General features: G+C 49.0%; 4 protein-coding genes across 5 annotated transcripts in view; 2 read left to right on the top strand and 2 right to left on the bottom strand.

The window, feature by feature from the left end:
• MECP2 (methyl-CpG binding protein 2) overlaps positions 1-352 on the bottom strand; it is a 63,268-nt gene extending 62,916 nt beyond the window's left edge. For both annotated transcript variants that reach the window (XR_009401409.1, XM_059385830.1), the window contains exon 1: positions 207-352. Coding sequence is in view for 1 of the 2 variants with exons in the window: in XM_059385830.1 (XP_059241813.1) it covers positions 207-268 (62 nt within the window). In the remaining variant the exon portion in view is untranslated. The remainder of the gene's footprint in view (positions 1-206) is intronic.
• Positions 353-35,839: 35,487 nt separating this feature from the next.
• Positions 35,840-47,875, top strand: LOC132007328 (long-wave-sensitive opsin 1). The gene is made up of 6 exons (XM_059385456.1): positions 35,840-35,951; positions 39,934-40,230; positions 42,624-42,792; positions 43,998-44,163; positions 45,110-45,349; positions 47,748-47,875. Exons 1-6 carry the CDS (start codon positions 35,840-35,842, stop codon positions 47,856-47,858), a joined length of 1,095 nt encoding a protein of 364 aa, XP_059241439.1. The 3' UTR covers positions 47,859-47,875.
• Positions 47,876-48,313: 438 nt separating this feature from the next.
• TEX28 (testis expressed 28) lies at positions 48,314-59,697 on the bottom strand. The gene is made up of 4 exons (XM_059385455.1): positions 59,686-59,697; positions 55,425-56,179; positions 49,266-49,401; positions 48,314-48,670 (listed from the first exon to the last, which is right to left on the bottom strand). Exons 1-4 carry the CDS (start codon positions 59,695-59,697, stop codon positions 48,314-48,316), a joined length of 1,260 nt encoding a protein of 419 aa, XP_059241438.1.
• Positions 59,698-65,137: 5,440 nt separating this feature from the next.
• TKTL1 (transketolase like 1) overlaps positions 65,138-66,462 on the top strand; it is a 24,851-nt gene continuing 23,526 nt past the window's right edge. Inside the window, exon 1 of the mRNA XM_059385797.1 lies at positions 65,138-65,360. Within this exon, the coding sequence (XP_059241780.1) occupies positions 65,224-65,360 (137 nt within the window). The 5' untranslated portion in view covers positions 65,138-65,223. The remainder of the gene's footprint in view (positions 65,361-66,462) is intronic.

The following is a 66,462-nucleotide window of genomic DNA, read 5'->3' as shown; positions in this document are numbered from 1 at the left end:
GGCGGGGGGGGGGGGGGGGAGAGTGTAGACGGGGGGGGGGGGGGGAGCCGTCCACGGGGGGGGGGGGGGGGGGGAGGGTAGAGAGGAGGGACGCCATCCGCCAGCCGTGTCGCCCGACCCCGCGGGCCCCTCCCGCGCCTCGTCCCGCCCCTACCCTCCGCCCCCCGGCAAGGGTCCCCGCCCGCGGCCGCGGCGGTCCCACTCACAGTCTCTCCTCCTCGCCTCCTCCTCCTCCTCCGCTCGGCGCGGCAGCGGCGGCGGCGGCCATTTTCCGGACGGCTTTTACCACAGCCCTCTCTCTGAGAGGAGGGAGCGCGCGCGCCGCCGACGCCGGGACCCCGCACGGCCGACGTCGCGCCCCGCCCTCCCGGCCTGCTAGCGCGCTGCTGCACCTGCGCGCCCGCGCCCCGCCCCCGGCATCGCCGCGAGCCCTCCCGCCATTGGGTGCGGCGGCCAGGGTGGGGCGGGGTCTCGGTGACAATGCTACCAATTGGCTGGGGTTGGTGTCCGTTCCCGCTAGGGAAAAGGGGGTGGAAACCCCGTCCAGCTCCCGATTGGTTGCCATCCACCGTCATTGGGGGAAAGAGGCGGCTAGGGCGCGGAGGGGCTGGTTTAGTGGGAGGAATTTGAATATTAAGGATTAATGGGCCCTTGCGGATGCTGGGGCAAGTGAAGGCCTAGGCTCCGCACGCCTTTTTTGCGTGGCCCTCCTGGGCCGTTGACCCGCTGTACACAAACGCACAAACTACGCTGCTGTAAGAGTTTCACCGCACCTGTATTTTCTCAGTATCCCCACCTGCACTAGGAGCAGCAAACTTGCCTATCCTGGAGCCTGACGTTGTTCCAGACAACCGACCTTCGTTTCAGGGGCCTACCCATTGCATTCTTTCATCTGGGCCTGCTGTGTGCCCGATGCCGTATGCCACACTCTAACAGGGTCAGGGAATAAATAACAAACTACAGCCGTGGTCTTCCTGAAACTCTGGTGGGAGAAGAATGTGCATGGCCAGGCTGCACCGAGATCTGTTAATTGTATCAGATGCTTTGAGAAGGGGGAGTGAGAGCACAAAGGAAGCAGCACTTAGCTCTGCCAGGAGGGGAGAGGGAACACTTGCTAGAAAAGGTGATTTGTAAACTAAGATCCAGCAATTCTGGGTCAGAAAAATATTTAGGAGTATGGAAAAAGTTTTATCCAATAGGGTGTGCAGGACAGGACTATTTCTCAAAGCTACCTTAATTGTATTCCACCTATCTAGTACATCCAATGCTCCTTGTACTGGTTCTGTGCTTAACAAGGAAACTTCTAGGGGTGCCTGGGAGGCTCAGTTGGTTAAGCAACTGCCTTAGGCTCAAGTCATGATCCTGGAGTCCTGGGATAGAGTTCTGCATCGGGCTCCCTGCTGAGCAGGGAGTCTGCTTCTCCTCCCACTGACCCTCTCCCTCTCAAGTTCATGCTCTCTCTCTCTCTCTCTCTCTCTCAAATAAATATATAAAATCATAAAAAAAAAAAAACAAGGAAGCTTCTAATTCTGATTTGGTTGATCCCCTTCATTTATTAAATACCTGCAAATGCCAGGCATCGTTCCAGGTTCTGGATTCACAGTACTGAACAAGACAGTAAACATTCTTGTGGCAAAGATTCACACTAAGCATACAAATTAGTAATATAATGTCGCATAGTGATAAGGGTTTTGAGACACATAAAGCAAGAGTAAAGGGGGTGCTATTTAGAGATCTATAGACTTTTGCCTTTGTTTTATTCCCCCATATGGATATCTGTGGAGAGAAAATTCCAGGCAAGTTCAAAAGCCCTGAGGAGCTACTGTGCCTGGCATGTTGGGAAGAAAGTTTATGTGGCCAGAGAATAGCAGGGTATGCAGTTGGACAGGCAGCTAGAGCCACCATGGGAACTAGGAGCCTCTCCTGAGGTGAAGCCTTTGGAGGACTGTGAACTGAGAGTTAACATCATCAGATCCATGTTGTATGTGCAGTGTGGAGAGCTGTCCGTGAAGGACAGAACCAGAAACAAAAGTCCAGTCAGGAGACCCTGACAACCGTCTAGGAGAAGTGATAGTGGCATGAACTAGGTTCTGAGGTAACACTCATTCTGGATTTTCAAAGTCGAGTAGAAAAGATTAGATGTTTAGAGAAAGAGAAGGAACAAGGATGATTCCTGAGTTTTCCACTGAGCAACTGAATGAATCGGTACCTTTCACTATGATGGTGAAAACTGTACAAAACCACATTTTCAGAGGTACATATCAAGAGTTCCGTTTTTTTTTTTTTAAGATTTTATTTATTTGACAGAGAGAGATCACAAGCAGGCAGAGAGGCAGGCAGAGAGAGAGAGAAGGAAGCAGGCTCGAGGCTGAGCAGAGAGCCCGATGCGGGGCTCGATCCCAGGACCCTGGGATCATGACCTGAGCCGAAGGCAGCGGCTTAATCCACTGAGCCACCCAGGCGCCCCAAGAGTTCCGTTTTGACCATGTTAAGCTTGGGTGCCTATTAGATGTGCAAGTGGAGGTGTTGAGTAGGCGTTTGGGTTAACAAGTCAACAAGTTGAGCATTCAGCTCCAGAAGCTATAAAAGAGGGGCACCTGGGGGGCTCAGTCAGTGAAGTGTATGACTTCAGCTCAGGTCATGATTTCGGGGTCCTGGGATCCAGCCCCGCACGTCAGGATTCATGCTCAGCCAGGAGTCTCCTTTTCCCTCTGCTCCTCCCCCTGCTTGTGCTTGCTCCCGAATGTGTATGATCTTTCTCTCTTTCTCTCTCAAATAAATAAATAAAATCTTAAAAAAAAGAAAAGAAACTATAAAAAGAAGCAGCAGAGTAAACCTGGAGAAAATAGAAGACAATTAAGGATGAGTAGAAAAGGATGAAACAGAAACGAATGATAGGATTGGAACATCAAAAGCTGATTCTTCGAAAAGCTGAAAAGAAAAGCCAGCCCTTTAAGAACCTAAATATAAAGAGAGGAAAGACAAATTATATTATAAATGAAAAAGAGATGCAACCACAGATATATAGATTATACAATAGGTAGTAGACAAGACATAAAATTTTAAAAGGATATTATGAACAACTGTATGGCAGAAAATTGGAAAACATAAACAAAATGAACAAATTCCTAGAAAAGCACAGCTTACCAAAACTGCCCCTAGAAACATAAAACCTGGATAGACCCTCTATAACCACAAAGAAATTGACTATGTATCTTAAAAATCTACCCCCACCAAACAAACAAAAAAGGCTTGGAGAGCTTTGCAGTGAAGTCTACCAAATTATTAATGAATGGGTAATTCCAACCATACACAGAAAAAAAAAAAACTTCTCCAAACGTATTTTATGAGACTAATATAACTACTATAATAAGCCAATAAAAGTATGCTATAGGATATGTTAGATAGATGTAAAAATGCTAGACAAATAAACTGAATCCAGCAGATTATAATTATATTTCATAACCAAGTTGAAATTTATGCTAAGAATGCAAGGATGGTTTAAAATTAGAAATCAATCTTAAAAGATTTAAGGGGAACAAATTATACAATTATTTCAATAAATGCAGGAAAAGTGTTTAATAAAATACAACACCTACTTACGAGGAAAACAACTCAGAGAGCTATGAGTACAAGGGAGCTTCCTCAATCTAATCAAAGGTATCTATTGAGAAGCTCAGAGCCAACATCATATTTAATGGTGTTAGGTGGGAACAAAACAAGAAATAGAACAAGATCTATGGTGCAACATTATTCATGTAAAATAAAACACAGGTATCCTCCTCCAATTCTCTTTGAAACCTCACCCTTGGAGTTTCATCATGAGGAGAAAAACCCATTAGCCTCAGTAAGGGAAGATCAATCCCTGGTGTTTAGGGTTAGGGTTAGACATACAGACACATATATAGACACATACAGACACAGCCAGTAATAAAAAGCTGGGAAATGTAATTTAAAAAAAACACTCAACTTACTCTGGCTACAAAAATTATAAAACGGCAGGGAATAGCCTTAAGAAATGCCAAAAACCTATATTTAAAAACTATAAAACTTGACTGGAAGACATAAAAGAAGACGAAAGAAAGAAAGAAGAAAGGAAGGGAGGGAGAGATCTTGGAAGACGACATCAAAAACTAATGATGTATTATTGTATGGTGACTGACATAACACAATAAAGAAAATAAAGTACTAATAAGAGATTTAAAAAAGAAAGAAAGATGGGGCCCCTGGGTGGCTCAGTTATTAAGCGTCTGCCTTCGGCTCAGGTCATGATCCCAGGGTCCTGGGATCAAGCCCCACATTGGGCTCCCTGCCTGTGGGAAACCTGCTTCTCCTTATGTTCCCTCTCTCTCTGTCTCTGTCTCTGTGAAGTAAGAAAAAACAAACAAACAAACAAACAAACAAACTACTGCATTCCTGGAAAGAAAGAGTTACATAATAAAGATGCCAATTCTTCATAAATTAATCTAGAGATTCTTTTCCCCAAGTCAAAATCAAGGACTTTCTGCGGACGGTAACAAGTTAATTCTAGATTGGGAAGAGTAAGTGCACAAGACTAGAAGTCAAGACATTTTTGAAAAAGAAAACCAATGAAGAGGATCTTGCTGAATTCCTTAGTTTGACTAAACAAGGCTTAAATAATACAATTTCACTTTTGCCATTGAAAAGTAGAAAAACAGTAGAGTTTAAAGTATTCACCAGTAGAATTAAAAATGTGTCATTTAAAAAAATGGGCTATAATGTTTATTCAATGGGTCCCCTTAAAATTTAGACTGTAAAAGATAAAAACCAGGAAAATTGGAGCACCTGGGTGGCTCAGTTGGTTAAGTGTCTGCTTTTGGCTCAGGTCATGATCTTGGGGTCCTGGGATCGAGCCCCACATCGAGCTCTCTGCTCAGCGGGGAGTCTGTTTCCCCCTCCCTCTGCCGCCACCCCTTGTGCTGTCTCACTCTCAAATAAATAAATAAATAAATAAATAAAATCTTTTAGAAAAACCAGGAAAATATAGTATGACTAGCAATTGACAGAAAACCAACTACCAGAAGGATTTTATCAATATGACATACAGAGCACCAACTCCTAATTGATCTGTCTAAAAATTCCTTGGACTGATAGGAATATTTACTTTTAAGAAAGCACATCCACAAAGACAATGGAAAATGAGAAGGACAAAACGGATGGTCTGGAGTTGTAGAACTAGCATCCCAGATGATAACAAAAAATTAAGAACATAAATTTGTTTCAAGCACTATGGAAAATTTCCTAAAGTTACTTATGAATTAGACACCTCAAAAAAAGTCTCAGTAAATTCCAAAATGTTGAAATCATGCAGTCCAGTCTCTGGCAACTTTATGATAAGATTCAAACTTAGGAACAAAAGAATGGGCAAAAGCAAAACAAAATAAAATGAAAAACCACTTTCCACTTGTAAGTTTTAAAACAGACTTCAAAATAACTCTGGCTGAAGAGGAAACAACAGTTAAAATGATAAACTTCAGAAATGACAAACAATGGCCTAAGTTATGTAGCTAAAGTAGTCATCTAGAAAAATTAATAACCTTGGGGGCCCTGGGTGGCTCAGTCACTGAAGCATCTGCCTTCGGCCCAAGTCATGATCTCAGGGTCCTGGGACCAAGCCCCACATCAGGCCCTAGGCTCAGCAGTGAGTCTGCTTCTCCCTCTCCCTCTGCCTCTGTGATCTCTCTCTCTCTCTCCCAAATAAGTAAATAAAATCTTTAAAAAACTTAATAGCCTAACTACATGTACTAAGAAATGGGAAAATAGATGAGAAATGAATTAATTCTGATACATTATATTCACAGTTGTATGTGCACACACACAGAGGTTTTTTTTTCCTTTTTTAAGATTTATCTATTTATTTATTTACTTTAGAGAGAGAGAGCAAGAGCGAGCATGTTTGTGGGGAGGGGCAGAGGGAGAGAGAGAATCTCCAGCAGAGTCCTCCCTGAGCTTGGACCCTGACCAGTGGGCTCAGGCTCACAGTGCCAAAGATCATGACCTGAGTCAAAGCCAAGAGCCAATGGTCAACCAACTGAGCCACCCAGGTGCCCCAGAGTAGGCTCAGAACCAGCAGGCATGTGGTGGAAGGCAACAGAACAAAATGGGACCGAACACATGAGAATTAACTGAAGATCCCAATACAGAATGACTGCAACAGTTGGAAGTTCCTCTTCTCTACCAGGTAGCTGAGCTGGCAGCTGGTGCAGGCCTGCAAGAAAAACCCGTGACCGTCCTCTATAGAAATGGAATGAAATGTCTACAGAGAGGTAGAGCCTCCAGCATGGGAGTTGGCAACTCCTGAACAATTTTCTCCTCATTCTAACGTTTGGAGAATGTGAACTCTGTTCTTTGGTTCCCTGGCCTATACAGAAGACTCATAGCAGGAAAACAGACCTATTTTCCCTAAAGCAGATTAAATCCACAATAGCTATCCAGCATTTCTTTACTAAATATTAAAAAACCACTAAGAGGGGCACCTGGGTGGCTCAGGGGGGTTAAGCCTCTGCCTTCGGCTCGGGTCATGATCTCAGGGTCCTGGGATCGAGCCCCACATCGAGCTCTCTGCTCAGCGGGGAGCCTGCTTCCTCTTCTCTCTCTGCCTGCCTCTCTGCCTATTTGTGATCTCGCTCTGCCAAATGAATAAATAAAACCTCTAAAAAAACCCATTAAGAATCCTCAGAAATTTGAAGAAGGTCTTTGATATTAAAAATAATCAAGTATGACCTATAGAAAAAAATGAACTTAAAGGAATTCCAGAAAATGCAGGGATCATATGGAAAGAAATTTTTAATTTAATTAGCATATTCAGAAAACTAAAAAAGATATTGTATCCACAAAACAAGAATAGAATATTATGTAAAAGGAATGGAGAAGAAAAAATAATTACTGGAAATTAAATGTGATTATTGAAGTTCAAATTCCAATAGCAATATTGAAAGGCAAAACTGAAGGAGTCTGCTAGGAAATCGAACAAAACAATACAGACAAAAAATATGAGCAAAAATATAAGGACTAGGAAGAACAATTTGAGAAGTCCAGCAAGCAATTAACAAGAGTTCTTGAAAGATAAAAGTGAGAAAAAAGAACAGGAATCAGAATAAGTAACATCATCTAAATAACACTGATAAAAGATAATAGGGCAACAATTTTAAAAAGATAATAGGGCATGGTGCCTCGGTGGCTCAGTCGGTTAAGCATCTGCCTTTTGTCTTGGGTCGTGATCCCAGGATGCTGGGATCCCAGGGTGACCTGCTCCCTGCTTAGTGGGGGTTGGGGGGCGTGTCTGCTTCTCCTCCCTGCTTGTGGTCTCTCTCTCAAATAAATAAATAAAATCTTTTTTAAAAAAGGTAATAGGGCAATGTTTTCAGAATTCTAAGAAAAAATGGTTTTCAACAGATTCTACACCAGCCAAAATATCCATCAAATATGACAACGGAATTAAAATATTTTTAGATATGCAAGAGCTAAAAAAATTTCTCTCAAATACACTTTCTTAGGAAACTACTTGAGGATGTTCTCCAGCAAAACAAGGGTATAAGCCAAGAAAAAGGAAAATGTGGGATCCACAAAACAGTGGATCTAATCCAGGACCACAGTGATAGGAAATATCAGGGATGCCAACTGGGCAGAAGGCCTGATTGGCAATCTGAGCAGATTGAAGTAGGAGAATGGCAGGCTCTGGGAGAGAGAACTCCAAGAATTCAGAGAAGAAAGGGCGTGTGTGCGTCAACTCAAATATGAGATGGTGTGATTGGGAGTTTGAAGAAAATTGAATGCGATGATGGTTAATTAGTACAAGAAAATAAAGGAAAGCACCTAGAAACAGGAAAACAAGAACTGATGAGAAATTTATGATCAAAATAAGAAAGAAAGTAAAATATGTCATAATTTTACCAACTAATGGTGCACAAGAAGAGAGAATTCACTGGACCTTGATTCTGAAACAACTCTCTTTCCCAATGGCCCAGGGTTCATCAGTTCAATTTATACAAAGGAAATGTAATCCTAAAATGTGTCTTCTTGATCTGGCATCAAAAATATTTACACAAATAGCATAACCCACATTCAGGTTATGATATCTTTGGTTTTCAACTTGTCTTTGGTTTTCAACTTGCAGAAAACTTGTTTATATACACAGAACATGGAAGGATAGGTTCTCATTGCAGGATGGCACACAGCCCTAACTCAGAAGGCCTGGGTGCTCCTGAGGGTGATCTTGGGAACTCCTGCCACACCGTATTTGATATTCATACTGTTATCTTTAGATGTTTGTAAGTATAAATATTACACTCAAACCTCTTCTCTTAACTTTCTTTAAAAAAAACACATTTTATTGGGACGCCTGGGTGGCTCAGTTGGTTAAGCAGCTGCCTCAGGTCATGATCCCAGCGTCCTGGGATCGAGTCCCACATCGGGCTCCTTGCTCGACAGGGAGTCTGCTTCTCCCTCTGCCTCTGCATGCCATTCTGTCTGCCTGTGTTCACGCTCTCTCTCTCTCTGACAAATAAATGAAAAAATCTTTTAAAAAAATTCTTAAAAAAAACATTTTATTTATTTGAGAGAGAGAGAGAGACAGAGGCAGGGAGAGGGAGGGGCAGAGGGAGATGGAGAAAGCAGACCCCCCACTGAACAAGGAGTGCTACACAGGACTTGATCCCAGGACGCCAAGATCATGACCTGAGCTGAAGGCTAATGCTTAACCCACTGAGCCACCCAGGTGTGCTAACTTTCAATAGTAATGTATCTTTGACCACTCGATAGCAGCTTCACTTGACTTTTGAACTGTCAGAATATTTACATCTCATCCTCATAAAGAGGAAAAGATAATCTCTAAAAGGGGAGAGAGTGGAGGCAAGAGGAACAGAAACATCGGGAAACTGAAGGATGCCAGTAGGCGTTATCCATTTCTTCCCCTACCTGAATGTCATGGAACTTAAGGGTATGATTCAAGTGTTCATCACAGTAAATATACAAGATGGGCCAAGAAACTGTTGACTCAAGAGAATACTGCCTTACCAGATATCCAAACACACTCTGTAATGAAGGGGGTGGTGCAGAGGGAGAGGAAGAAACAGAAAATCTCAAGCAGGCTCCACACCTAGTGTAAAGCCCAACGTAGGACTTGATCTCACGACCCTGAGATCATGACTTGAGCTGAAATCAAGTGTCGGATGCTTAGCCTACTGAACCATGCAGTCACCCATGGCTCCCCCTCTTCTTGTGTAATTCAGGAAGAACTCCTGCTGTGGCAAACTGTGGTGGGCAGTGACCGAGTTCTAACCAGGGTTAAGTTCAGGGATGTTCTCCAAGGGACTTCTGGGAAGCCACAGACGTTCTGCTCCTCCTGGAATGGATTGGGTCTGGAGGTGACATCTGAAACAGTGGCAGTAGCTCAATCAGGCATCAGGGATCTCTTCATGAGAACGTTCTCTGTGGTTAAGGCTTCCCCTACCATAATTACTTTTTCTGTTGCCTATAACACAAATTGTTTGTGACCCTGGGAGACTTATGACCAATTTTATTATTTCCCAGTTTGGGCCTTTCATTTTGTTTTCTTTGGGTTCTTTTCACCCCTTGCTTAGGTTGGCTGTTGTTTTATCTTTGGGTCTTGTTTTGGTGTTCTCAAAGAGCCAGTTTTGAGATTGATTTATTAGTTCTCTGGTTTCTCTGTGTTCCAGCTCAGTACTTTCTGTTCTCATCATTCCTGTTTTCTAGATATTCTGCAATTTTTTTTCTTAGACTTCTTTTAACCAAAGATTTTTTTTTCTATTATGATTAATTTTAATTATTTTAAACATTTTGATTTATTTTTCATTACACACTCCCATTATATATAATAAGTAATATACAGCATTTGGAATTGACATATTAACATCTCCTCCCCTCTTCCTGCATACCATCCCTAGTAGTGAAATAAAAATTAACTAAGAAATGTAAAATAACAAATCTAGGTAAATAATATAATAATTGTTCTTTGGAGTTCATAACCAAAGATTTTTTTAAAGGGAGTTTGAAATTCTAAAGGTAGGCTTTTGTTCTGTTTTCCATTTTAATTAACATTCTATTCCAAGAATGTGTTCTGGAGTGCCTGGGTGGCTCAGTGGGTTAAGCCTCTGTATTCGGCTCCGGTCATCATCTCAGGGTCCTGGGATCGAGCCCCGCATCTCTGCTCAGTGGAGAGCCGGCTTCCCCAATCCCTGCCTGCCTCTCTGCCTACTTGTGATCTCTGCCTATCAAATAAATAAATAATAAAATCTTTTTAAAAAGAATGTGTTCTGTATTCTTTTCTATTTTTTGAAATTTCTTCAGGGCTCTTTCTGGCTTAATATTTGGTCAATGGTTATCTCTCACTCCCCTCTGCCATGATGCCAGCATGGGCTCTTCCTTGTGATCTCAAACTGGCTATTTTATCCATGAAGTTCCTCTCAAGAAAACAGAAACTACGTCAACTAAGGGCATTGAATGCCAGGAAAGGGGCACCCAGCAGTACCGGGAGGTTGATGTGGAAGAAGCTTGGTGATCCATCCAGGTAGGAAACCGCTGCCGCCCCTAAGGCTGGAGCTCCCGCCAAGAGGCCCTCCTTGTTTCCAGGTCTTCTCCCTGTTCCCCTCCAGCCTTAGGAAACCCATAGAACAGTATCTACTGATAAGAGCAGTTTTTGTTGAGAGATAAGGAAATCGGCCCACTTGACTTTTCTCCCGCCTCTTCTCTCTCTCCATCCTTGGTTTCCTTCTCTGAGTTTTATTTCTGTAGCCTTCTTTCTCATGGTTCGTGGTCTTGGTGGATTTCGTGTTCTCTGTTAGAAGAGCGTGCAGAAGAGAAATTTTCGAGAAGTTGCATGTCTGACAGTGTCTGTGTTCTGCCTTTAGGTGTGCGTGATAATGTGGCTACTATGGAATTCCGTGCTGGTCATGATTTTCCTCCAGCGTCTAGAAGCAGGTACCTTGGAGAGGGTCTGTTTTCAGCCACGTGCTGGGCGCTCACTGGGTGTTTTCAACTGGGTGGCTCCCGTCCTTCAGTTCTGGAACTTCGAGCAAAGCTCAGTCTCACCCCAAGTCTTTGGAGAAGATTCTATTTATTAAAAAAATATATATATTATTTATTTATTTTTTTATTTGATACAGAGAGAGAGAGAGAGCACAGCAGGGGGAGTATCAGGCAGAGAGAGAGGGAGAAGCAGGCTCTCTGCTGAGCAGGGAGCCCAATGCGGGGCTCAATCCCAGGACCCCAGGATCATGACTTGAGCTGAACGCAGACGCTTAAGGACTGAGCCACCGAAGAGCCTCTGCAAAAGACACTTCTGACCTCGAGGCCTGGATCTGTGTGCGGAGGATGGGCTGTCCGCTCTGAGCACACAAGTGGGAGACATTCATAGGCTCTCTCCATTCCAGGTAGCACTTCATGCCCTCGCCAGGTACAACAAGGCAAATGTCCTTCAAGGGATGAATGGGAAGCAGCCTGTGGTATGTCCAGGACAGGGAATGCTACTCAAGGACAAGCTGAGGGTCATCCCACTGAGTGAAAGAAGCCAGACAGAAAAGGAGTCTACGCCGCATTTATATAAAGAGTCTACACTCCGCTTACATAAGACCCTAGAAAATCCAAATGAACACGTAGTGATAGAAAGCAGAGCAGTGTTGCCTGGGGACTGGGCCGTCGGGACTGGTGGGGGGAAGGGTTTACCGAGGGGCATGAAGACTCTTTTGGGGGTGATTGCTGTGTTCATGATCTTGATTGTGGTGCTTTCACAGGAGTATACATGTGTCAAAATGTGCCAATTTGGATACTTTATGGTCTATTATTTTTTTACATGTGGTTTGAACTCACACCCCCGAGATCAAGACCTTAGCTGAGATCAAGAGTCAGACACTTAACTGACCGAGACAGCCAGGCACACAGCCCCCAAGTGTATACTTTAAGCACTACATTTGGATGCATGTGAGTTATACCTGAGTAAAGCTGTTCGAGGGGTGCCTGATGGCTCATTCTGTTGAGCGAAAGACTCACTCAGGTGGCTCAGGTCCTTTCCGCTCAGGTCATGATCTCAGGGTTGTGGGATGGAGCCCCATGTCAGGCTTTGTGCTCGGCAGGGTGTCTGCTTGGGATTCTCTCCCTCTCCCTCTGGCCTTCTCCCACCCTCAAAATGAAGAAATAAATCTACTTTTTTAAAGCTGTTTGAGGGTGCTTGGGGGCTCAGTTGGTTAAGCCTTTGCCTTCAGCTTGAGTCATGTTCCAGGGTCTTGGAATTGAGCCCCGCATCAGGCTCTCTGCTTGGCAGGGAACTTGCTTCCCCCTCTTCTGGCTCATGCTCTCTGCTGCTGTCTGTTTTTCTCTCCCAAATAAATAAAAATTTAAAAACAATTTTATCACCTAAAGAAGCTTCCCCAAACAAGAGTTTAGTCCGGCCTACTTTGAACTTTCTCTGAATGGAATAATGCCAAGTTTGTTTCTTTATTTTCCCTAACCACCATGTTGGTGATACTTAAATATAGTGACGGCTCGTTCGTTAGCATTCCTGTGTGATATTTCCGCTTGTGTATACACCACAGCTCATTTACCCGTTCTAGTCTCATTGGGCATTTGGGGGGTTTCCTGGTTTTGCTTACTACAGAAAGCCAAACGTCCGGCCCGGAACATTCTTCTTGGAGCCTCTGTCTGAGGCACACGCTGTGTGTGTTCCATCCGAGCAGATCGAGCGACCAGTTCCTCAAAGCGACGTGGACTCATTTCCTCACATCCTCGTCCGCGCTTGGTACTGTCAGAGCTGGGACTTCTTTTATGTTTTGTTTTGTTTTAAAGATTTTATTTATTTATTTGACAGAGAGAGATCACAAGTAGGCAGAGAGGCAGGCAGAGAGAGAGAGAGAGGAGGAAGCAGGCTCCCCAAGGAGCAGAGAGCCCAATGCGGGGCTCCATCCCAGGACCCTGGGACCATGACCCAAGCTGAAGGCAGAGGCTTTAACCCACTGAGCCACCCAGGCGCCCTGTGTTTATGTTTCTAATCTATGTGAGACTGACTTTTGTCTATGGTGTGATGTAGAGGTACAGTTTTGCTCCATTTCAGTCTCCATATGAATGCAGCCTCTGTCATATATCAGGGGTCCGCAGAACAAAGGGTCCTATTTCTACACTCTCTATTCAGCCCAACTGCTCTGTTTGTCCATCCCCACACCCTGACTACACTTCAATGAGTTCTGTAACTCTAGAATATGCTCCAAATCTGGAACAGTAAGCCTTTCCCCTCACCCTTCATCTTCAAGAGTGTCTCCTCTTTGGGCGCCTGGGTGGCTCAGTTGGCTAAGCATCTGCCTTCAGCTCAGGTCATGATCTCAGGGTCCTGGGATCGAGCCCCGCATCAGGCTCCCTCCTCAGCGGGGAGCCTATTTCTCCCTCTCCCTCCACCCCTCTGCCTACTTGTGCTCTCTAGCTCTCTGTCAAATAAATAAATAAAATCTTTAAAAAGAGAGTGCCTCTTCTATTCTTGCATTTCAGTACAAAGTTTAGAATCAGCTCGTCGTATGATGGTCTTGATAGGTATTGCCATGAATCTGTGAATCAATTTGGGGAAACAGTACCGAGTCTTCCAGTCTGGACATTTATGTAGATCTTCCTTAACGTCGCTCGTTAAAGTTTTATCATTTCCTCCCCAAAAGGCCTGCGAATCTTTTAGAAACGTATTCCTAGGTATTTTGTGTTTTTTAAAATGTTATTGCAAATGGCATATTAATTTTTAAAATTTCATTTTTGAACTGTTCACAGCTGATAGAAATATAGGTAAGTTTTACATATGGATTTTATATCCGGCAACCTTGTTAAACTCTCTTAATAACTGTAATGATTTATCTCTAGATTCTTTGTATTTCATAGTCCACATCAAAACACCTGTGAATAATGACAATCTTTTCTTGCCTTTAGCTTTTACTTATTACTAGGGCCAACATTACAACGCTGACAAAAGTGATAATGATAATGAGCACCCTTTACTTATTTCTGATCTCAAGGGAAAGCCTTCAACGTTTTACCATTAACTGTGGTGACTATAATTATTTTTATAGGGCTTTTGTTAAGGAAGCCCACTTTAATTCCCGGTATCCTGAGTTTTCTTTTTTAATTATGAATGGATGTTGAATTTTATTGAATGCATTTTCTGCACCTATTGTGATGATCCCGTAATTTTTCTTCTTTAACGTATTAATGTGGTTAATTACAATAAGTTATTTTCTATTGTTAAACCAACTTTGCACTCCTGAGATAAATGCAGCATGGACAGTATGTATTACCATCCTTATATACAGCTAATATTTAAAAAAATATTTTATTTATTCATTTGACAGACAGAGATCACAAGTAAGCAGAGAGGAGGAAGCAGGCTCCCTGCTGAGCAGAGAGCCCGAACAGCTAATATTTTGCTTAGGATTTCTGTGTCTATGCTCATAAGGGAGCTTGCCAATAATTTCCTGCCCCATGATGCCTTTAATAGGTTTGGTGTCAAAGTTATGTTTGCCTTCTAACAAAAGTATATCCTCTTTTGTTATTCTCTGTGAGAATGTGTATAAAACTAGAACCATTTATTCTTGAATATTTGGTAGATCTTCCTGATTAAGTCATCTGGGCTTGGAGTTTGATTACTGATAAAAATATTTTATGATTATATGACTGTTTAGGGTTTCTGCCTCTTCCTTGTGTGTGTGTGCACGTGTGCATGTAGACATTTAGTTCTATTGTAACTAGGCAACTTGTAGGTTTTAATGTTTAAAACTGAGCATCATCTTTCCTTCCCAGTGAAACAAAAGGAAAATTTAAAAATAAACAGGAATGAAATTACAATGGAAAATGTCAGTTCCAGGTAAGATCCTACAGGTTCCTGTGATTTTCCCACTGACTGGCAGGGCTCAAGTCATCATTAGGAGACAATTTTATTTTATTGATTGATTTAATTTAAATTCTAGTCAGTTCACATATAGTGTAATATAGGCCTCAGGAGTAAGATTTAGTGATTTGTCGCTTAGATGTCACACCCAGTGTTCGTCACAGCAAGTGCCTTCCTTAACACACGTCACTCATTTAAGCCATCCTCCACTCGCCTTTCCTCCAGCAACCCTCGATTTTTTCTCTGTGCCCAAGAGTCTCTCATGGTTTGCCTCCCTCTCTTTTTATTCCCTTTCCCTGTGTTCATCTGTTTTGTTTCATTCTTTTTTTAAAAAAAAAAAAAGAAGATTTTTAAAAATTTATTTTAGAGAGAGTGCGCGCATGCGTGGGGGGGTGGACAGAGAGCAGAGGGAGAGGGACAAGCAGACGCCGCACTGAGCACAGAGCCCATCCCAGGCCCCATCACACAACCCAGATCATGACCTGAGCCGAAATCAGGAGTCAGATGCTCAACTGGCTGAGCCACCCAGGTGCCCCACATCTGTTTTGCTTCTTAAGAGAGATTTTTATTTTGAAAGTGTCATCTTCGACTGCAAGGGTGTCAGTCAGAAGAGAAGCCATGTGGTCAAAATGCCCACAAACCCACGTGAACATCTCAAACCCACCCTTTGCTGACCATCTATGACCTCATTTTTAAGGTTCTTTTTCTTTTTTTATAAGAGAAAATGGACAATACCAGTTGGTAAATGCTAACTGTCCATACCCACGTAGAGACACAGTGTAATCTCTGAGCCCAACATCCGGAGAAAGGAGGAAAACAGCGAGAACTCGAGGCACCACCATGCGGGGGCTCCTACCTTCCAGCTTCCAGCTTCCTTCCGCTAAGGAAGCAGAAGGTTTTTCTTTTTTCCCACAGAGCACAGTGGTGTTGATTCTGTAGTTTTTGTTGAGACAGGAAGGGATAAAAATACATTTGGAAAGAAAGGGGTAGATATGTTTTCCCACTGCATTCCGCTCAAGGTGCTTCCCCCCAAAATAACTTGGGAACCATGGTATGTATAGAGGGAGGGAAAAGAGACTTCAGAAAGCACGGCAAATGAGCGCAAGAGGAAAAAAAAAAAAAAAAAAAAAGAGTGCAACTTGCTCCCAGAGACTGCAGAACACTAAAAAAGGAGAGACGGAATCCAGGGGTGTCCCATTACTCAGCCCATCCTCCCGCCTCGTCGCCTCCTCCCCGGACGTCGTCATCCTCATCTGCCTCACCGTCGCCTTCATCTCGTCCTTCATCGGTATCTTCCAATCCTCCCTCTTCAACATCATCGTCTCCTCCCCCTTGCCCTCCTCCATCATGCACATCGGGCACAAGCAGTGCTGTCATGGATTTGGCCAAATACCATCTTGGGTGACCCGTGCGGAGTCGTCTGCCCCTGCATGAGGCACGTCTCTTCCTGCTGGCGGGCTGCTGCCTTGGACTTGAACGTTTCTTGTCAGATCCTTTCCAGATTTCCATTTGATTTCAGTGGACTTTGAAGATGGATCGCCACTCTCATTCAGGTGAAATTCTTTGGAGAGAACTTTATTTTCAAACTAAGGGTTTTCACCAAAATATATACTTTTTTTTTTAAAAGATTTTATTTATTTATTTGACAGACAGAGATCCCACGTAGGCAGAGAGGCAGGCAGAGAGAGAGGGGAAAGCAGAGAGCCCGATGCGGGGCTCGATCCCAGGACTCTGGGATCACGACCTGAGCTGAAGGCAGAGGCTTTAACTCACTGAGCCACCCAGGCGCCCCTATATACTTTTTTTTTAAAAGTATATTCTGCACCCTGATTAAATATCTTCAAATCCGGTCACTTCAACTCTTGTCAAATAACGCAGGGCCTCTTCGTCCCCCTCCCCAAGCAGAGCCGACACTTGTGAATGGCTGACAAGTGTGGTTACCCCCAAATTTGGAATTTTGGCCATAAAGTCCGACCTCTTCCGAAGAAAAGGTTGGTGGAGTTTGCTTTATTTCTGTTCCGCTTTCAAAATCTCCTCGCTGGCCTGTTCTTTTAAATCTACCTGTTTCCTTTTGTACTTCATCAATCTGTTCAAATTGCTTCTTGCTGTTCCTTTTCTCCCTTCAACACGTGCTGAGAGGCGGCCTTCTCCTCCGGCTCGGGGGCAAGGGGCACTCTCCGTTTCTCGGGTTGAGGCGGGAGCAAAGACTGGCGTTCGGGGGCCGTGCTGTGAGGAAGTCCATGAGGCGAGAGCGGATGCGCACCTGGGAGAAGCTCTGATCGCTCTCTGCCTTTTCCTTTTCTGGGGATTTGTTCATTCCAACAGCACTTTTCAAAGCGTTGGCGTGAGGTTGTTCATAACACCCATTATTTGAAATCATGACCGCATCTGCAGCTGCGCGTCATTTTCCATTCATGATACGGCTCCTCGGTGCCCTTCCTCGTGTCCTGACGAGGTGTGTCTGTGTCATGATCCTGCCGGGGAAGCTCCCACCTCAGCCAGGCAGTTCTGCTCCCCTCCCCCCCGGCTCCGTCGATCATGTCACCATGCTGGGGACAACGCCATCCTGTAGACAGTGATGCGGACATCATGTCTACGCCCGTGTCTGAAGTGGGAACGCCACAAAGACCCAAATACAAGTGGGTGAGCTCTATTCCGAATTTAAGGAAAAGTGGGTTTTCTCTCAACTGAAGCAGGACTTTTTCATGTATTTCTTTCTAATTGAAGTTCACAACCATATAGCTCGTTAGTTCTCGTGAGGAGTGCCATATCTAGCATTTCCTGGAGGTGTCGCTGGGACACGACCCAGGTGTCACTCACATAAGTCATAAAGAAATGGCAGATTTTTAGCCCTTGGAAAGGTAACATCCCTTATACCTATGGAAGAAATTTATCTAAACACGCCTTTCTCTGCAGCCTGTCCTCAGATTATGCTGAGTGAAATAAGTCAGGCAGAGAAGGCCAATTAGCACATGGTTTCACTTAGCATGGAGGACAAGGGGAGATGGGGAGGAGAAGTGAAGGCAGGGAACTCGGAGGGGGAGACGAACCATACGAGACTGGACTCTGAGAAACAAACTGAGGGTTTTACAGGGGAGGGGTTGGGGGCTTGGGAGAGCCTGGTGGTGGGTGTTAGGAAGGGCACATATTGCAAGGAGCACTGGGTGTTATATGTAAACAATGAGTCTTGGAACACTGCGTGATGTACTCTATGGTGACGGACACGACACAATAATAATGAAAAGACGGTTGTTTCCACAGTTTGGAGGTTTCCCCCATGGTCACTCACCTCTGGGTAGCTGCCATGAGGGCAGAGCCTTAGCCCTTGGCAAGTCCCAGTCGTGGAGGTGAAGGTCCTTGAGTCTCTAGCCGTCCTTCCCAAGAGGGTGGCTGCTGATTGGGAAGCTGACTGTGGGTTGCCGCGACTGAGCTGGCTTCTGGGTTCTTGTCTTGTCTGTCAAAGTCTGGGGGGCCACTTGAGATTTCTGGTCCCCTGGTCCATCTTGGTTAGTTTCTCTTGTCTTTCATGGTGAGAGACTGAAAGTCCTGTTTCTGGCAGTTGTGACTGTGTTCCAGGATACAAAGCTGACCGGGCTCCTGTAGCGTGTTTGTCTTCCAGTTTAGAAACAGCAAGCCTGGGTGAGCTGTCCAGTCTCCCAGAGTGAAGTGACACACCAGTCGCTCTTTCTTTGCTTCCTGTCTGGGGCCAGAGTCATTGTGCCCAAGGGTTAGCAGTTTCTGCAGGGGAGGGCGGGTGGGGGCCGGACAGGAGCCCTCCCTGGGGACTCGGGCCGCTGTCTACACTTAGCTTCTAGCTCTAGCTGCAGAACTGGTTCTGCCTGTTTTCTGTGGTCTTGGCCTTGAGCTCTGCTCCCTGGAGTCCAGGGGAGCAGGTCATGTGGTCCCTGGGGGAGTTCGGGGCACCTGTGACATCTGGGGCATGGCTATTGTGGGTCTGGGAGGGAAACAAGTGGAGTCCCAGCCAGCTCATGAGCCCAACCTCCACCCAGGCTCCGTGAGGCTGGTTCTGACTGCTTTTTCTTCATTTCTCCCCCTTAAAAGAACCAGGGGAATTTCAGGAAAATACACAAGTGGGCTAAGGCAGGATGCCAGGAGAAGCTGTGGACACCAGCATGACGTCAGAACCTTTCCACTGATTCCTAGCTTACCCTCCGCACACCCCAACAAATTCCCAACTTTATATAGTGCCCCCATGAAACGGGGCAGCTCCTGCACCTGTCAGTCTGCATGCACCCAGGGGTTCCTGAGCCAATGGGCTCAGCCCTCCGGGGAGACACTGAAACTTGGTGCCCAACAAAGATCCCCAATTCAGACACAGTCGCAGTGGAGGCACTTCTGTCCCCACCGGAGGCCTCCTTGACAGTCTCCTGCATGTGGGAGGGTTTGAGGATACTCTTGGGGGGATGAAGGACAGGTTTTGCTCTGTATGCATGTCAGTGGGAGGAATTTCCCTGAAAGGTATCGTTGCTCACTTCTGGACGAAATGAACAAATGAGGACCACAGGAATTCCTTTTTCCATTGATTTCAAAGACATTTGAAGACTGGAGGAAAACCTTTTTAAAATTTAAACCCACACCTCTGATGTGAAAGTACCAGCTCCTTAAGGTTAGGAAACAAGAAACCAGACTGGGTTGGAGCCCAGGCAGGTTTCCTGAGCAAGAATCTCACCGCCAGTTCCCTCACAGCTCAGAGGGCTGTCCCCAGGATCAGGTGACAGGCTCTACAGGCCCAGGCCCCCCTCACACCCTGGGCAGGCGTGGTGTCAGTGCTGTAAGACCACCTCAAGTAGCCCGACTTCTCTTTCACCTCGAGGAGAGGGAACCACAGGAGAGCTACTAGGTCAAGGGTGGTGGATTAGGGTGGTTCAGGGAGGCTACAGCCAGGCTTCAAGGTCATCGGGATGGTCCTGGAATAGAGAGAGCAGGGAGGGCACTGCCCTGACAGCAGCCCCGTAGGTACAAAGACGGAGATGGGCCATTTCAGCTCATACCCAGGCCACATCCAAAGAGCTGGTGGCAGAGCAGGGAGTCGTTTGTTGTGATTTCTTTTATTTTTCCAAATAAACATACATTTTTGGAACTAAATTTGTATTCGATTTCTTTTTCTTTTAAGATTTTATTTATTTATTTGACAGACAGAGATCACAAGTAGGCAGAGAGGCAGGCAGAGAGAGAGAGGGAAGCAGGCTCCCTGCTGAGCAGAGAGCCTGATGTGGAGCTCGATCCCAGGACCCTGAGATCATGACCTGAGCTGAAGGCAGAGGCTTTAACCACTGAGCCACCCAGGCGCCCCTGTATTCTATTTCTTTAAGAAGGTCCAGGTGCACCTGGGTGACTCGGTCAGTTAGACATCTGCCTTTGGCTCACGTCATGATCTCGGGGTCCTGGGTTCGAGTCCTTCATTGGGGTTCTGGTCAGCAGGGAGTCTGCTTCTCCCTCTCCCTCTGCCGTTCCCCCTGCTCATGGGTTCTCTATCTCTCTCTCTCCCTCTTTCTGTCTCTGAAATGAACAAATAAAATCTTTTAAAAAAGAAAAGAAGGAACCAAATTGAAGGCCATCTAAGTGGCTCAGTTGGTGCAGTGACGAGCTCTTGATGTCGGCTCAGGCCATGGTTCAGGGTGGTGAGATGCGAGTCTCGTGCCAGGCTCCCCGCTCAGTGCAGAGTCTGCTTGTCCCTCTCCCTCTACTCCTCCCCCTGTTCCCTCTCTCTTAAATATATATATATATATATATATATATATATATTTTTTTTTTTTTTAAAGGGCCCAAATTGTATATACTCCAGTCCCCGTCCAACATGGATCTGTCCTCCGGTACGCCTGTTCCAATATTCAAATAAGTTAAAGATATTGATCTTATGGGGGCAATATCATATCCTGGTTTCTTCAATGAACAAAGGTAATTTCCAAATGCTCAAAAAGGAAAACAGAAAAATTAATTAATTAACTAATTAAGTCATTGAATTTGTGGTTATCATACTCTAATAAGTAAAGATAAAATATGTATGAATAACCATATAAAACCAACTATGCTATTAGTAAAAGTCTGAACTGTAGTCATATTTCCTCAGTACACTCTTTCTCTCTATAAAGCAGGTTTTGGATAAGAGAAAATGAAAACTGTTTTTTTTTTTTTAATTGCCAGGATGTCCTGGTTGCTAAGTTACAGGATAAGGAACAAGGAAACACACATTGCTCTCAGGCCAAACATTAACAGTTGTGGAGAAGCTTCGGGAGCCTCCTCCTGTATTAAACACTCTTCCTAGTATTTCAAGGGCCTTAACAACGTAAGAGACAAATGGGGAAGTGGCCTCAAGCCTGACAGAAAAGGGAAGACAGAGTTTCCCCTCCCCAGGCGCCTTCGTGGGGCCAATAGATGGCTGCCACAGGCTCCACCAGTCACGGGATCCTCTGGCCATGTAAGTGGGGCACTGGGTAGCTTCGCGTGGCTAAGGCCCTGGTCATTCCACTCACCTCCAGATGACATGACCTCTCATTATTTGTGATTAAAAGTTTTGGACCCCACTTATGAAGTCCTCGCTTTAGCTGTACAACTTGGTAAAATAAAGCCAAGAAAACCATCTAAAACTCCCAAGCTCCTTCAATACTTCTCAAGGTAAACCCTTGAATAATTTTGTTAATTTTCATTTAAAAGATGGTTCTATCTTCTCCCCGATCTTATTACAGTATAAAATATCACGTGAACACTACATTTGGGTTTTTGCAAGATTTGAGTTGTATTTATTATTCATTTCTTACAAGATGCTTTATTAAGTGGAACTTTCTAAACTCATGATACTTATGCTGTACACCAGATAAGTCATCACTTCTTACACTAGTAGCTGTAGTTACATGAGTGTAATAGCAGGAAGTGTGTCATCCCACCACGTCACTCTGCTTTGTATAGTGAGTACTCCTTTATTCACCAACTGCGATTGTATTGCTCTTCAACGTCAGCCTGCTTATCGTTTCTTAATCCATTGACTTGGCGACCTTGGGTGAATAATAAATTGAGGCGGCTAGCAATTAATCTCTACCTGTACAATCTCAAAAGGAATTACAATTAATACAGAGAACAGAGAAGTACTCAATGAGTTTTACTTCTATATTGTTGTCTGTGTATAAACTCCATTGGCCCTCATACCACTCAAACTCATGAAGTCGCTCTGGTATAATTATTGTTTTGTGCCATGCCTGGTTGTTTTAATTACATTTTTAAAACTTAAAGTCTTAAAGCTTCCAATAGTATTGCCATCCGTACATCTTTACTGTGACAGCACATAAGTGTACATTTTCATAATACATATAAATATGTATTAAGTCAATAAATGTTTTAAAGACTTATGTATAATAGAGTAGAGAGGTCTGGGTCTTTAAGTAATCACCAGTTTTTCCGCACTGGTATTCTAGCCAGAGGGTAGAGGTTTTTCTCACCCTAGTAGGAATGGACAGCTCAAAATTCTGTTCAGAGGTGCTTCTCTGCCTCCCCTTAGCATGGTTACTTCACAACAGAGGTCAATTATAAGAAAATAAGCAAGCCAGCAAAACAAGTAGCAAAAGCTCTTTCTTAGAGCAGGAGCTAAAATTCCTACCGGTTATCATGTTACTTTGTCCTGTGGGTTGTTATCAAATATTGTGACTCTGGTTACACTGTCAAGGCCATGGGCATTTCTACTTCTAGGACACCTATGTTCTTATCAAGCAACTGACCATTCTCTTCTCACAACTCTCTTTGTTGGTTTTTTTTTTTATTAATTTATTTCCCCCATCCCCCCTCCCTCCTCCTCTCCAGCAACCCTCAGTTTGTTTCCTGAGATTAAGAGTCTTTTATGGTTTCTCTCCCTCTCTGGTTTTGTCTTGTTTCATCTTTTCCTCTCATTCCCTCTGATCCTCTGCTTGGACACAACTCTCTTTGACGTGGGCTTTTTCCAAGATCGGTCCTCAAATTAATAATGCTGACGAGAGTTGTCTCCATGCCACGGCCTTGCTAGATGGAGGCTTTGTTGTGCCAAGGGTTACTCCTTTGCTGGCTTGGGTGACACCCTGTGCGGTGCATGTGAGTAACGGGCAGTGTGGGGAATAACGAGGCATGATCCCAGTGTGCTGGGGTTATTACAAACAACTCGATGGGATTATATAAAAGCTACATTTATTAAAATTTAATTTAAATATGTTAAATTATTAAATTAAAATATTAAATTAATTAAAATGAACTTAAATATGTTCTGGTAGAAAGGAATAAAATACTGATACATGGTACATTGCGGACGAATCTCAAAAGCATGATGCAGAAATCATCAAAAAGTGAGTCAACAGGTAAATGAGTAAATAAAATGCAGTCTGGCCGTGCAACTGGATGTTATCCAGCTGAAACACGGAATGGCGTTCAGACACCTGCTACAACATGAATGAACCCGGACAATATTCTGCTGAGTGAGAGAAGCCAGACATAAAAGGTCACATTTTACACGATTCCATTGCTCTGAAATGCCCAGAATAGGCAAATCCACGGAGCCAGAAAGCACATTATGGTTGCTAGGGGCTGGGGGCGGGGAAGCAGGGAATGGCAAGTAACTACTAACGGGTGCGGGGTTTCTGTTTGGAACAAAGAAAATGTTCTGGAATTAGTGATAATTTTACATTGTGAATGTACCAAATACCACTGAACTGTATGTTTTAAGATGGTTAATTTTACGTTAGATGAATATCACATCAATGAGAAAACACTTGGGACACCTGCGTGGTAGAGTCAGTCAAGCCCTGGTTTAGGTGAGGTCATGGTCTCAGGGTCATAAGATCAAGCCCTGTGTCAGGCTCTAAGATCAGCACGGAGTCTGCTTAGGATTTTTCTCTGTCAGGACACCTGGGTGGCTCAGTGGGTTAAGTGTCTGCCTTCGGTTCAGCTCATGATCCTAGGGTCCTGGGATCGAGTCCTGCATTGGGCTCCTTGCTCAGTGAGGAGCCTGCTTCTTTCTCTGCCTCTGCCTGCCTCTGCCGGCCACTCTGCCTACTTGTTCACGCTGTCTCTGTCTGAAGATAAATAAATAAAATCATTTAAAAAATAAAAAATAAATTAAAAAAATATTTTCTCTCTCTCTCCATCTGCCTCTCCCACTCATTCTCTCTCTCAAATAAATAAATCATAAAAAAAGAAAAGAAAAGAAAAACACTTAAAACCTGTTTTGGTACTCATATAACTTCTTAGAATGAATTTTTAAATGCACTTATTTTTACACAAGAGCTAATACGAGCAGTCTTGGCACAATGACTTTTATACCTTCTCTGAGATTATACTATATGATATGGTTTAAAATTCCCTTGTTTATTAGCAGCTTTAGTGACACATGAAATGGACAGATTGTCAGGCTCGAGGTGGTTGGAGACAAATGGCCCAGCAGGCCAGTGTCATGGTTTATCAAGGGGTGACAACACAGACACCAACACTCAGGAAGGCAATGCTGCTTTCAGAGGCTCTACCAGAGACCTCAGTGCCAACCGTTCAACAACTTCTTTTGGGCCCTTAGGTTTTCTCTTAGATGTGGGGATGACAGAGCATTTCTCACCGGACGGATGGACTGCTTCCCAAGACGGCCACCTCTGTTGCCCCCGCTGTGGGCTCCCTGTTGCAGTATGGCGTGAGCACCCCGCTTCTCGGCCAAAGGTGGAGTCTACTTCCCTTTCTCTTGCCCAGGCCTGGCCTGGCGACTCGCTCTAACAAAACGTGGCACAAGTGACACCGGGTGACTTCCAGAAGCGGCTTCGCCCTTCCTGTGTTTTCCCTCTCGGAAGTCAGTACCGGCACGGGAAGAAGTGTGAGCTGTCGCACTCGGGAGGCCAGAAGGAGAAGCCGTAGAAGATGAGCTGCCACACGATGAGAACCGTATGGCAGCCGGCGCCAATCGCCAGACTCGAGACTGGGGCCATCTCAGAGGTTCCAGCCTCCTCGGCTCTGCTCCCAGCTGAATGAAGTCGCACGAGGGACCCCGACCAACACGGTGCAGAGCAAAGAACCGGCCTCCCGGCCCCGCCCCCCTCCCCAGGTCGGTCAGCACATAAACCTGCAAGAAATCACAAATGATTGTTATTTTAGACCACGGGGTTTTGGGGTGGCTTGTCCGTGGAAACACTTGAGATCCAGACCAAATCACGGAATACATGTGAGCTCCTGAGAACTGCCCAAAAGTTCTTGAAAAACGTGCCTGAAAAGCTTGCAGAGGAGTAAAGCTGAGGATGGCTAGGACCAATTCCAACCAGAAGCAGATGACTTCCTGGGGCAGGCGGCTGGCCCAGGACCAGTGGAGTAAGGCATAATTACAAAGGCCTTTCAGGGAACAAGTGAAACTGATGAGGGAGAGCCAGCTGTCATTATCTGTCCTAGAATATTTCTGGCATTGTCCTTAGTGCTCCATTTTCTAGTAGTCATAGACAACGCAATCTTTTCTTCTCGCTCTTTCTCTTTTTCTCCATTTCAAAGGTTATGCTTGTGCGGACTGGCCTGGGCGGCCCACTAACATCAGGATCACGCTAGATTTCATGGAGCCACCACTGGAGAGAGAAGTATTACAATGCAGAAAACATGTAAGAAAACTTGAGGGCAGGGACCACGGATCGAGCTTCAGATGCTTGCGTAACGCAGGGATTCAAAAGCTCACACCTGTCTTTTGAGAGAAGAATTTGTGCCAAGAGCATATTCCCCTTGCCTTGTATTCATTCGAATTTGTCTTGGCATTCTGACCCTGCACCCCCCAAATTCATGTAATTCTCACATGCAAAATACATGCATTCCATCCCGACAGCCCCAAAGGTCTTTATGAGCTCCAGCATTGACTCCAAAGTCCAAAGTGCAAAGTCTCATCTAAACATTGTATAAATCAGAAATGGGTAAGAGGTCTGAGTCACCCTGAGGTGGATTCCTCTCCAGCTGTGAACCTTTAAATCAAACAAGTTCTGTACTTCCAGAATACAGTGGTAGCACAGGCAGAGGATAAACACTTCCGATCCCAAAAGGAGAAATTGGCAAGAAAGGGCTGCAGGATGGCGGGCAAACAACAGCAAATCTGAAGTTGTTGGATCTTCTAAGATTTAGTTAATTTATTTGTGAGACAGAGCAAGAGAGCACAAGCAAGAGGCAGAGGGAGAGGGAGAAGCAGACTCCCCACTGAGTGGCGAGCCTGATGCGTCCCTGTCCCCACGGCTTTGCTGGGCATGGTCCACATGGCAACCCATGCTTTGGGCGGGGGTCGTTTGGCCCAATGCCCCCCACCCCCGGCTTTGACACCGAAGAGGTAGCAGCAAAGATCTCTGAATAGGCTTTGGGGTCCTTCCTTTGTCCGGAAAAATAGCTCTCCAGCTGCACCCCCCAGCCTGCCTTCCTGTCTGCCCAGCTCCTTCCCCTCCAGCTCCAGCCGGCAGTTCGCCTGCTGCGGGGGCTGACGAAGCCTGGGCTCTCGCACCCACACTAGGCTCCTCACCAGAGGCCCTGAGTGTTCTCTTCCTGATATGCTTATTTGTGTCCTGCAATACGGCCAGGCCCCAGGCCGAGAATCTTCCGAGGTTTCAAGTTCTGCTTCCCTTTGGATTAACCATTCCATCTTACCCATTTCTTCTCTAATTGTGCCATCAGCACTCAAGACAAGCCAAGCAGCACCTTCACTCTCTGCCGACATTCCCTCAAGCGAGTGCACAACCCCAGTACTCACAGGACAGCACCACAGGAACACAGTTCACTGGCGCCTGGCGGGCTCAGTGGGTTAAGCCTCTGCCTTCAGCTCGGGTTGTGATCACAGGGTCCTGGGATGGAGCCCCGCATCGGGCTCTCTGCTCAGCGGGGAGCCTGCTTCCTCCTCTCTCTCTCTGCCTGCCTCTCTGCCTACTTGTGATCTCTCTGTCAAATAAATAAATAAAATCTTGAAAAAAACAAAACAATTCAGCCAAGTTCCTGGCCATTTCCTGAAGCTGGCCTTTCCAACAGCTTCCCAAAGCATGTCCTCATTTCTGTGCTACTTTCCACCAACACCCGGCTCGGGACCCCCACAGGCGCTCTGAGAAGGTTCTCTGTCCAGTTCTCCTCTGTAACTTCTGGAACCTCATCAGAATCCCCCGTGAAGGGCCCTTCATGGCAACGCAGCTTTTTTCCAGATCATGCTTCCAGACGCCAGCCGCTTGCCATGATCGACTTCCGAAGCTGTTTCAACACCCTTAGGGATCTGTGAGACCAGGACCCCAGAAATCAGTTGCTTACGGGGCGACAGGTCGGAAGTCCGAGACAAGGCGGCCAGTGAGGTGGGATGAGGGCCCTCTCCTGGGTCACAGACTTCTCAGTGTGCCCTCACCGGGCCAAAGAGGAAGAGGTCTTTCTTCCGCCCCTCTTCTAAGGGTACAGTCTCGTTCTCCAGGGCTCCGCCTTCATGACCTAATTACTTCCCAGGGGCCTCACATCCTAAAGCCAGCACACTGAGCATTGTGATCTCAACGTAAGGCGGGGGCACAAACGTTCAGACCATAGCAGAATTATGAGACATGTATAACTAACGTCAGGTGCGGTACCAAGTGAAAGGAGAACTTGACCAAGGCCATTGTATCATCCCTAAGCATCGTAGTGCTGGCCACATGCTGTGCCTTTCCCCGATGGCCACTGGGTTTCGAGCTAAGTGCGTTGGTCAATCTGAGTCGATCCTCTTGCTTGCTAGACTATAAGCGGAGAAATCGATTTCATGAGCACAACCTCACCAGGAATGTCACTTGCAAAAGTAAAGCTTAAGTAATCAGACTTGGACACCCAGGCTTATAGACCAAGGTGTGGATGGACCGCACAGAAAATGGCCTCGGGCTCCGCAACAATAACGCGGAGAGTTGCCACAAGAGAGAGCAGCCAGCAAGCCGCTCCACCGGAGAGGGAGGGATGCGGCCAGTCAGACCCGTCGGGGTCAAGCTTTTCGTCCTTGGTTCCAACTCAGAGGCAGCAAAACCATTTCTAGAACAATGGAAAGGAAACATGTCTTGCCGTGCTGTGGAAAAAAGGCAGGACAGATAAAGAACACACGGCAACAGATAAAGGGAGTACACACACACGCTGCAAGCAAGGGGCCTGAGCAGCAGGACCCACTACTGGTAAAATGGATTCACCCGGGGCTTCTATTTGGAATATCTTTCCGTATCAGGGGCGGCCAAAGGGAACCATATCGTCCAGGTACATCTTATTGATAATGTTAACTGCATGTATATCGTGTAAGCCTTTGTTCAATTCCCACTGTCTGTGGGAATGAAAATAAGAAACCAATTAACTGGACCACAAATTGAATTCATGATCTTAGTACAAAACAGAAAAAGACAACAGAGGCAACAAGGATGGACTAACGCACCTACAAATGGTCCCAGTGGTACATTTGATGCGCACTTCACCACAACCTAAAAGTCAGTTAGAAAAAAAAAGATAAGGAAATCGCTTTCTGAGTTCAGGTAGGAGTAGGAAGGCAGCAGAAAATCCGAACTCCCCCGCTTCGAAAGGACCAGGGCCGCCCTGCCACAGCCGCGCCCCCGCCCCGTCTACTGAACGCGGGAAGCACAATCGGCAACCGGGGACCTGTAGGACCAGAGGCCACTACTAGACTCAAGTGAAATTCTGCGCGCCGCGGGCCCCCGGGACGCCTCCAGCAGGATCTACTCTTGCAGGACGCGGCCCGACCCTGCGCGGGGACAGCCGGGGACAGACGTGGGAAGGAGCCGGGCTGAGGCCGGCGCGGGTGCAAGTTCGGCCGAGGCGGAAACGGAAGCGGCCCGGGCGCTGCGCGGCGCCATCCCGCGGGGCGAGGCGCTCGGCGACGCCAGCAGAGGGCGCCCGAGAGCTGGAGCGAGGCCGGGGTGGCCCCTCACGCCCGCCGGGCTTCCCCCACCCCCCCACCCACCCCACCCCCCCCCCCCCCCCCCCCGGCCCGGGCCGCTTGTTGGGAAAACAAGTCTCTCCAAGCCCAGATCCACTTGGCGCGCGGGAGGCAGTCAGACCGCGCACAGACTCCGTTCCTTCCAGGAAGCCTTTCTGAGGCTCAGTTTATCCCAGGAGGGTATATTGGCCGGGGGACTCTCCCCAAGCTGGCTCCCGTGCCCCTTTGCCGTTCGCCCACGGGTTCTAGGCCAACGGAGATGCTCCAGGCTCACCTTGACCCTCTTTGGACAGACAATCCTGGAACGTGTGAACACCATGAATAACCTCTACCTGCGGATTTGTTCCCCAGCCCCCCAGGCTCCACACCCGGCGTGGGGCCCAGCGTGGGGCTTGAATTCACTGCCCGGAGATCAAGATCTGAGCTGAGACCGAGAGTCAGGAGCTCAACTGCCAGAGCCACTCAGGCACCCCCATATACGCGTGGATTTAAACCTAGAGTTCAGATCGAATGTGCCAGTTAGCATGCACTATGCCATCTCTCCCCTTCCTCTTAGCCTGAAGACCCGGATTTGTAAACCCAACTACTCATTTTCTCTGACCTGGGGTATAAAGAAGCCAGTCTGCAATGCTAACAGGAAAAGAGAACCCTTAGTGCCTGGCTTGTGGCTCCGGCCCTCCTCCCACCCGAGGCTCCAGGCTCTGGCAGAGCCCACAGCTCCCCTGGGCCTCATGGGCACACAGGCTGCTCCATCAAACCCCGGAGAGTTACGAAGTGATAGGCCCTGACGAAGTGATAGGCCTTGGCCCAGCACAGCTTCAAGCCCAAAGCCAAATGTGTGCTCGGCCTGTTTGCAGCGGTGCCAATGGGGACACTGACACCTGTGGAGTAGAGTGCCAGGGTTAGAGACGCTCGAGTTGCCCTATTAGACAGCTCAGTGTGAACAGTTTAAGGACATCTTTGTGTTCCTTGGGAGTTCTCTTACACGTGGACCTGAGGGAGCACGTCTCCCTCCATGTGATCTGCTATTCCCAAGGAAGACTTTTACCACTTTCATGTTGCCAGGTGGACACATGCGTTCACTACAGGCTTCGATGGAGTTAATATAATGGAGAATATATATTTTCCAATTTTAATTGTGGTTAAATACATATAGCATAAACTTTGCCATCTTGATCGTTTCCTGGAGTACAATTCCGTAGTATTAAACTTTGTACAGTCAAGCTTGCCAACTTCTTCATTGTGTGAAACTGCAACTCTTTTTAAAAAATATTTTATTTATTTATTTGACAGACAGAGATAACAAGTAGGCAGAGAAGCAGGCAGAGAGAGAGGAGGAAGCAGACTCCCCACTGAGCAGAAGGCCCGATGTGGGGCTTGACCCTGAGATCATGAGCTGAAGGCAGAGGCTTTAACCCACTGAGCCACCCAGGTGCCCCGAAACTGCAACCCTATACCAATTTAACACGAACTCTCCATTCCCCCCTCCCCCAGCCCTCTGCACCCACCCTTTTACTTCTGTCTCTATGACTTAGACCTCTCTAGGGGTCTCATATAAGTGGAATCATACAGTATTTGTTCTTTTGTCACTGCTTTTGTAGAATATATCTTTTTGAAGGCTCTTTATACACAAACATGAAATGGTTTTAAATGACAGCAGAAACTAGAAACAGTTTAAGGATTGGCTCTGAACTAGATTGTAACTATGGACCAGATTGGAAAGAAATACTTCTTTTTCTCCAAGTAAAAACAGGAAAAATGGATTAAGAAAGACGAGGAACCAGAAATGAAGGAAGGGAAAATGAAGCAACACAAACCCAGTAGGGTTTTCTGGAGGAAACTGTCCTAATAGTGTAAGTGAACAAAACGTGTGTTCCTTCGCAGTGGAGGCCTGGTGAATTTCAATCCATTCAAAATTCAGATATTTACACCAAAACTTTCAGCGGGGACTTATTGATTCTGTTTGTGTGGATACAAAGACCTCCGGGGATGAGCCGCAAAGGTCCGAGGCTTACTGGGGAGGACAATACAAACAAGGCTTGAAAACTAACAAGGTTGTAGGGCCCAGAAACCGAAGAGAGACAAGGTGTGGCCAGTTTTGTGATCAGGGCTCCCACGTCTCTGTAGATGCAAAACTCTTCAGATTTTCTACTTCTTGAGCCCATTTTGGTAAGCTAAGTTTCTTCTAGAAGTTGGTCCTTTTCACCCAAATGTTCACACCGATTGGGATAAGTTGTTGGGCATAGTCTCTTTGAGTAACGTCTATGGGTCAAGGGGACAGGCCCTGTTTGTTCCTGACATTGGCGGTTTACACCTGCATTCCTGGTGCTTTCAGCCTCCCTCCGCCAGCCGAACCCCTGCTGCCCGTGGCCCCGACTTCTCGGCTGAGGACAACCTCCATCCTTCTAGTTGCTCAGGCCCCAAACTCTGGAGTCGGCCTTGGCTCCTTCCTTTCTCCAACTGCTTCCACCAAGTCCACCAGGAAATCCTGTTGGCTCTACCTGCAGAAGCTTCCAGGCACCCGACACTCCTGCCTATCCTGCTGGCCTGGCCCTTCCATGGTGAAGCCATCACCATCTCTCACCTGGACCGCCCGAGTGCTTCTCACCTGATCGCCCCACTTCTGCCTCAGCTGTTTCCCCTCTCAGGACAGCAGCCAGGTCACATCGTGTCACGTTTCCCTGAAAACGGTGCAGGGCTGTGCATCATTCCCAGTGAAAGCCAACATGTGAAAAATGGACTCCAGGACACACATGCTCTGGCCTCTGCCCCCTCTCTGACCTTTCTTCTTTCTAGTCTCCACTCACTCTTCTTTTGTTACCCTGGTCTCCAGAACAGGGAGGATACTGTTGTTTGAAGATCCCAGGCATGTTCCGGCCCCAGGGCCTTTGCATTTACTTGCTGGTTCTCTCCTGGATTGTCTTCCTCCGATCTCTACATGGCCCCCTCCTTCCTTCCTTCCTTTAAGTCTTTGCTCCCATAGCCCTTTCTCAGGGAGGCCCCCCGGATGCCCTGTGAAAATGGACACCCATTCCCTTTCTACCCTGCCACCCCCAACCCCTGTGTCCCATTTCCCTTTCCCTGTTCTCCGTCCTACTTGTCACAGCTTACTTATGATGTCTGGTGGCCACGCTCTCTTCCCCTGATACTCGATGAGTATCTGTGGAATGCATGGTTGACTGAATTCTCTGTATCAAATACTGTGCTGGAACTTTTCCAAAGGATGATCTCCTTCAAGCTTTACAGCAAGTACATGTCATCCCCTCTTCCTGATAAGGACACGTGCTCAGAGATGGTGACTGACTCGCTCAAGGTCACAGAGGGCAGGCGTGACAGCACTCCAGGAGGCCCACAGCAGATGGGGGGAGATTAGGGGCCTGAGCTGAAGAGAATGGAGATTGGACCACAAAGAGGACATTGGCCGGAGGGGGACTTGGTCAGCTGGAGGGTGAAGCAAATCTGATTGTTGTCGGGTTCTGAGGTGAGCAGTTCAGGATGCGGTGGGACAGTCACGGGAACGGGGAAACTGTCCAACCCTTGCCTTTGGACTTTCTACACATGGTGCGTGTTGACGGATCTCCGAGGAACTCACAGTGGGAGAACTTTTCCAACCAGAAACCAAAAAGGAAACAGAGTCGCATTTGGCCACATAAAAATTAAAAGTCGATGTATGTAAATCTATTTGAAGGTCAAAGGCAATGGGTGGTCTTTGAAAACGTTACGCCAGCTGCAAGAAAGCAGACACGAAACGACAGACACCGTAGGAGCCCACCTCTGTGAGGCGCTAGAGGCTGCGGGGAGCTGGCCGTGTCTAATGGGGACAGAGTTCCGGCTTGGGACGAAGGGAAGCGCGCTGGAGACGGATGGTGTGTTGTGCTGTACACGTGCAAGTGGAGCACATGGGAAATTTGACCTGATGTACGTTTCATCGCACACACAAAAACGTCACAGACAAATGAGCCAACAGTCCCTTGCCCTGCAGCCTGAGCTGTTTCCAACACAGCCTCCGGCCCGACCCTGCAGGATGCAGGGCGCGGACTCGGCACCCCCACGCCGCATCCTTTGGGAGCAGCGGGGTCAGAGACCAGGCCAGCCTGTCCTCTTGCAGCTTGGCAGCGAGGGTGTGGCGACTCGGGCAGAGTGGTCGGTGTGAGCCCGAGTCTCTCGGCTGTGAGAGGCCCCTCCCCTTCCTGTGCCTCCTGCTGCTCCGCACCCCCATTTTGGCCCAACTCCTCGGGCTCATCCCCCTCTCCAGTGCCCCTCCCCGGGGACCCAGCGTGGGCCTCGGGGAGCACACGTGGGCGTCCAGGTGCTAGGTGACTTTCCGGGGCAGTAATCTGCTTTACGCTAAAATGAGACTTGATCTTCTGTTAGCCCTAATCATCAATTAGCACCCCACTCCCAGCGATGCGACAGCCCGGGGCTCACCGCTGACTCCAGCTCCTCTGGCCTCCGCCTCCCCCCGCCCCCTCCTCAGGTCCTCGGGCAGACCCAGCTCCATCATCAGGGTAATGCTAAACAAGGGCCAGCTCTGGGGCCCAAGCGGGAGGCTCCCCCACACATCCTGCTTCAGTTCTGCCAGACCCCCACTGAGATGGTCCCTTCCACACAACAGGGTGGCCCTGGATGACCCTGGTCATCCCGTGGGGTCGGGGGCAGGCAGGATTGGTCATCTCCCGGCAGAAAGAGGGTGAACCTGGCCTGAGAGGGAGGGGTTGGCCCGTCCAAGGCCACCCTGCCAGTCCCTGGTGGTGCTGGGCAGAGGCCATCCCACGTCTGGTGTTCAGAAGGGGCCAGGCTCGATGGTGACCTCAGAGAAGACCCACTTTTATTTTTGTTTATTTTTCTATTTTTAAAGATTTTATTTATCCATCTGAGAGACAGAGAGTGAGCAAGTTAGAGCGAGAGAGAGAGAGTATAAGCTGGAGGAGGGGCAGAGGCAGAGGGAGAAGCAGGCTTCCCACTGAGCAGAGAGCCCGATGCCGGGCTTGATCCCAGGACCCCAGCATCATGACCTGAGCCGAAGGTGGTCGCCCAATAGACTGAGCCACCCAGGCGGGCGGCCCCAGGAGGTCACTTTTAATTCTGACGTTCTCAAAGGCTCTGATTCTTTGACCCTGGTGGGGTACGGGCAGACAAACCTCCCTGGGACCCAGGAGGAGGGAAAGGTGTAAACCTCGTCACATCAGGCTACGCTATGAGGCCTGCGCCTCACAGGGCGCCTTGAACCTGCTGTGCTCATGCTAGCTGCCCCTGCTTCTCATTCTCCTGGGTCGTTCCTGGAAGTACTGCTGGGCCATACAAGGAGTGGCCAGACTGCTTCACAGTCGAATTTAAGAATATATCCATCACCCCCCAAAAGAACCCCTGTTCCCACAAGCAGTCACAGTCTGCTGTCCACCCCCACCCCCGCCTCTGGCAACCACTCATCTGTTTTCTGTCTCCGCGGACTTGCCTCTTCTGGACATTTCCTCTCCATGGAATCATCCAGTATGGGGGCTTCCGGGTCCTCCTCCGCAGGCCGGCTCCTGGCGCCGCGGCTGGAACCCCGTCCCTGGCTACGGTGCACGGTGCCCTGCTGCACGGCCAGGCCGCGCTCTGTTCATTCATTCATTTTTCTCCTGTTTCTACATTTTGGCTTCCGGTGAGCAGTCCTGCTCTGAGTGCCCCATACATGTCCGGGACATATATCTTCACTTCTCTTCAGCAGATATCTAGGAGTATAAGTGCTGGGGACACGTTCCCTGGGCTTTCCAGCTACCCCTGGGCAGTGAGCCCAGCTTTCCAGGCTGCCAGTGGGGCCTGGCAAGACTGTGGTCAGGACTCCTTCCTTCGATGCTACAAGGAGCTCCTAGCCTGACCCCAGGCATGTGGCAGACGCTGACCCATGCCAGGAGCCATTCTCACTTTGGGTGGCCACCCTGGGGCCCCACGGGGCTCCAGCCCCCAGGGAGGCAGCCAAGGCTTTCCCTCCACCACCTGTAGCAGCGGCCATGTCATCAAGAGCCGTAGCCTGGGGTGCTGCCGAGTCACGGCACTGAGAGTGTGCCCAGGTCTTGGCTTTCCTGAGTTTCAGGCCAACCCCAAGGAGGTGACGGAGGCAGCTGAATTTCAGGACTGTGCAGAGAGGAGCTGGCAGGACCCGTGAGAGAAGATGTGCTCCCCTGTAGACGGGGACAAGGGCTGCAGACGTGGACAATCAGCATGTCAGCCAGACTACAGTGGGCGAAGAGGACCCAGGAGGCGGCCCGTCGGAACACTCTGTTGACAGGTTTGCTTTGAAGGAGTTGTGGTCGGGAGTGGTCCAAGGAAAGGTCATGAACTCAGGGGACAGAGACTTGAGCAGGTGGAATGTGAATGGGTGTGGGCACCTTCGGGGGCTCCGGAAAGGCTGCTGGGAGGGCTCCCCCGTGAGCCCCCGCCACCCCACGAACCCTCTGCTGACGTAGCTCATAGGGAGCAGGCAGTGGAAAGCAAGATGCACAGTGCAGCCTCTCCCCGCCTCACTCCAGTCCCCCTTCGCCGGGCTGGGGACCCCCGTCAGCACAGCTTGCATCCACTTGAGTCCTCGAGATGGCCTGACCCTCAGGGGGCCCCCCTTCCAGGCCTCAGCACTGCACCTCCCAGGGCTCTGTGGCAAATCAGGCAGGGAAGGCAGGTCGAGGCTCTGGGCTGCTTCCCTACCCCACGCCCCAATCTGGAGGTCTTGAAGCTTGAGTCCAGCTGACCTAAGAGCGAGTGCCAGACAGTAGGGAGGAAAGGGAGTGTGAACACGGGTGAGGGCCCACAGCAGCTCCCACAGCCACCTGCGCAAGCTGGGGGCTCCGAGTTGGGTTCCCAGAAAATCCTTCTGAGCCGCCCTTGCAGGCTCATCTTAGGAGGGAGGAGGAGGTCTAAGTCCCAGGCCCAATTAAGAGATCAGGTGGGGAAGGGTTTGGGAGCTTTTAAGGTGAGGAAGCCTGGGCTGATCCCATGGGCGGGTATAAAGCGCCATGACCCCCAGGCAGCACCAGGGCTAGCAGGCACTGAGGACAGGGCTTTCTGGAGCCATGACCCAGCGGTGGGGCCCCCAAAGGCTTGCAGGTGGGCACCCACAGCCCAGCTATGAGGACAGCACCCAGGCGAGCATCTTCACCTACACCAACAGCAATGTCACCCGAGGTGAGCGAGCAGGCGCTGTGAAGGCCGGGTCACACTGGCTGGAGCAGCCTTCCAGGGACACTGAGCCTTAGTGGCCACACAGGGGGCCACTGGCCACCCAGCCCCGTTGTGAGACTTCTCTTCCACACATCGTCCTCAGCCGAGATGGTCTTCTCGCTTAATCTTTATGATGACGTGAAATGGGGGGGGGGGGGGGGGGTGGGCCTTCTGATCATAAAAGGACACCACAATATGGAAGCGGCATTTTCAAACCACACAGACTTCCCAGACCTTTTGAGAATCCCTGTCCCAGGGACACCCTATTTCGCTGCGGTCCCAAGCTACTAACAAGCGCTCATTTCGTTCAGTTCTGGTGCGTCTGTCTGGATGCACTGCCCTGAGCTTCCTGGGGAAGAGGCTGGGTCTGCCTCATTTTTGCATCTCCCGAAGCCAAAAGGAGGCAAACAGTGGGAGCGGGAGGCTGGGCAGCTGACCCGGAGGCGGGTGAGTGACTTCTCCAAGCTTAGGGTTGGAAGGGACAGCAGCAGTCATCTTGTCCAACAGTGCGCCCGGCGCCCGCAGCCTTTGGCTGCGCATTCTTGGGGAGGAGGCTCGTGTGGCTCCCAGGGCAGCTCTTCCGCTGCAGGGGCGGCATGAATTATGCCCCGGGAGTGGGCCAGTCCAAAAGCTTTGCATGCAAGCCCTGGAAAGAGCTGAGGACACCGGTGACCCCTAGCCCCTGGCCCCCCTTCCCCAGTCGCTCCTCCAAACCAAAGACCATCTGTTCCTTCGGGAATGTCTCACATGCCGTGGTGTCCAGAAGCCACACCAGCTCCTTGACAGCCAGGGTTCTCGGGCCAAACTAACTGAGACCCCCGAAGTTTGCTCTGACCCGATTGTCCACATCCTGTCATGTCCTCGGTGGACATGCAAACAGTGCTCTCCCCGGAGGACCCTAGGGCTTCACTGAGGCCTGAGGTTCCGTTTTGTCCTCCCCCCAAACTCAAGTACCAACTGAAGCGGAGGCCAGTGTGTAACACCCCCCACCCCGATTTCTGGAAGCAGGTCTGAGATATCACACCCTTTCCTCTGCAAATCTTCAGGGGAAAGGACTCTTTAGAAATGTAACCGCAGCACCATTGTCACACCTAGAAGGTAACGTTGCCTTAGTATCATCCAATCTCCTAGTCGGTATTGAAAGAAAAGTCACACATTTTGTTCTCCCTTTGCCTGAGCCACGCTCAGATTGACCGCTCTGTTCTCATCCCCTTTGAATTTCAAGGCTCCCCTCTCCCTCCTTGTAACTGATTTGTCGAAGGAAAGGGGTCAGTCGTCCCTGGGCTCGTCCACTTCAGACTTCGCCGGCGGTTCCCCACCGGTGGCTTTCCCCCACCTCGTTTGTCATTACATTGGTGCAAATTGGTAGTTGCTCGGAAGATCTGCTTGGAGGTCAGTTGGATCCGCTGGGTGTTTTGGCAACAGCTCTCCACTAGGACGGCGGCGGCCCTTTTCCTGGGGAGTTGGCAGCTGCTGTCATTCTGGTTCCTTTACCTCCCACGTGCATCCATAGCTATTTCCCTCTGGCAAAGAGGGAACAATGCCCTCATCGACTCTTGGGTTCCCCAGGGGCACAGTGTGTATAGCAAAGGCGAGAGAAATGCCCCTTCTTTCTTTTTATTGCTCCGATTCCAAAGTGATGATTTGGTTTCCCAGCAGAGCCAGCTGGGGTTGACCTCGGTGTCTCCTTTCCTCCCACTCGGAATCCTGTCCTCAAGGGCTTTGCCTGGAAGAATTAGAATATCATTTAATTACTCATTTGTTTGATCTCAAAGACACTCACAACGGTCTCAGAATAAGGACACCAACACTACCATCAACAATGTGATTACCCAAAACTTAGCTGTTGGACAGGTCTATTTATCTAGTGTCTTTCCAAGTCCCTTAGAATAATCTAATGTTCCAGTTCCAGTTCAAGTCCTTTAGAATACTCCCTTCCTATGTGATTATGCCTCTGAGTGGATATGCATTTAGTTTCTTTTGTTTTATTTTGGATTTTCTGGGATTGCTTTTAAAAAAAAATGTTGTTTTTATTTTTATTTTTTAAGGATTTTATTTATTTATTTGACACAAAGAGGGAGGTCACAAGCAGGCAGAGAGAGACAGGGGGAAGCAGGCTCCCCGCTGAGCAGAGAGCCCGATTCGGGGCTCGATCCCACAACCCTGGGATCATGATCTGAGCCGAAGGCAGAGGCTTTAATCCACTGAGCCACCTGGGCACCTTAAAATTTAATGTTGTTTTTAAATTATGTAATAAAATACTTACAAGATTGCACATTAAAATCTAGAGAACAAGGTCTATTCAAGGAAATCTTGCTTCCTTGTCTGCTCCCAATTCCCTCCCCGCAGAATTTTCTTTAGAACCTGTTCTCCTGGTCAAAAAATTAAAAAAAAAAAAAAAAAAAAAAGAACCTGTTCTCCTGTGAGTTCACGGTGATACCCATTTGTGTACGAAATTCTTTCTGTAGACGACCCTCCTCTGTCTTCCCACCTTCAGAGCCCTCCTCTCCCCTCCCCCACTGCACACTGCCCTGTCCCTTCTTGTCCCTGCCCTGCCCAATTTGGACTCCATGGGCTATCTGGGAAGGGTGCTCTGGCGGCCTCATTTTGAAATTATCCCCAAGCCAGAGTGTTCCAAACACCTCCTAGTTCCAGCTGCTGTTCTCAAACTGACCTGCTGTAGTTTCCGGGGACAGTGTGTTGGCAATTTGGTGGGGAATGGTCTCTGTTCCCCCGTCTATCAGCAACCCCATTGTTTCCCTCTGCTTCCTTCTGCACAGAGACTCGTACCACGCAGGCCTTTGGTACTCAGGGATCTGGTCCCAGGGAGCCATTGTTGCCGTGGGGTCCACTTGTGCTGGCTGGGGGAGCGAGATCTACCCCATTGCTCATAGCCAGGGGACCCAAGGAAGCCTTTTTCTTTTCTTTTTTTTACTAACATATAATGGGTAGTTTGTTTCAGAGGTGCAGGTCTGGGATTCATCAGTCTTACACAATACACGGTGCTAAAACTGGTTTAAGTTGGGCTTTTGAAACACACCACGGAGTCGTCCTGGTAAACCTGGGGCTCCGCGTGGATGCTTTCCTAGGCGCTGCACGGCCCTGTTGGATGGTGGTGGGCACCAGCTTAGAACCCCTTCCCCTATTCTGCCAAAAATGATGGTGGTGAAAAAGGTCCTTCCAAAACGGAGAGGTGCAGAGCTACTGTGTTGTAGTCAAGGGGAGCTAGCCCTTCTTTTCGATCGGTGTGCATTTCCTAGGGCCGCCTTGACCAAGGCCCCCACACCGAGTGGCTCAAACGAACGAAATCCCTTCCCTCACAGACCAGGTGTGGGCAGGCGTGGCTCCTCCTGGCGGCTCTGAGGGACCGTCGGCTCTGGGCCTCTCCTCTAGTTTCTGGTGGTCACTGGCCATCAGTGGCGTTCCTGGGCTTGGGGAAACCTCACGTCGAGCTCTGTCCCCCTCCTCATGTGGCCTTCCCCTGCGTGCCCATCTCTGTATCCAAATGACCCCCTTTTAGAGGGACCCGGTCCCCTTGGCTCAGGGCCCCACCCTAACGACCTCATATAACTCGATGGCCTCTGGGTAGACCCTGTGTCCGGATACGGTTACACTCGCACGTGCTGGCGGTCAGGACTCCGACATGTCTTTTTGGGGGGATACAATTCGACTCAAAACTCATTCATTCATTCTCCGAACACCGATTGTGTGCTGGCCCTGCGTGTGAGATGGGAAATGGGACGCGTGCATGGGTAGCTCCGATACCGGCTAGAAGGTCACAGAGGAGCGTGGAGACGGTGGTCCCGAGGGGCCAAGCTGCCGCTCAGCTCCCGGAGGACAAGCATCGCTCTGCCAAGGCAGAGAGGGCCGGGGAGGGCATAGCCGCGCCCCCGCCGTCATGCTGGCCCCCAGCTCCTGTCCCCACTCTGCGCCTCCTGCCTTGCAGGCCCCTTCGAAGGCCCCAATTATCACATCGCTCCCAGGTGGGTGTACCACCTCACCAGCGCCTGGATGATCTTCGTGGTCTTTGCATCTGTTTTCACGAACGGGCTTGTGCTGGCAGCCACCATGAGGTTCAAGAAGTTGCGTCACCCCCTGAACTGGATCCTGGTGAACTTGGCAGTCGCTGACCTAGCAGAGACCATCATTGCCAGCACCATCAGCGCCGTGAACCAGATCTATGGCTACTTCGTGCTGGGCCACCCTCTGTGCGTCGTGGAGGGCTACACTGTCTCCTTGTGTGGTAAGCCAGGCTCGGGGTCCGCTCTGTGTAAAGGACACACTCATGCAGCAACCCCGGGGGTGTGCCCAGGGCACATATTTGAAGGGAGACGAACCTGCAGGGTGAACTGAGCTGGGATCACTATGGGGTGGGATGGTTGCCTTCCAGCAAGCAGGCCTCCCAAGTGCCCACCCTGAGACGGGCTTGTTTGTGCGGCTGGCATGGGAGGAGACAGCTACAGCTCCAGACAATCCCAGAATCGTGTGGGAGGGAAGGGCTCTGGTCACGGCAAACAGAACTTGTGCTCAGGTCAGAGACATGTGCCCTTTAGCTCACCTGTGCCAGCTTTCTCCAGGGAAGGAAGCACGTCCCATTCGAGCTCTTGGGATATTGGAACTAGATCCCAGATCCCCTTCCCCACCCCCAACGCTAACACCTCTGTGGGCCTTGGCTCTGTCCGGGTCGACATCCGACATCCGCAAAGAAGAGACCACGTGCTGGGCGCAAGAGTATAGGGACCCCGCTGGGAGGTCGTTCCAAGTCCTGACAAGAGGGGTCGCTATCCCAGTTGTGATCACATGGCACCATCAGTTCTCTCAGAGGAGCTGGAGGAGACAATGGAGGGCCTGAATCTTAAGTCAGCCAGACAAGCAGGGAGCTGGGGCGAGACAGGAAGGAGAGCCCGGGGCCGCCGGCACGGGACAGAAGGAGGGGTGCGGAGGCCGGAGCGGGGGCTGGGCCTGCACACGTGGGGGTCCGGGCGGGGGGCTGCCATGAGGCCGGGTTTCTTTCTCTGGGGCCCACAAGGAACAGGAGGACAGGCAGGCCTGCTGAGGCTGAGATCCCCTCCGGGGAGCTCTTGTGCCAGACCCCCATGAAAGAATGGAGGCCTGAGGGTTGCAGCTCGGTGCCCATCCAAGAAAACAGAGAGCCTAAGGGCCACGGGGCTTGGCACATGCAGCCCTGTGTCTCCGGGCCCCAGGCTGTCACACCAGCTCTTCTGTCTGAGAAGCTTCCCAGAACCATGGTCATCATTCCTGGGTCCTTGGTTCCCACATCCATCTTGGGTTTGCCTAATTGCTAACATAAACTGATCTGCAGTCCGCATTCCGAGGAGGTGGAGATTAGAAGAGAAAACAAAGACACAGGACTCCAAGGCCCTGGGGAAGGGTGGGGGGAGGGGTCCCTGGCCCCAGACTTGAATCCTTCACGCCGTGAATGCCACTGAATTAGGTTACCACACCACGCCTCCATTTTCCCATCTGTAAAATGGGGGCAGGACTTGGGGGCGAAGAGAAGCTCACAGTGCAGGGGTGGACGCTGTCCCCCTGTATCGAACTGCCTCTCATTACGGATGACAGCCCAGCACGCTCCCAAAGGTACAGACGGGGCTGCCCAGGGAAGGTGAAGCAGAGAAAAATCCATCCCCAGTTCCAAGTGCTCAGTGCACCTTTATCTCCACTTGGATCGGTCTCTGGTTCTGTCAGGAGTCCCCACTCGCTTCTGTCTCTGACTGAGGTCTGTTTTCGAGTCACAGAGGTGCCGAGGAGCCTGGGGACCCCTCCTCAGGAGACTGTTTACCAACGCGCGCAACAAGATGCATAGGATTACAAAGGAATCCAGTGATATTGAAATATAATCATCAAAGTATCAAATATTGATTAGTGGCATAGTCCTTCATTAAAATTATTAGCAAATGTATTATTTAGAAGTATGAATGATACCATTCTTTATTAAAGTACCAGATAACTGGATCTGGCCGGACAGCCCCTGCGATTGCCAAGTGGAAAGGAATGTAGTGATATTGGGAAATGTGTGCCGCCTCTGGAGAGTGACCAAGTCCCAGGCATTGCTGATGACGCGGTGCTAATAACGGAAGGAAATGCCCAGTGTCTGCTAGAGGTTGCCGCAAACAACGCTGTCTTTTTTCCTGCCCCAGTTCGTGGAGCCCTGAATGCTGCCCACAGACGTCCAGCGTGTAAGCAGGACAGAAGACACCATCTCCACCTGCCAGGTGGTGGGCAGTGGTGGGAGATCTGGGAGCCTAAACAAATGTGCAGAGTGGCAGAAAGGGCACAGGTCGCTGGACATGTCGTGTTTCCTTGCCCTTGGCCGGGACCACAGCACCTCAGTGCAGTCACGTGGGTGTGTCTGTGGCCATCGGGAGGGGCATCGGCGTCCGAAGAAGGGCTGGTGGCCAACGGGAAAAGAGCTAGGAAGCGGGGTGGCACTGGTCCGAGAGGAAAGAATGGGGAAAGGGGGGTGTCAGAGAAGTTGAGCAAGACACCCACTGCCCCCCGGACCCAAATACACTTCTGGGGAAAATTTGGTGTTGCAGGTAGGTGTCGGCTGGTCTGGATGGAAGGAGGGACTTTGGAGGCTCAAAGCCCTCATCTGCCTTCTGTCCCCTGCAGGGATCACGGGTCTCTGGTCCTTGGCCATCATTTCCTGGGAGAGGTGGATGGTAGTCTGCAAGCCCTTCGGCAACGTGAGGTTTGATGCCAAACTAGCCATCGCAGGCATTGCCTTTTCCTGGATCTGGGCTGCTGTGTGGACAGCCCCACCCATCTTTGGCTGGAGCAGGTGAGCTCGCTGGGAAGGCAGCTGCTTCAGGGCACAGGGTGAAGGACGGTGGGGGAGGGGCAGACTGCCGATTCCCTCTGGGAACTTGGGGCAAATTGCTTCCTGTTTCTGGGCCTCTGTGATCCCATGAGTAAAGCAAGGATGGACCCAGCTCTCCCTGGGACCCCTCTGAGGGTGCAGTGTCTACAAATGTATAAATCTGTCTGCCTGTGGTCTCAGAGGTTCTGGAAAGGTCTGTTTCCCCCAAGCGTGAACCGCTTGTGAGAGCACACAGAGAAAGGCAATGAGTTCGAGCCCTGGGAGGATCTGTAAGTAAAAGCAGGGCCCCTTAAACCACTCTGCCCCAGGCCTCTTTCTCAAACATTCCAAGGAGCCTCCCTTTCAGAGGCTTGCTTGGGTTGTCTGTATAGCTGGGCCTGTAGGTCATTGGTGTGTTGGCCGGCCGTTTCTTTGGGGACTCAGATGTTATGAGTACTTTACCACAATAAAAAAAAAAGGGGGGGGGGTGGGGGTGCCTGGGTGGCTCAGTGGGTTAAAGCCTCTGCCTTCGGCTCAGGTCATGATCCCAGGGTCGTGGGATTGAGCCCCGCATCGGGCTCTCTGCTCAGCAGAGAGCCTGCTTCTCCCTCTCTCTCTGCCTGCTTCTCTGCCTACTTGTGATCTCTGTCAAATAAGTAAATAAAATCTTTAAAAAAAAAAAAGAAGGGGTTATGAGACCTAGAACTGGACAAAGGTTTACCAAAATCCTACCCACAGGTTTCCTTTGGGGGCGATGAAGGTGCTGGAGAACTAGATAGAGGCGGTGATTCACAACACTGTGAATGTACCAGACACCACTGAACTGCTCGCTTCAAGAATGGTTAATTCATGTCATGTGAATTTGACCATAATTTTTGAAACCAAACAATCCAGGGGCGCCTGCCTGGCTCAGTCCGTTGAGCAGCCGACTCTCGGTTTTTGGCTCAGGTCGTGGTCTCAGGCTCCCGGGATGGAACCCCGTGTTCCCCCTGCTATGAGCAGGGAGCTGCTTTAAGGATTCCATCTCCCTCTCCCTCTGCCCCTCCCCCCTCTCTAAAATAAATGGATGGAACTTTAAAAAAGCAAAACCCAGCCATCTTGCCACCCAGGTCGGTGGCGCGCCTGGCCTGAGGGGTTCCCAGGCCACCCTGCCTGCATCAGGACAGGCTGCCAGCCCTTCTCTGCAGGTACTGGCCCCATGGCCTGAAGACGTCGTGCGGCCCAGACGTGTTCAGTGGCAGCTCGTACCCAGGGGTGCAGTCCTACATGATCGTCCTGATGATCACGTGCTGTATCATCCCACTCAGCGTCATCATCCTCTGCTACCTCCAAGTGTGGCTGGCCATCCGCGCAGTAAGCCCCCAAACCCTCTAGGCTTCCCCGCACCCACCCCCCTGGCCTGGCAGGATCCTGAGGGCCAGAGAGCTTAGGGCTGGCACAGAGGATCACCCAGTCCTCTCTCCTGCCCTCAAACCACACAGGAGCCCTGCAGTTCCTTGGGAGCAGCCCCTGCAGCCCGGACTCCCTTATCCTTGCCCCTGCGAGATGGGCGGGAACAGCCCCCCTTCACGTGGGGTCCAATAAGGGAGCAGAGCTGCCTTTCCTCCCTGACCCAGGATGGTTCCCCTCTGGGGGGGAAGCCGGCCTTTCCCGGGGAGTCCCGTGCAGCCAGCTGTATCCACAAGCAAAACATGCATCCATAAGGTCTTTCTAGAGTGAAGGCCACAAGCTCCCTGCCTTCAGCCTGTGATGTGCCCCTGCCCCGCTTGCCCGCCCCCAGCCCCACTGGCAGGTGGGGATCAGAGGCAACCTAGCTGCCTCCCGCAGGAATCCAGCCATGGCTTGAACCGTGTTAGCTCTGGGCTGTGTCCTTGCCCACCGCAGGCAGTGTCCAGCCTCTGGGTCTCCTCGCGCTCAGCCCGTCAGACCTGAGCACTGGAGGGGACACACTGGTAAGGGACCGCGTGAGGCTAAGAATGGCCTCCTTGGCTCCTTCCCAAACTCCTTTTGTGTGGCTTGGCCCTTATCCCCAGGGCCAGCTGTGTGCCGCCTCCAAGCCTCCCTCAAGGCCAGCCCTGTCCGGCCTAAGCCCGGCTGCGGCCTTCCTCAGGTGAGAGCTGGCTGCTGATCGGCACGGGGGGGCCCATCGCCCTCTCTCCATCACTCCCCATCCCGGTGCTGACTCCTTGACTCACGGCCCAACAACAGCCACAGAGTCCCCGGGCTGCGGTGGGGGGATAGGAGCCCAGAGGGACTCCTCCACTCCCCAGGTCCAGGCATGAATCTCTGTCTCCCCCAGGTGGCAAAGCAGCAAAAAGAATCTGAGTCCACCCAGAAGGCGGAGAAGGAGGTGACGCGCATGGTGGTGGTCATGATCTTTGCGTACTGTGTCTGCTGGGGGCCCTACACGTTCTTTGCATGCTTCGCCGCTGCCCATCCTGGCTACGCCTTCCACCCCTTGGTGGCTGCCCTGCCAGCCTACTTCGCCAAAAGTGCCACTATCTACAACCCCATAATCTATGTCTTTATGAACCGGCAGGTAAGTCACATTGTCGGCAGGACAAGCTAGAAATTGACTGCAGAAAAGCCCAGGGAGGGCCCCCACCTGGAATCATGTCTGGGGGACCCTGTTAATGACATCTAGGACAACAACCAGGGAAAGCTCAGCTAAGTCCCCGCTCTGGATTCTTCCAGGGTCTCGACCCAAGGGTGGCCGCCACAGGGCATCCTGTATGCTGCAACCGTCCCCTTCTGTTGGCCGTAGGGCCATCCTGGAGCTCGAACACGCAGGGAATGCCTGAATACGTTTACCCTGCCTGTGCCCGTTTTGCCTTTATAAGCACAACTCTCCTCTTGATTGTCATCTATCTGTCCGTCTTGAAAGCCTTCAAGAGGCCCTGCTTGGCTGTACTGACATGTGGCTTGGGTGACTTTATGGTTTAGTTCAGGGGAACATGCTGTGCCTGCCCAAGGCCTCGGCACACGGCGGCCACCAGGGGCTGGCACGTGGAGCCTCAGCAGTGAACCGCCCAGGACCCCTAGACCTCACGGTGGGTTACAGGGGACAACTGAGGCTCTGCGCCTTCTGAGTCCGGTTTGCCCCATTCTTCCTTGAATCCATCAGATCTACTTCATTAAGGCGCAGCTATGGGTGTGTGACTTGACGGTGACCAGAAAGGTCCATGGGCCAGAAACCACCCTCAAGGAGGTCTTGCATTCCACCAGACCCAACTCCCATTCCTCCCAAATGGCTCTTCTCTGTTCCTCCACTTCATGGTTGGCCCATGGCTCCACGCCCTCTGACCTGGCCCTGACTCCCTGTAGAGTTCATTGAGCACACACTCCTTGGGTCATGTTCAAATATTAAGTAGGACCAGTGCTGGAGTTGATTCCCCAGGACTCCACTGCTGGCCCCTCAATATCTCGAGTGTAGCTCTAGCCCTGACTCCTGTTTCCTGGCTTTCCCGAGGGTCTCTTGTTAAGTCTGGCTTTTGTTTATGAAAGCCTAGGCCATCTCGACTTATACCGTGTTTGCTTGAGTCTTTCCGTCCTCCCCTTCCAGAACTCCCTCTCCTAGGCCAGACTTCTGCACTTCTGGACCCCTCCAGGCTTTCAAACTTTGCTTTCACCCTTTCCACATTGTCATCTCTTGCTGCTGCATTCAGAGAGAGTTTTCGGTAATGGTGCTCCATGGGACGGAGAACGTTCCTCTTTTTCTCCACTGCTGACCACCCCCCCGGGACACAGTCTGGCGCCGAGTGGGTACTCAGGAGGTGGATGTCGAATGAATTCCTCAGCTAAATGAATTCCGCTATTTGGCCCATTTCTTGTGTTATTGATTTCAGTAACTGTGTGTTTTCTTTGTGAGAGTTTTGATCTTGGAGGGAGCTGGAGGTAGCCAAGAATAAGCCTGGAATGTACAGGAGATGCCTCCGATCTGCATTCTCAAGGCACTGTGGTTAGCTCAGTGATGACATGAGACTTAATCTGAGAAATGAATACATTCCAGATCTCTTTATGGCCAAGCAGCAAAGATGGCGGCCCTCCTGATGCTGGAAGATTCTCATAGTTAAAGACATGAGATAGCGGCTAGACTGTTATCAGCCTAGTTCTGTGTGTCCTCAAAGCGGATGGAATGGAAACGAGATGACAATCGCATGCCTTTTCACTGAAATGGCTCCGAGTCTCTTCCCAGACATTCTGGAGGCAGGTCATCCTATGCAGGGGCCCCTTGGTTTCTGTACCAGCTTCCTGAGGCTCCCATAACAAAGTGTCACACACTGGAGGGCTTAAACCAGCAGAACTCTTTTCTCACCCAGTTCTGAAGGCCGGAAGTCTGAGGTCAAGGTGTGGGCAAGGTTGGTTCCTTTTGAGGGCTCTGAGGGTGACCCTGGCTTCTGGCGGTGGCCAGTAACACTTGGTGCTCCTTGGCCTGTAGACAAGCCACCCTGATCTCTGCCTTCACCTCCACGTGACCTTCTCTCTGAGTCTGTGTCTAAATTCCCTTCTTCTAATGATGCTAGTCATTGGATTAGGGCCCACTTTACTCTAGCATGACCTCATGGTAATATACATCTTAATCACATCTACAAGGATTCTATTTCCAAATAAGGTCATGTTCACAGGCTCTGGTTAGGACTCGAACATAGCTCTGGGACATGGGGAGCAGAGTCACAATCTGACCCGAGACAGTCACCGTCAGACTCTAAATTAAATGACTCAGATGAACGAACAGGCAGGAGTAGACCATCGCCACATGTAAGTGACAGCCTCGGGCTCCTCTACTCTCCGTACAGGGTTCGGAATAGTGGAAGAGAGGGTGTTCAGTCATCCAGGTGACCCTTATTGAACACCTTCCTCAGAATTCCCCAAGAATGACTTTTAGCAGAGTACATGGCTCTTTCTGCTCTGTTGAGTAACACTTTCTGTCCTGCCAGTTTCGAAACTGCATCTTGCAGCTTTTTGGGAAGAAGGTGGACGATAGCTCTGAACTCTCCAGCGCCTCCAAGACAGAGGCCTCGTCTGTGTCTTCAGTGTCACCTGCATGAGTGTCTCCCAGCCATGACAACAACAAGGTCTGCTCCCACCAGGAAACATAACCCCTGCCCCCACACCAGCACTTTCGCTGCCACCCCCTCCGCCACCCCTTCTTCTCTATCCCTGTGAAAGGAATGTAGTTTCTCTTTGCCAAAAGCAACAAAGTCATAGAGGCCACCACTGCAGCCTGGGGACACCGGAGCCTCTGAGGGTCTGGTCACTGGGTCACAAGAGGTCATGAGGGGGACAGAACTGCAGATCCCCAGTTCCCAGATCAGCCTCAGACACTTTAATATTCTCAAGACTTGTGTCTGCAGATGGTATTGAAGGGTCACGAGGAAGAGAAGGGCAAGGCGGGCGAGTGCTGATGGAATCAGAAAGGGGCAGCTGGGAAGTGGCTCTCTGGGTTGGGCTGGCTGGACGCCCTTGACACCCAGAAGGCGGTACGAGCCAGCAAACCCAGACTTTAAGTCCCGTCTGATAGAGGCTTGGAGTCCTTGGAAGACAGTCTCCATCTGGAGGGGACCCAGGCCTGCCAGTCTGCGGCAGGGAGGGCGTGCCGCTTCTGCCAGGCCAGGGCCCCAAGACCGATGAGCATGAGTGTGGTGCACGTGCGCAGGCGAGAGGTCACCAGTGGCAGGGGACAGGCGCACACAGTGGAGACGAAGACCAGGAAGACGGCGGCCAGCGTGAGGAGCAGGCTCGCGCATCGGGACACAAACTTCTGGGGGCGGGTCCTGGAGCTCTCCATCATCTCCACTTGTGTGGCTCGTTGTAGCGTTTCAAGCTTAGATATGCGGTTCTTGAAAGTCTCCATGACCTCCTGCAGGTGACAAGAACGGCACCCCCACCCCATGAAGTGCAGTCACTCCCCTGAGTTCCTCAGGGGAGCACAGCAAACGTGGGCAAGCCAAAGACTTAGGAGGGAAGTCAAGAGCCTAGAGCTCTTCCATGCCAAGGGCCCTGTCCCTGCCCCGTAGCACCCGGTGTGGCTGAAGACTGAGAGGCTGGCCGGGCAGGAGCTCGCCAAGGACGGGAGTCCAGCTGAGGGTGCGGAAGACGGCGAGCCCAGTCGTCACAGGCGAGGGGAGCCCTACCCCGTGCTTGCTAACTCGGGCTCAAAAGCCACCCAGAGGGAGCTCCCCGCACCAGAAGAAGCTGCCGTGACTCACCAGCACCCCCCCCCCCCGGTGGCCCCGAAGCACCCCCAAGTATGAGAACAGCAGAGCCCAAAGCCCCAGTCCAGCTCAGGGGCGCAGCGCGAGCCGAGAGACCGGATGCTGCCAGCGCGGACACACGTGCCAGTTGCGACTGGTCCGTCTCTCCTCAGTTTGCAGGGCTTATCACTCTGCTTCTCTCACCCCGACGTCCTTCTCCCTGGCCACTTCCTTAAAAGCCCTGCCCCTCGAGGTTCTCACCCATATCTCCTTGGCTCTCTCGTAGGACAGATAGACCATTTTCTCCTCTGCGCTCGCCAGGCTCTGCCTGAGGCGGTAGATCTCATCCAGGCGCCCCTGCAGGTGCTGGTCCGCCTGCTCCTCCAGCAGCGCTTGTCTCGGAAGCAAAAGAGAAAGTAATCGTCGCATGCGCCCGGCCCACAGGCTGTGCTGGTGGTGAGCGGCCCTGAGTCAAGGCTGCAGCCGGGTTCCGACTGCTCTGTCATCCTCTGTCCTCCTCCAGGCCATCCTCAGCACGCCGCGAATGCACAGCGGCCGCACGCACACGGACACACAGGTCTGTTTCGCAGACAGTTAGCATTCCGCAACAGCTGTCCAAAACCAGCCACAGACTAGAAGTTGGAGAATTAAAACTCTAAACTGCCCACGCCTGCTATTAAATTCTCTGTAAGCTCCCAGCACCAGTGTTTGGTAAGCAGTACTTATTCCAGAAAAGTCTGCAGCTTACAGGGATGGAGCAGTCACAAAAGACTACATATTGTATGATTCCATTGACATGAAATGTCCAGGGGCACCTGGGTGACTCAGTCAGTTAAGCATCCGCCTTTGGTTCTGGTCACGATCCCGGCGTCCTGAGATGGAGCCCCAAGTCGTGTTCCCTGCTCCGAGGGGAGTCTGCTTCGCCCTCTCCCTCTGACCCATCCCTGCTCATGCTCTCTCTCTAAAGAGATAAATAGATAAATCTAAAAAAAAGAAAGAAAGAGATGTCCAGAATAGGCAAATCCATAGAGACAGAAACAGAGGAGCGGTTCCTGGTACTTGGTGGGGGGGGGGGGGGTGGGGGGGAGTGACTGCTCATAACATCGGGTTTCTTTTTGGAGTGATGAGAATATTCTGTATTGAGAGAATGTGATGGTTGCACAGCTCTGTGAATATATTAAAAACCACTGATTGTAAATGGGTGAATTTTATGGGATGGGAATTATATTTCAATAAAGCCGTTATTAAAACAAAAACAGGAACACCTGGTGGCTCAGTCGATTAAGTGTCTGCCCTTGGCTCAGATCATGATCCCAGGGTCCTGGATTCGAGTCCCACATTGGCTCCCCTCATTGGACTCCTTGCTCAGCAGTGATCCTGCTTCTCCCTCTCCCTCTGCCTGCTGGTCCCCCTGCTTGTGCGCACACTATCTGACAAATAAATAAATAAGATCTTAAAACAAAACAAAGAACTGTTGCATAACTTAGTAAATTTACTAATGATCATTGAAACATACAGTTAAAATGCTACATTTTATTGCATGTAACTTATACCTCAGTAAACCTCTTAAAAACCATGAACAGAACGTCACTAACCAGTATGTATTCAACCAGCCATGTATGTAAGTTGTAAAGCACCAATACACGCGTGGGAAGATGCAGGCCCAATGAGGACGGCGAGGTGGGCGGAAGGGGGCTGGGGTTGGGAAGGGTTAGGGGCGCTGTGACAGCTTCACGCGAACTTTGTAATTACTTCTTAATAAAATCACATGTGAAGCACATATGGTAAATGCGAAGATTTAAGAGGCCCGCAGGTGGCTACATAGTCTTGATCATGTTATCCTCTACATTTTCCCCGGGTTTGGAATTTTTCATAGTTTATAAAACACTTTAAGGTTCTTCATTTGGGCACCAGGAAGGATGGGCTGGAGGCCAGAGGCCATGTGGCTTTTAGTGACGTCTTTTAGGGAAGAGCCAAAGACAGAAAGGCTGTCCCATGGGTGTGGAGTGAGAGGTGACGCTGCCGAAGCAGACAGGTGCCGGAGAGCCCTGGGGACACAGAAGGGCTGGGGCGTGGTGCCCAGTCAGATCACAGGGCTCCGGCACTCACAGGGCATAACCAGGGGTGCTGTCGCACAGACAGGAAATACGAGGCAAGGAGGTCAGTTTCGTCCTGCTTCAAGCACTTGACCGACACCCAAACGGAGTCATCGCCCAGGCACGTAATGAGCCGAACAATCAGGTAATATTCCATTGGGCTCTGCCCTACTCCTTATGGAGAAGAGACAATGCCCACGGATGGGGAGGCAGTATGGTGCCCCCTTGAAAGGACATTCTGCATACCCGTCTCTCCATTTACGTGAAGGATTCAGACACAAGAGCGTTCAAGTACATGTTCATGAATATACTCTTCACGGTTATGAAGTCACTGAAGCCAATGAATAGATTCTTCATTAACATATTTATACAAACTGACAAATATATTCTTCAGTGCGTTCTGGAATAGATTATTGAATGAGAAAATGTTGAGTCATGACAGTACTCTAGTAGTCTCCCCTTGTCTCCGGCCCCCAGCCTCCTTGGCTGTGGCACTGCTGACGCTCCTCTTCGTCCCTCCGTTAGTCAAGGACTTCTCGCTCTCCCACTCATACAGCTGCAGAGGCAAATGGACCACTCTAGAAAATGCCCTTCCAGGGGTGCTCGGGTGGCACAGTCAGTTAAGCATCCAGTTCTTGGCTTTGGCTCAGCTCGTGGTCTCAGAGTCATCGGATCAAGCCGTACAAGGTCCCGCACCAGGCTCGGCGCTCAGCACAGAGTCAGCTGTAGTTTCTCTCCTTCCCCCTACCCCTCCCCTCCACGTGCTTGCTCTCTCTCTCTGAAATAAATGAGTAAGTCTTTTTTAAAAAGAGAGAGAAAACACTCTTACAAAGACAAAATGACAACCAGCCAACAAAAATGCCCTCCAATCTTCCCAAACTGTGAAACCTTCCCTCGCCAACACGGAATGTCCTAAAGCTTATCACTGTTGAAGAAGCGTATAGTTCTCGATCATTCCTGAAGACTGGTCTTCAGTGCACTGAGCTTGAAGCTAGTGGCTTGCAACTTGAAGAAGTCTGAGATGGAGAAAGTGATGTAGGAGGGATCAAGCCCTATGGGCAGGGTGGGGGTGATGCGGTAGGGACAGAATCGGTCCTCCGGAGCAAACGTGCAGTCACACGCATGCCTACAGGAGGGAAGCAGAGGGAGCTTCTACACACAGAGGAGAGGCCCACAGGAAGACAGAACAGAGAGAGATGTGAAGATCGGAGTAATGTGACCACAATCTAAGGAGCCCGGCAGCCACCAGAAGCTGATGCAAGAACGTTCGTGGCGGCTTTATTCATCACAGCCCCAGCCTGGGGGGCTCAGTCGGTTGGGCGACCGCCTTTGGCTCAGGTCGTGATTCCGGCCTCCCAGGATCAAGTCCCACATCGGGCTCCCAGCTCAGCCAGGGGTCTGCTTCTCCCCCTGCCTTGCTCCCCTCTCATGCTTTCTCTGTCTTTCTCAAATAAATAAATAAAATATTAAAAAAGAAAAAGCTCCAACCAGCAGCAGGTGAATGTGTAAACTAACTGTGGTGCATCCATACAAGGGAACAGTGCTAAGCAAGAAAGAGGTAACTACTTCTCCATGCAACTCCGATGAATTTCAAAACTCTTTCACCAGTGCAAGAAAACAGACAGGGGTATACACTGTATGATTCCAATTACACGAAATACCCAGAAAAGCCAAGTGCAGAAAGACAGAAAGCACATTGGTGGTGACTGGGGGTTGGGGCAAAGTGGATGGGGAACGATGGGGTCTCTCTTCAAAGTGATGACAATGTGCTGGAACCAAATAGAGGCGGTGCTTGCACAGTACTGTGAATGTCCAAAATGCCACAGAATTGTCCACTTGAAGATGAAGGAGTTTGTTTTGTGAAAGTCTTCTCAATTCAGAAATAAAAAAGCAAGCCCTCTTGAAAGCAAATTCAGCTGTGAGAAGTGTCATAGGACTTTTCAGCTTGAAATCTCATCTTGTGACACACCAGAGGAGACATGACAATTACAGGGGTCTGAGCGGTGCCCACACCAGTGTGTCTACAAGGTGACGCTTCAGTGACTTCAACACATACGGCATGACCGCATCTAGCTCACAAAGAAGTTTTTTAAAAAGATTTGAAGGACGGGGCGCTTGGGTGGCTCAGTGGGTTAAGCCTCTGCCTTTGGCTCGGGTCGTGATCTCAGGGTCCTGGAATCGAGCCCAGAATCGGGCTCTCTGCTCAGCAGGGAGCCTGATTCCCCCTTTCTCTCTGCCTGCGCTTGACCTACTTGTGATCTCTGTCTGTCAAATAAATAAATAAAATCTTTTAAAAAAAGATTTGAAGGAGATGTATGTTTTGAAATGGCATTGAGGGGCACCTGGGTGGCTCAGTGGGTTAAGCCGCTGCCTTCGGCTCAGGTCATGATCTCAGGGTCCTGGGATCGAGTCCTGCATCGGGCTCTCTGCTTAGCAGGGAGCCTGCTTCCCCCTCTCTCTCTCTGCCTGCCTCTCCATCTACTTGTGATTTCTCTCTGTCAAATAAATAAATAAAAATCTTTAAAATAAAAATGGCATTGAATTCCTGCACCCCCTTCACCTAGATCAGGAAGCCATGTGGCTGGGACATGTTGACATGCACTCAGGCTTGTGCCTCTCCAAAACTCCATTTCCCCATTGGTAAAGTGGGTGACTGAATGGTACAGGGAATAGGGGTACTTGCTCCCTGCTGTCACTGCTGTTATGTGAAGTCGTCTCCCACCCATTCTCTCCCTGTCTCCTGGTAAATCTGAGTCACACAGACCTGCTTCATCGCTTCTCGTGTATATTAATCAAGGTAGGCTGATTGCTGTAGCCAACAAGCTACTTCACACTCCTGTCACAGTCCAGTGGCAGTGGGGGCAGCTGTTCCAGAAGTGCAAGCTTGTAGAATTCATTGGGAATCCGGGAGTGGTAGGTGACCCTGCTGCCCCTCACTGCTGCTGGATTCTGATTTGCTTAGGGGTTAAGAGCTTCCAAGAACAAAGCAGTCCTGTTGGCCAAGGCAGGATGGAAACTTACGGGGATTTGTGTAACTGCCACTGAGCTCTAGTCTTGCTTTGTATAAAGCTTGGAAATGAATGGTATTTTGGCAAAGGGGCATTAAGAGTCTCGACATTTAAGATTTGGTTGCCGTGTCCTACAAAAATCACATCCAAAAGAGATCTATAATTCTGATTTGTTATCTTATTTGACAGCGGGTTGCCCCGTAATACTTGTTTAAAGATTTATTTATTATTAGAGAGAGAGAGAGCATGAGCAGGAGGATCAGAGGGAGAGGGAGAGAGACTCTCAAACCGGCTCCTTGCTGATCACTGAGCCCATCGTGGGGCTCCATCCCACGACCCCAAGATCATGACATGACCAGAAACCAAGAGTCAGATGCTTAACCGATGGTGCCACCCACCCAAGCGCACAACCCCTGTCATAGTTTGTAGTTGTCCTTTCTAGATTTGTCAAGCAGTGTTAACGCAGGTAATGTTTTCCTGAGAAAACATTAGAGGACCGATTCCCAAGTTTCTTTCCGTGCACCACCCCCCCAACACACACACAGAGAAGTACTAAGGGACTGTGAAGTTCTTACTTTACTGAGAATCTTGGTTCGTAAGTGAATCCCTCCCTCCACGGCCAGGCTGTTGGGAGGGTTAGAGCGAGCACAAGCAGCCCATGCCACAGACTGTGGACGTCAGGGGAGACTGTGGCGCCACTGAAGGCTGGCAGGACCCTCCAAGAGGTCCAGGTAGGCATGGGATGGGTCCTTCGAGAGACCGAGTATGCCTTTTTCTCCCTATTTGTGGGACCTAGTCTGGTCTTAGATGAAAATGAAGTTGACCCACCACACAGTGGGGAGAAAGCATTCCCCAGAAGACAAACATTTTCAGAATAAATATCCTATATGGGATCTTTGGCCCCAACTCAGCTACGAGCACAGGTGAAGGGACCGGGACTGGTGGGGCACCTGCTTCCCCTGCTCTATTATAGCAGGCGCCAGACCGCTCCCTGAAGGGCAGCGGGCATCTGCTGTGCTCCCCACCACCACACCGTTGCGGAGCCCCCAGCTTCTGGGACCACCGAGCAGGACCCCGAGCTGGAACCACGCTGGCAGCAGATGATGCAGGCCCGAGTGCAACAGCGGGCCGGGATGAGCCCTCCCCACTGTGGGGGCATCCCACTGCCCAGAGAAATACTCACTGGCTTCGCCCCCCTTCCCCTCCCGTGACCCTCCAAGTTCACATCCACGCTGCCCTTCACTCTCCTGCACACAGTCCTGGGAGGAGCGCTGTTCCCAGAGCTGGGGCAGCCGAGGGGAGGATCTCCCGCTCACCTGCATTTCTCTTCCTGAAGGGACACTAGAGACGCCTGCAGGTCCGTCCCATGCTTCTCCTTCAAGCTCTGATAGGACACCTGGAGGCTGAGGTGGAGCTCCCTGGCTGCCTTCAGGTCTTCCTTCATCTTCTGCAATAACAAGTTGCGCCGCTGGGCCACACACTTTGTCTCGGAGGGCTTCCCTGGCTGCGAGGCTCGGAAGTGACTCTCCAGGGGCACGTGTCTGACAACGTCAGACAGTTTGGTGGACAGGCCGTCTGGCCTGCTCGGCTTGGGAGGCTCAGAAAACGGGGTCTTCTCGCTGGGCTGCTTGCACTCATCCAGGCTGCTCTTTGCCTTCAGCGCGAAGCCCCTGGGCCTGCGGCCTTCCTGCAGCTCCTGCAGCTGCTGGTGGCAATGGCGCAGCCTTCGCTCGATCTGGGCAATGGTGGCAGAGGCGCGCTGGTTCACCCTCTCGAAGGCCTGCCGGATGTGGGGGGCCTGGTGCCGGTCGGCTTTGGACACCAGCTTGAGGTAGCCCATGGTGTTTTCATCCCGGCTGGCCTTCTCCACTCTCAGCTGCTCGGAGAGGTAGAGAATGCGGTGCCTGACACTGTCCTGTAAGTTCCGGGCCAGCTCCCCAGTTGGGAGACTGCAATGGCCGCTGGGGCCATCCTCGGCGGATGACAGGGACCTGCACGAGGGAATGCTGGAGGCAATGTTGGAGGGGACGTTGGAGGGAATGGTGGCACTTGAGCTCTTGCTGTCTTCCGCCTGCATTGGGAAACAAGAAATCATTAACAGGTACTTCTTTGAGCTACAAATAGTAGGACAGGACATGGAATTGCCTCATGCTAAAAATACTTAGGCATAAGCACAGATACTCACATATGCAGGATTTGTGCATTCAAGATGGGCCCAGCACAGATGAGGAGGTCAAGTTCAACTTCCAGGCACCTCTCCCCTTCTTTTCAGCACCTGACTTTTTTTTCTTAGATGTCACAACCCTCAGATCAAGAGTCGCATACTCCTCCAACTGACCCAACACCCGACTTTTTGCTCTATGAGTGTACCTCACTAGAACCCCCAGAATCTTCCTTGGCTAGAATCTTCCATGGCTAGAATCTTCCATGGCTAAAATCTTCCCTCCATATTTGTCCTATCTGTTCTTGGACTTCCTTTCTTCCAAGAAATACCAACTGTATTGGTATAAATCTCATTTTGTAAAGAACTATTCTGGTAAAGTATGGAATAAGCTTGCTCCCATCAACCCATACGGTTTCTTATATTGCTATTGCCAGGCAGATAGAAGAGGTAGGTAAGGAGATTTGCATCCTGACAGGCTCTTTTCTTCATTCAGTCATTCATTCAACACGTGATTCCCGAGCACCCACAACATGGTACAGAAGCCAGAAATGTTCCTTGCTCGTATAGAGCTGGTGGTGAAGTGTGAAAATGTCTATTGTGATGCCTATGAATGAGTCTCTTGCATGGACAAGTTAATAAACCACTCAGAGGGTCAGTTATCTCATCTCTAAAATAAAAATGCTTATAGCAGCATAGCTGGAACACAATGGACCAGGGAAGAATGAATGGTGATGAGCCAGGAAATGTAGGTGAAGTCAGAACGGGTGAAGGGGCGCCTGGCTGGCTCAGTCAGTGGAACGTATAACTCCTGATCTTGGGCTTGGGAGTTCAAGCCCCACATTGGGGGTAGAGATTATTTTAAAGTAAAATCTTTTATTTTTCTGCCAATGCTTGTAAACATTTACTAAAAAATAACTGTCTTTGTAAAGATTTTTATTTATTTATTTGAAAGAAAGAAAGCCAGTGAGAGGAGGAGCAGAGGGAGAAGCTCTCCCCACTGAACAGGGAGTCTGACATGGGGCTCAATCCCAGTACCCTGATATCGTGACCTGAGCTGGAGGCAGACACCCAACTGACTGAGCCACCCAGGCACCCCCGAAAAATAACCATTAAAAAAAAAATAGCAGGAAGTGGTATTGTTTTATATTTAAAAAAAAATCTTTTTAAAAAGCCTCTGTTCTGTTTCTACTTTTTTAAAAAAGATTTTATTTATTTGACAGAGAGAGAGATCACAAGTAGGCAGAAAGGCAGGCGGGGGTGGGGGTGGGGAAGCAGGCTCCCTGCTGAGCAGAGAGCCCAATGCGGGGCTCAAACCCAGAATCCTGAGATGGTGACCTGAGCCAAAGGCAGAGGCTTAACCCACTGAATCACCCAGGTGCCCCTGTTTCTATTTTTTAACTGTAAAAGCCTTCATAAACATTTTCAATCTGCAAAGGATTTCCTGGTGGTAAATCATGGGTGATTATATGATAATACATAGCTTGGTTCTGTCTATTTTATTGTATGCAAATTACACCTTGATTTAAAAAATGTCATACCATTATGCATCTAGTAGACTGGCAAAATTTAGACTAATAATAATAAATGTTGGCAAGGATATGGAACAACGGGACCTCTAAATCACTCCAGGTGGGACAGTAATTGGTACAAGTACTTTGGAAAAGCACTAGTAAATTGTAACATTGAAGACATGCATACCAAATGGCCCAGAAATTGCATTAATAGGTATAGCCTTGAGAAACAGGTAGACTAATTTCCCCAATAACCAACGACTAGAAACAACCTATCTGCCCATCAATAGTGAAATGTGAAAGTGAACTGTAAAATGCTCAACAATATACTACTATACAACAATGAAAATGAACTACAGCCTTGAAAACATGAACGAACAAGCATGATGTGTTGAACAAAAAAAGCTAAACACAAAAAAATCCTTACTCTCTATGGTTTCATTCACACAAAGTTCAAAAGCAGGCAAAACAAAATGATGTTGTTTAGGGACAGTAGACAACAAAACTATAAAGAAAAGTGTGAACATGGATAGCATAAACCTCAGTATAGTGACTCCCACTAAACTGGGAGAAGGGGAATTGATTGAAAGAGACATGTGGAGGCCAAGGTGCTTGACCCTAGTAATAGATACAAGCAAGTTCACCTTATCATTATTTCCTAAAATGTATGTTGATGTTTTCTGTGCCTTTATATATATATGCCAAATCTCACATTTTTAAAAGTTTTTAAATAGTTGGGACACCTGGGTGGCTCAGTGGGTTAAGCGTCTGCCTTCCACTCAGGTCTTGTTCCCAGGATCTTAAGATCGAGCCCCACACTGGGCTCCCTACTCAGCTGGAACCCTGCTTCTCCCTCCCCCACTATCCCTGCTTGTGTTCTCTCTCCATATATATATCAAATAAAAAAATAAATAAACTAAATTTTAAAAATAAAAGTTTTTAATGGTCAACAGATGGATGTATAGTGCATTAGAAATAGCTGAGGAGAGAATTAGAAAAATGCAAAACAGGGACACCTGGGTGCCTCAGGCAGTTAAGCAGCCAATTCTTGATTTTGGGTCAAGTCATGACCTCAGGTTTGAGAGATCAAGCCCTGTGTCAGGCTTTGCATTCAGCATGAAGTCTGCTTGAGGTCCTCTCTCTCCCTCCCTCTCTGCCTGTCCCCCTGCATGCTCTCTCTCTGAAAGAAATAAATAAAATCTAAAAAAAGAAAGTATCCAGAATGTAACACAGAGGGGACAAAGAAATAGAAAATTTGAAAAACAGAAGACATGGAAGATAGAATGAGAAAATCTAACAAAATGAGAGAATGGCAAGATTTTAAGAGATAATCAGGGGCACCTGGGTGATTCAGCAGGTTAAGCATCTGCCTTCAGCTCAGGTCATGATCTCAGGGTCCTGGGATCAAGCCCTATATTGGGCTCTCTGCTCAGCGGGGAACCTGCTTCCCCCTCTCTCTCTGCCTGCCTCTCTGCCTACTTGCCATCTCTGTCTGTCAGATAAAAAAATAAAATCTTTAAAAAAATAAAAAGAGAGATAATCACAAAGAACTTTCCAGGACTGATGAAAGACAGAACTCCACAAATTCAGGAAGCCAAATAAACCCCAAACAGGAAAACAGAAGTAAACCCACACCTAGACACACGACTTTAAAAACAGCCAGATTTGGGGCGCCTGGGTGGCTCAGTGGGTTAAGCCTCTGCCTTCCGCTCAGATCATGATCTTAGGGTCCTGGGCTTTCTGCTCGGCGGGGAGCCTGCTTCCTCCTCTCTCCCAATCTCTCTCTGCCCGCCTCTCTGCCTACTTGTGCTCTCTCTGTCAAAAAAATAAATAAAATCTTTAATAAATAAATAAATAAATAAATAAATAAATAAAAACAGCCAGATTTTAAAACCTGATTACCTTTAAAACCATGACCTTCAGACTGAAAGCTGACTTCTTAGCGGCATCAATGAAATCCAGAAAAGAGTTGAGTAATATCTTCAATATGCTGAGAGAATAGCTGTCAGAGAGAAAAAAATAGGTCATATTCAAATAATCAGAAGTCATTGTCTTCAGACTTTTCAGCAAAGCACTGAGGAACAAGAAAACAAGTAATGCCTCTGAATTTGCAGGGCAGGGGATGATTTTCCAACCTAGAATTCTACACCCAAACTGCCTACTGTAAGATTAGACTCAAGACATGAAATAACTGAAATCCTTTACTTCACCCGCATTCTTTCTCTGGAAGCTATTAGAGAAGGAGCACCACCAAAACAAGAGAGGGACCTAAGAACAAGGTAGAGATGTGATCTATAATACAGGTCAAAAGGATGATGGAATGATGGAAGGGATGCCCAGGCTGGCAGCTGGACGGCAAGTCAAAAAGCTCCAGGAAAGGGGCACCTGGGTGGCTCAGTCCGTTAAGCATCTAATTCTTGGTTTCAGCTCAGGTTATGATCTTGGGGTCCTGGTATCGAGCCCCGCGTCCAGCTCCACACTCAGCACGGAATCTGCTTGTCCTGCTCCTTCTACTCCTCCTCCCCACCTCTGTCTCATAAATAAGGAAAATCTTTTTTTAAAAAAGCTCCAGGAGAGGGGCGCCTGGGTGTCTCAGTGGGTTAAAGCCTCTGCCCTCAGCTCAGGTCATGGTCCCAGGGTCCTGGGATCGAGCCCCACATCAGGCTCTCTGCTTGGCAGGGAGCCTGCTTCCTCCTCTCTCTCTGCCTGCCTCTCTGCTTACTTGTGATCTCTATCTGTCAAATAAATAAATAAAATCTTAAAAAAATTTTTTAAAAGGACTCCAGGAGAGAGCACTCCAAGGAAATGAAGTGCATGGAATGCTGGGCATCTTTGGCCAGCTAGAGAGAAGACATAAAGAGCTGGAGGAATTGCTAGTCAATGAGAAGTAGTAGAAAAAAAGCAATGTGGTGGGAGGGGACAAGTATTAAGTCTAAGGTAAACAAAACAATGGGAGAGAAAAAAAAAGTCATCAAAGTGATGGCTCAATTACAACTAGTGTTTCCATGGACTTGATAATGTGAACACCAATGATCTAACCTAGATTACCTGTACACCATAATGGAAGGATTTGGAAGGGGGTGTGGGAGAGAGATATATTATCATCATCTTCTTTTTTTAAAAGATTTTATTTATTTATTTTGATAGGGACACAGCAAGAAAGGGAATACAAGCAGAGGGGGTGGGAGAGGGAGAAGCAGGCTCCCCACTGAGCAGGGAGCCCCGATGTGGGGCTTGATCCCAGGACCCTTAACAACTGAACCACCCAGGCGCCCCAGGATTGACATTTTTTGCAATAAACTTCGTAGAACCATTTAACTCTTCAAGCTGAAGGTTAGACAGCCATGGCTTTATTTTGTACAGGTGTAAGTTAAGAATGGTTTTTACATTTTTATTTTTTATAAAGTTTTAAAAAAGATTTATTTATCTTTATAGAGAAAGAGATAGCGCTCCTGATTGAGCACAAGCACAGGCAAGCAGGCAGCGGGGGAGGGGCAGAGGGAGAAAGATAATCTTAAACCAACTCCGCACAGAGCTCAGAGCCCCACTCAGGCATGCCAGTGCCCTGAGACCACAACCCAGGATGAAATCAAGAGTCAGCCGCTCAACCAACTGAGTCACCCAAGCACACCAATTTTTGCATTTTTAAATTGTTGAAAAAAATCAGAAGAGTATTTTGTGACATGTGAAAATTATAGGAGATTCAAATTTCAGTGACCATAAACGAAGTGTGATCGGCACACAGCTAAACTTGTTCATTTATGTGTTGTCTGTGGCTGCTTTTGTGCCACAAAACTGCACAAAGGAGACCACACGGCCTCAAAGACTTACTATGTGGCCATTTATAGAAAAAGCCGGTTGAGCCCTGATTTAAACTATGTTCATATAGGGGCACCTGGGTGGCTCAGTTGGTTAAGTGTCTGCCTTCAGCTCAGGTCATGATCCTCCTGGAGTCAAGTCCCACATCTGGCTCCTTGCTCAGCCAGGAGCCTGCTTTCCCCTTTCCCTCTGCCTGTCTTTCCCCCTGCTTTCTGCACTCTTTTTCTCCCTCAGTCAAAGAAATAAATAAAAGCTTTTTAAAAAAAGGAAGTAGGGGACACCTGGCTGGCTCAGTCTGTACAGCTCACAACTCTTGATCTCAGGGTTGTAAGTTCAATACACACATTGGGTATAGTAATTTCTTACAAATAAAATCTTTAAAAAAATAAAATATAGGGCACCTGGGAGCCTCAGTGGGTTAAGCCTCTGCCTTCAGCTCAGGTCATGATCCCAGGGTCCTGGGATTGAGCCCTGCATCTGGCTCTCTGATCAGCAGGGAGCCTGCTTCCTCCTCTCTCTCTGCCAGCCTCTCTGCCTACTTGTGTTCTCTGTCTGTCAGATAAATAAATAAAATATTAAGAAAATAAATAAATAAATAAAATATTAAGAAAAAAAAAAAGACTGGCTCTATTGTGGGGGCGCCTGGGTGGCTCAGTGGGTTAAAACCTCTGCCTTTGGCTCAGGTCATGATCCCAGAACCCTGGGATCAAGTCCAGCATCAGGCTCCCTGCTCAGCGGGGAGCTTGCTTCCCCCTCTCTCTCTGCCTGCCTCTCTGCCTACTTGTGATCTCTGTCTGTCAAATAAATAAACAAATAACAAATCTTTAAAAAAATAAAATAAAAACTAAAGACTGGTTTTATTGTGGAGTTTAGATATAGATAGAGGTATCATTAACTACTCAGAATTGAGAGAATACATTGGTGGAAAATTAACCACTGGGGAAAAAAGCCACGTACAAAATATCCAAATAACCAAAAAGAGAAAAACAATTGCACTCTATTAATCCCAAAAAAGGAAGGAAAGAAGGCACAGAAAGAAACAAGATATTAGGGCAAATAAAAAATATAAAATAGGATGCCAATTAGATGTGATTATCAATGACTCTGTACCATGGTTTTGAAGAAAACACTTAATACCATAAATATGTTAGTCTCTACACATCAACCTATAAATTCAATGAAATCCCAATTAAAAACCCAATAGAAGTGTCTTATGAATCTTTAAATTAACTGCTTCCAAAATTAATTTGAAAGAGAAAATGTAACATAATAGCTAAGACATTTTTGAAAAAGAATAATAAATATAGTGTTGGGACAATTGGCTATTTAAAAAAAATAAGTTATGTTGAGCACCTGTATATGCTGAAAGGAGACCACACTGCCTCAAAGACTTACTATGTGGCTATTTATAGAAAAAGCTGGTTGAGCCCTGATTTAAATAAAGAACGAAGCATAAAAATGAAACAACAAAAACATTAGAAAAACATAATAATGCTTTTACAATCTTTTCATGAAGAGGACATTTCTAAACAAGACCGAAACCAAAGATCCATAGATAAAAAGATTTATATATTTTACTTCATTAAAACAAGCTTTCAGGGGCTCCTGGGTGGCTCAGTCAGCTAAACATTGGCCTTGGGCTCAAACCACAATCCCAGGGTCCTCAGATCGAGCCCCTTGGCAGGCTTCTCTTTCTGCCTGCTCTTCCCCCTTTTTGTGTGGTCTATCTGTCAAATAAAATCTTTTTTAAAGAATAAGGTTTCTCTTAACATTTAAAAAAATTTTTTTAACTTATTTTTGTGTGTGTGAGAAAGAGAGTGTCCACGAGTGCACACGAGGGCAGGGGACAGAGGGAAAGAGGGAAAGGAAGAAGCCAGACTCTGGCTCGATCCCAGAATCCTGGGATCATAACCTGAACCCAAGGCAGATGCCTAATCAACTAAGCCACCCAGGCCCCCGTCGCTTAAGTTTTTAAAAAAAGCCACAGGTTGAAGGGAGCCTGGGTGGCTCAGTCAGTTAAGCGTCTTCTTTCAGTTTGGGTCATAATTTTGGGGTCCTGGGATCAGCCCTGCGTGGGGCTCTGTGATCAGCAGGAGTTTCCTTGTCCCTCTTCCTTGCCCCTCCCCCCACCGCCATCCTTCTCTCCTCTCAAATAAATAAATAAAGTATTTTTAAGTTAAAAATAAATAAATAAAAATCAACAGTTTGGGAGAAAAGATTTGCAATTATCTCTCATAGAGAACAGGCTAGTCAACACAGTATATAGAAATTTCCTACAAATTAGAAAGCTACAGCAATCCAATATGAAAACAGTAAAGGATAGTAATAGACAATTCAGGAACGAGAAACTACTGATGGCAATAAACACAGCAAAAATGTGCGACTGCAAAGATATCGGGCAAACAGGAATCAAGGCAGTAACTGAATACTGTTTTCTCATCCAGAGAATGCCACACGTTAAAAAAGACTAATGACAGCCGGTGTTGATGAGGATGCGGGAAAATGAGCACTCACATATGCTGCAGTAGGGGCACACATGGCTTTCGTGGAGCGATTAGGCAATATCAAATGAAATTTTCAGCGCATGTGCCCTTTACACAAGCAAGACTGCGGGAGCGTATCCGCATTCACTGGCACTTAAGGGCTCTCAGTAGCTCGGCAGTTTTGAATTAAGATGCTCCCCAGTATCTGAACTTGGGATATAGTGTTGAGGGGGTGGTGTCATTCACTGGGGGGAGTCATTCAAGTTCTTTTAAGATTGTCTCAAAGTCAGAAGGACCAGCTCTCCAAGACTACATTGGGACGTTGAGGAGATGGGGCTCCCAGAAGTCAAGTTGCCTCAGGAAAGCTGCAGGGTAGCTGGCGTTGGGCTAACGCCACCTCAAGGATCACAAGGAGCTTGCAGCTTCCCGTACAGAAGGTTCTAGAAAGAGAAAAAGAGGTAGCGGAAATAGACAATGCTGTTTCAGAACAGCATGCCTCATCGCCTGAGAAGCCTAACTGGGGCAAGGCTGGTTTGGAGGGTGGGGGTCGGGGGCCAACAAAAGGTAAAATTCTAGGGTGGCTTATTCTTTAAAAAATATTGTGATAAAATGCGTAAAACAGGACTTCACTTATTGTAACACTTTAAAGTGCGTGAAAAAGTCCTCTTTGATACATTCACCATGAGCGGAACGACCACAACATATAGTTCCAGAATAGTTTTACCACTCAAAAGTAGACCCTGGACCACCCTCCCCCCACACACACACCGCAGAGGCAGTCCTCTTTGAATTGACAGCACAAAGAAATATAAAAAGAAATTAAATTATTTCGATCAATGTCCCACAGGCAAAAGATAAGTGTTCAAAATCCACCTCGCGGAGGGAGCGTCGAAGCACCTCGCGGAGGGAGCGTCGAAGCACCTCGCGGAGGGAGCATCGAAGCGCCTCTCCTGGGCCTCTCGCAGCACCGTGCGGAGGGAGCTGTGCGCGGAGGGAGCTGTGCGCGGAGGGAGCTGTGCGCGGAGGGATCTGCACAGCACCGCACGAGGGAGCCGCACTACACCCCGCAGGAGCCATAAAGCGCAGCCTCACACAGCCAGCGTCATTCGCTCGTCAGACACCGACCGCGGTAGTAGCGATGGCGGATGCCAAGCCGAGCACCGCGACGGCCGCCGAGGAAGCCAAGCCTGACGCGAAGACTGTGCAGGTGCTGCGGGACATGGCCAATCGTCTGCGCATCCACTCCATCAGGGCCACGTGCACTTCGAGCTCTGGGTAAGGTTTCCTCATCCCAATTCCTCGTGGCTTTAAGCGGCCAGTCTGGTGGCGACAGGAAACCTGAGGTGAAGGGAGCCCCGGGGGGCTGGGCGGGCTCAGTCGTAGAAGCCCCGTTTGGGACCGTGGGGTGCCGAGGCCGCGCTGCCGTGGCGAGGGTGGCGGCCCCGACTCTCAGGGCCTCCGGCATGTAGCAGGGAGGAGCCCAGAACACGGCGTGGCCTAGCGGGGATGAGTCCCGGGGAGCGCGGCCGGGCTGGCGCTGGCAGGGGGAGCGGGTGGGGGGTCGTCCTCGATGCCGATGCCGCCTGGGGGCCGGAACAGAAGCAAGGGAGGGGCGAGGGAGAATTGGCGAAAGCGAGGCTTTTCGGTCAGCTAGCATTTTGTGAGGACTTCGGCGTCGGTGTGTTTCACGGATGTTGGCTTTGTGCGGGGTGCTTGTGTGGCTGTAGTTCAGGGCCGTGCTGGCCTCAGAGGGAGTCGGATGTCCTCTCGGCTTTGTTTGGAAGCGTCTGAGGAGGATTGATGTTAATTCCCTAGCTATTTGGTAGGATTCGCTGGCGAAGCCATCAGGTCGAGAGTTTTCCTTCGGCAGAGGCGTTTTTGGCTACATAATCGATATCTTTATTAGTTATGGGTTTATTTGGAATTTATTTTTAGGGTCTCTGACTGACTCAGTGGGTAGAGCATTTGATTCTTGATCCTCAGGGTCATGAGTTAGAGCCCATATTGGGCACGGACAGTATTTTACAAAAATTTCTATTTCTTCTTTGTTCCACCTTACTGAATTCTGTTTCTAGAAACTTCTTAGTTTTTTTTTACATATCTCTGAAGGTTTTTTAAAAAGATTTTGAGAGTGCGCGGCGCCCGATAGGGGGAGGGGAAGAGGGAGAAGCACGAGGCCAGGAAGGCGGAGAAGCACGAATGCAGGAGGCGGGAAAGGCGAAGAAGCACGAAAGCAGGAGGAGGGGAGGGCGGAGAAGCACGAGTGCACGAAGTGGAAGGGGCAGGCGGAGAAGCACGAGTGTACGAAGGGGAAGGGGCAGGCAGAGAAGCACGAGTGCCAGAGGCGGGAAGGGCGGAGAAACACGAGTGCACGAAG

Source organism: Mustela nigripes, chromosome X, assembly GCF_022355385.1.
Source record: "Mustela nigripes isolate SB6536 chromosome X, MUSNIG.SB6536, whole genome shotgun sequence".
Lineage (NCBI taxonomy): Eukaryota > Metazoa > Chordata > Mammalia > Carnivora > Mustelidae > Mustela > Mustela nigripes.
This window is presented reverse-complemented; position numbering and strand designations above follow the sequence as displayed.

Coding starts and splice junctions, on each gene's coding strand:
- LOC132007328 (XM_059385456.1), top strand. CDS start 35,840: ATGACCCAGCGGTGGGGCCCCCAAAGGCTTGCAGGTGGGCACCCACAG. Junction 42,793..43,997: donor CCCATCTTTGGCTGGAGCAG/GTGAGCTCGCTG, acceptor CCTTCTCTGCAG/GTACTGGCCCCATGGCCTGA. Junction 45,350..47,747: donor ATGTCTTTATGAACCGGCAG/GTAAGTCACATT, acceptor CTGTCCTGCCAG/TTTCGAAACTGCATCTTGCA.
- TEX28 (XM_059385455.1), bottom strand. Junction 49,402..55,424: donor CTTCAGGAAGAGAAATGCAG/GTGAGCGGGAGA, acceptor TTTGCTTCCGAG/ACAAGCGCTGCTGGAGGAGC. Junction 48,671..49,265: donor AGAGAGCCAAGGAGATATGG/GTGAGAACCTCG, acceptor TGTCACCTGCAG/GAGGTCATGGAGACTTTCAA.